Genomic DNA, 61978 nt, shown 5'->3' with positions numbered 1-61978 from the left:
GACTATAAATACCACAAGCATGAGTGCATGTGCCTGACTAAACAAAAACGGTTGTGGTCCTTATTTCACAACTTTACCAACATAGGTCTACTTTTTTAAGAAACACTGTGGCTTAAAAATTCTCGTATGAGGTATGACTGTTTATTTCTGACAAAATGTCCAAGTTACTTCAAGTGATGTTTACCACAGACATTATTTTACTCATAGATCCAAAACTGCCAAGTCTGCTGTTATAAAAAATACATAGGAAAATCCAGAGGAAACACATAGCTCGAAAAATGCTAATTCACAATCAATGTCTTCTGAAGCAATTCAGTTTGTTTTGGGTAGGAAAAGACGAAAATATAACTCTTTTGTTTTTCAATCTGCAGTCTTCCTGGCAATCATGATTTCAAGCTATAGTGCCATCTAGTGCTCTGCGCATGCGTTATACACTAGGAAGTGTATTTAAGCTTGAAATAATAATTGTGCCTAGAGACTGCAATAAAATATGTACAGTGAAAAAGCTGTTATGTTTTGGTCTGTTCTCACCCAAAACCATCTGGATCACTTCAGAAGACACTGATTAAACCACTAGAGTCTAGATATCTCCTTTATGGAGCTTCAAAGATTTGGTCACCATTCACTTGCATTGTAAGGACCTACAGAGCTGAGATATTCTTCCAAAAATCTCCATTTGTGTTCAGCAGAAGAAAGAAAGTCCTACACATCTGGGGTGGCATGAGGGTGAGTAAATGAGATCATTTTCATTTTTGGGTGAATTACTTCAACAATGACAGAATTTCATTTTGGTGAACTGTCCCTTTAAATTATGACCCATATGGTGGTTTCACTGGGACAGTAGAGGTAGAATTTTTCTCAAACAAACAGATGTTCTCCTTTGTTCGGACTACAATCTTTTGCCAAATATTTTTGGCAGTATGATGGCAGGACAAAGTATGATTCAGCATCTGTTCAAGTGCCAAAAATGTCAGTAGATAAACCACAACACGTTGCACATTACGGCATTACGGGCATTGACACCACAACAAATGTTGCAGATGATCACGTCACAGATGATGAAAATGCTATTACTTCCAGTCACCACAAGAGTGCAGACAGTCTTCATATTTGGCCCTGGTGGTGTGATTCAATTCTGAACACAAGACTTCCCCATTTTCCTAACTAAAATGTGAGTGCTGCTTTCTGGCACAACATCACGATGCTATTGTTGGTGTTGCTGTGTGTTTTTTTTAGCATGTTCCAGTACGGTGTTCTGTGCATTTTAGTAAAAAGAGCACAGCCCCGAGTCTCGACGTTTACGATTTTTCTAGATATGACTTGTGTTTATCTCCCTCAGTGTTATTGGGATTTTCGGCCATTTTTTCCCCTACTTATTGAAAAACATAAACCTTAAAGGGACAGTTCACCTAAAAATAAAAATGATGTCATAATTTACTGTGTGACTTTCTTTCTTCTGCAGAACACATACGAAGATTTTTAGAAGAATATCTCAGCTCTGTTGGTCCTTACAATGCAAGTGAATAGTGAACGGACCTTTGAAGCTAAGAAAAATCACAAAAAGTCCACATAAAAGTAATCTATATGACTATCCTGCTGGAAAATCTACCTTTAGCTTGTAGCTGTGTTTTGGAACATGGTAGCTGGTTTCTAGCTGGTCTTTAGCTGGTCCAAGCTGGCAGACCATCTTGGACCAGTAACCAGCTGGTCATACCAGCTCAATGTGGTCAAGCTGGTTTTTGGAACATGGTATCTGGTCGACCAATTAAGAACCAGTTTGGGCCAGCACGACCTGCTCAAGACCAGCTTTTACCAGCTCCCATGTTCCAAAGCACAGCAACCACCTTAAAGGTGCAATATATAACCATTTTCATGTAATATTCGCCTTTTTTATTTTAATTTTATACTTTTAATTTGAAGGATATGTTTGTTTACCTTTGTTCAATAAACTATTTTTGAACTAGTGCTATTTGACATCCAATGTATAATCTGTGTCCTCAAGCAAAACCAGTCGAGAACCACCCCATGGAAATGTTTATTGATTAGAAGTTGCTTTTTCAGAGATCTGGAGATGAAATGGAGTTCACAGTTGTGTTTGTTTCTTCTAAAAGTCCTAAGGAGAAATAAACACAAATGTGACAATTGTTGGCATACAGAAAGTGTATAGATCTATATAATGTAGGGTTCTGTCCTGTTCATCAGACCTCTTTCGGAAAAGTATTCCATCCTCTGAGCCTCTTCCTGAGGAAACAGAGAGTGACCTAACTGAGCAAACACATACAGGAAAAAAAGAAAAGAAACAGGGAAGGCCCTACTAGGGGATGTGATTACGTAAAAGCTGCTTTGAGCTTTAATTTTATTAATAGTCTCTGTTGTCTGCTGTTGTACAATATGAAATACCTTAAACACTGCCTGGAGACATTTCTGAGTGTTAAAGATCTATCACTGAAATCAAGCCAAGCGTGGTTCCTCACAAGTGAAATATAATATAAGCAGAGGATTGTCGTTGAGGATTAAAGGGATAGTTAACATAAAAAGATAATTCTGTCATCATTTACTCTTCCCTCATATTGTTCCAAACCCATATGACTTTCTGTCTTCTGCTGTACGTAAAACGAGATGTTAGGCAGAATGTTAGAGACTGGCAACCTCAGTCACCATTCACTGTCATAGAGAATAACATACTCCCTAAAATCTCTTATGTTCCATGGAAGAAAAAATTTATATGGGTTTACAAAATAGGAGTAACCCCAATTACATCTCCAGCCATTGTTTGCCCTGTTAGGACATGTTCGGGGATTAAAGAAATGCCAGAAGTCAAAAGATGTTCCTGAGCATCGTAAAACTAACTTGAACACATACATGTACATAAACTGACACCAAAGCTTGGTTTAGATGTCAAAAGAATGTTAGGCAGCAGAATGTTTGCCTTAGTCACCATTCACTCTCATTGCATGAAAAAAACCCACAATGAAAGTAAATGGTGACTGAGACTAAACTACCCTATACTATACTATACTCTACTATACTATGCAGTTTTCCTGAGCAACCACTGGGCGGCGCCATGATGATTCTATTTGCCTGTATTCTGTTTCTGGTTTAGAGATGCAATGAAAAATTAACCAAAACAAGCATTTCAGACAGAGAACAACAACCGTTTAAATGTTATAACAACTCAAAGTAGTTAATGTTAACGTAACTAACCTCGGACCATCGCTTCATGTCAACTACATACTCAGATGAGGCTCATCTCAACTCTGTGAAGTATCGGCAATATAGAGCCACATGTTTGTTTGTTTTTTGTCAAAAAAAATTGAAAACAGGCGAATTGTGAAACACTTCCACGTTCAGGAAAAAGGTGGATAGCTATAGTATTCTGCCTCCTTTTGTGTTCCTTTTTATTTATTTATTTATTTTTGGTGAACTATCCTTTTAAGAGAAAGCAGAAAAGCATTTGGCCAGAAAAACATATTGACATATATTCCTCCATAAAAGGGGAATGAGTTCAGAATTACAGACATCCCTCTGTTTGGATCAAATCTGAAAAAGGCAGTGGTTTATCCATTTACTTCAAGGTTATGTAATGTTTCAGAACCTTTAGGTTATTAAGACCAGCAAAGTCTGGGCACTTTAGTTGAATTCCTCTTTAACAAAGGACTTTAAAAATGGCTCTCATGCAACAGACTGCACTCTGTGGCAAAGTCCCAACAAAGACGAAGGAGGACAAAAAAACAAAAAAAAACATTCAGTAGGACAGTCAGGCTTTTTTCTGTAGAGGATTTGTTGCCAAATTGAGAGGCTGTTTTTCTTTTTTACCACTCTGACCTGTCTGTGATTTTGTTCACATGTGTGCAACTCTTCATTCTCGATGTGCGAGGAAATTCCTCACCCTGGTTGGTGATTCATCTTGGAGTACTTTTATGGAAATTGAGAGCATGTTATAATCCCGGGGGCCATAAATGCCTGTGTTATCGTAAATCTAAAGTTGATGCATCTGCAAATGTGCTTCCATTGCTTTCAGATTACATCCACCAATGCATTGCATCTACAATCATTAATAATAAGGTTTCAAATAGAAATAAAAATGGCTTTGCAGGTGGATGCCATAGGAGAGGCCTTTTAAATGGCACAAAGAACCTTATTTTGTAAACATGAACAAAGAACATTAAAAGAAATGCATTTACACTAGTTATGCAGTTACAATGCTATGGAAGACCAGGAGTGACACTTAAAAATAAACTTTAATTCAAACATTAAAATGTAAATACATAAATCACCTTTTTTTTAAATGGACAAATGAACAGATTTAAACTATTTAAAGGTAAAGTATTTCATTTCTGCGCTACTAGTGGCATCAAATGGAATTACAATACAATGTTTTAAAACAACCTTTGACACCCATTAGATTCATCATGCCCTTTCACACTCTCTGATCCCTTTTGAACTAACAGGCCATACTAAATAAAAGCTGATAAATGTTTAATGTTGTAATGAACAAGACCACTATAACATATACACATTGGACAGAGAGCGTGGCAGAGGAATCGGGTCGTCTGATAACATTGCCGGATTGAACGGCAGTGTGTGCGGGGGATCCAGCACATTAGGTAAGATGGTTCTTCTGGTAACTATTAAGCGTAATGATACAAATTCTGAGTATCTTACGAATATATCTGGAGCTCGACAGTAATGAGCTTACTTGTGTGGCAATACCTTGAGTGTAGCTTACCTTTCGAGAAGCTACTCGGCAAGTTTGCCATCTCCATCGAATCCCAAAAATTCAGTCAAAGTTAGTTAACATTATGCGATGCGAATGTTCACTCTGGTTTTACTCCGTTCTCTGTCTCTGTTCGAATTTTGGTGATGCTAAATTTCTTTCCCTCTGTAGACGTCTACCACGGATGTTCATATTCCCCCTGCTGAACTAACTCACACTATGGGTTGAGCTAGAAATGGGATGGGTGGGGCTGAGCGGGCCGCTCAAAATATAAGCATCAAAGTTTTGATAGTGCCTGGGAGGCTCAGTGTTTACACTTTTGGGGGAGGTAAGCCCACGATTGGCTTACTTATAGTTGTCTATGAACACAGGGACGGATTTTGACTTTCAAAGTCCCTGGGGCCAATTATCTCCAAGGGCCCCCCCTCCACCTAAGTTGTTGATTGGAGGGAGGGGGGGTGGGGTTGGTTGTTCATGCCCAGAAGGGTTTTCAAGTGTGTGTGTGTGTGTGTGTGTGTGTGGGGGGTGTCACCAAACTAGATTGTGCAGCCTTAAAAGCCCAGGGCACCCTCGGGCAGTCAAGGGACCCTTGGTAGTCAAGGGCACTGGTCTCATTGGCCCAGATGGTAATCTGTCCCTGTATGAACAATAAACTGGGATAGTACAATGTATTTTGACATAAATAAAAAAAAAATATATATATATATATATATATATATATATATATATATATATATATATATATATATATATAAAATAATACTTCACCTTTAATTCATGTTTTAGTTAAATATAATAATCAAATAATAAATAAATAATATGACAAATAAATAGCCATATTTAAGACTGTTTATTTAATTAATGTTTCATTTAATTTAATACAAGTTAATTAATGTTAATAAATAAAATCCAAAAATATTTTTTTTATGTACATTTTAAATTGCATTACGAAAAAGCATTCGCCAAATGCTTTTCTTTATCCTTTTGCCAATTGAGTTAAAAAATGCTATTGGACAGTTCAGCAGATGTAAAACAGACTGTCACTGGACAAGCATGCAATGGTTGCCCCATAAACTTCTATTATGTGCGTTTGTCTGCTAAAAAATACTTTCTGTGGTAATGGAGAGCACACCACAGCTGCTGTCAATAAGTGCTATTGTGTAGCTTGTATTTAACCCAGAATAAGCTTTAAAGTAATTTTAAATTCTGAAGTCTCTTACTAAATCCTATGAACAATTTCCCATGAATGTTTTTCACCTTGTGGCCTCTGAAAAGATTCAGGCCTGTTACTGTTTTCCGTCTGTGAATAGAACAATCTGGCTGACTAATTAGTTGTAAAATAGAGGAAGTCGTACCTCCTCTTTTATTAGCTTACTAAATGTAAGAGACTCCACATCATGCTGCAGAAATGTGGCTTACATTGTTCAGAAGCTGATGTCATAAACTTGAGGCATATTTTACAGGTAGTGCAGAAACCAGAAGTGCTATCACCTTGCTGTAAATGTGCCTTTGTTGACCTGGATGATGAAGTATTATGGCCTTAAAGTGATAGTTTACCTCAAAAATGAAAATTCTGTAATTATTTACTCACCCTCATGTAATTCCCAACCTTTATGACTTTCTTAATGCAATATGTTAGTCTAAGTCACCATTCACTTTCATTGCATCTTTTGTTTCAATACATTGAAAGTTAATGGCAGTGTTGTAGTCGAGATCAGCTCATCCGAGTCCAAGTCTAGTCTGAGACCAGAGTTGGTCGAGTTCAAGTCAAGACTGAGACCCGAAGAGGGTGGAGTACGAGTCGTGGTCAGTACAGGCTGAGTCTAAGACAAGAGTTTTTTATGAAAGTACTAAATAGTTTAAAGATCTATAGGCGCATATGTTAAATAAACCTCATTTATTATTTTAACATTGAACACTTCTGCTTTACAAAATACAATATAACTGTACAATAATGGGCCTAAAAACCAAACAATAATGGATTAAATATGACAATGTTTTTGCAGAAAGTGATATAAACATTTACATTCAATTTACGAAACTATATTTCACTCATTGCAAGTCAGGTAAGCATTTCTGTTTACTTTTACAAGCAAGATTTCATTTTGGGGTACGCACATTTTTTTTTTCAGAAACCATTAAATTCTGATGACTCTGAGAGAGGTACAATTTCTTCAGTATGTGTAGCATTCATATAACTTATGTACACGTACGTTTCCAAGATGTCTGTTTTAGATCCTTTTTCCTGGAAAGCATCTAACATCTGCTAAACAGCTTTGAAATATCAGATTTACAATCAATCAAAATCATGAACTTCTCATTTGCGGAATGTCTTATTGTCATCCAAGACATACTTATTGATGTACGTCTTATAGACATATTGCAGATGATCAAACAACATCAAATAGATGTCTTCCAGATGTAAACACAAACATCAAATAGGCGTCTGGATGTTGTACATGTGCTATCAGGGAAAAGAGTATAACACAGGTGTCTCGTAACACGTTTTTAACAGTTGATGTTCTTTTTAACTTGTCAAAAGAACATTAAAATAAACGGCGCTGCTCCTGCACAAGACGCCAAAAACACAGTGATATGCTGTGAGTTTAGCTTGTTTACATAGAAAAACAATGAAAAAACAGCATGGATGGATGTGTTTGGTATGAACAACCCCTTATTAAAAAGACACAGCACCAATGGAAGTTTCTCAAAGTTACCGCTGAAGAAAAAAAGCAGACTTTGTGTCTTTTGTCGACTGTAGGTAAATATCCACTTTGTCCAACGAGCAAATTGGACTGAATAGCCAATTGATTCAAACCTTTTTGCAAACCTGCTTGGATCATTTGCTGAAAAGAACTGACTCAGTAGAATGATTTATTTGTGAACTGGGCATCACTAGTTCAGATTCTACTCAGCAGATTGTAATGTGGGACATGACATCAAGATCTCTAATATTATCAGTCAAAAATGTTTGTCAGATAAGTCAAAGCTTATCACTGTATATTTAAGTCTGAGTAAACACTTGTTCAAGTTTGAGTGAAGACCAAGTCAAATTGCTCACGAGTCCATGACAAGACCAAGACCGTGAAAATATGGTCTTGGACTTTGACTCGACTCGGTCTCAAGTACTACAACACTGGTGAATGGTGACTGTACTTGTGCCTAGTATTTCCATTTGAGTTCCACAGAAGAAAGAATGCCATATGGGTTTAAAACAGCATGAAGGTGATGAAGTGGTTTTAATTTGTGACCCTTTATAACAATAACTGCAAGATAATAACATATGAGTCTCCAATAAGCTACAGCTGTCTTAGATTAACAGGAGGCACTATAACACAGACTCCCTTGAATTAATAAAGAAATCCTTTGACATTTCAATATACAGGACAATTTTCCTCCCTTCCACTAATGAGAAAATATCTCTAGCTTTCATTGCTGAATATATGGAGAATAAACTCGGATAGCTAGAGGCTGTTGGTTTGGATTAGAAAAGAGAAGAATCAATACTGAATTCATCTCAGTATGTTCTGAAATTCTTAGCTTCTGAGCAGCCAGGGAATGTGAGCATTCTGCTAAAGAAAATATCCACAGGCATGTGGGGAAGTTTCAGATGTCACGGACACATGGTTTCAGCTTGTATCCAGAGAAATTTAAACTGGGAGAGCTTCTTTATACCATCTGCGGTTGTCATTAAACCCTTCTTCTCAATCTTTCACCTAAAATAATCATTTACATCAGGGAATGGTTTGGTTTAAACCAAACTGTTGGATTTGTATGCGCTATTCCACCATCGGGCTGAACGGTTCTGGACACGGTAACAGTTCCAGTGACATTTCCATTAGAGCACAGTTCAGCGCATTCCCGGCAGCATGTTAGCCTCAGTCACCATTTAATTTCATTGTAGGGGGAAAATTCAATGACATTGAATGGTGACTAAGGCTATCATTCTGCCTGACATATCCTTTTGTGTTCCACAGAAGAACTTCATATACGTTTGGAATGACATGAGGAGGGAGTAAATTATGAAATTTAAATTTTTGGGTGAACAATCTCTTTAAAGTAACACAACCTCGAGAAATATTTACATGAGTAAAAGTGTGACAGCTAGCCCTGGTCTCTCTTATAATGCTTGCAAATGAATACTGTACTGTACTTCCAACCTTAGTGTTTCCCACAGCATTTTGTGATACTGTAGTGGGTGGACCTTGGACGCTCTATGGGGGGTCCAGTGGCATGCTCCCCCGTAAGAAATTTTGTACATTTTAAAGTTAAATGCATAAATCTGGTGCACTTTGAGACCAAAATTAAGAGAATAGATCTTTTAAACAGTTTTGTGCTCTAATAGTAATTTAATCATAAACATATTGGTTCTATAGATATGAATGGTGATGACACAGCAAAAAAAGTCATACCCACAAAGCATGGTAAACGAGATGGAATTAAAACAGTAGCATTACTTCAAAGATTAGTTAACATAACAAATAGTTACATGATGAGCCAACTTGCTCCTCAAATGCTGAAAATAGTTACATTGTCAGAGCGGCTGGTAATGTTAAGGTTAGATAATTAGTTAACGTTAGCTATCTATATATAATGTTACATACTGTATGTTATACATAGTTTTTTCACAAACAGCCAGATACAGTATGTCAGTCGACATAATGAGGAGACTGACAGCTAACGTAGTTAGCCTATATTAACGTTACCTATCTTAGCTAATGTTAGATTAACGTTAATTATCAATGTTATCTTCTGCAGTAAGGTTATCTGTTTGCTGTCGTACATTAATAATGTTAAATTATGTTTGGACTTGTGGATAACTGCAGTGGATTTTGTAACATTAGTTACCTCAAATGTCCTCAAAATCCTTTGGTGTCTCGGATGGGGATGGGGGTTGATTGACTGACTGGGAGTGAGAGATGCTTTGCTGAAGCAATGGCGCAAAACACAACATTAGAGATCTTTTATTATGAGAAGTGAAAAATATTTTCGGTTCATTATGAAACTGTGGAGGGACAAATTAGGAAATTAATGGGAAACAATGCAGCCTAATCAAGAAAACAACAGGCAGCAACATTTCAAGATTTGTCCAGGAATGATTCAGCGTATTGGTTAAACCAGTTGTGTATTGCACTGTTGTGCCATTCTTGGAGATATCCCAAAAAAAAACAACCTTCGCCCACATATTCTCACTGATCTCTTATAAAGACCAGCAAAGGGGACGAATCCCATGGTGATCAGCAGTCAAGAAACACTTTATCCTCACAATTCCTCCAAGAATGTTTGTTTGAGGACCAATAGATCTTTGCTCTCCATCCTCCCATCCCTTGTGCCTCCCTCCCACCCCCTCTGTTCATTCCAGGCCGAGTTGCAGTGAGGTTCAGCCTGAGGAACTGGGGTGATGGGCTAATGAACTCCAGGCTGTTTCCACAGATCCAACTCAGTCCTTTTCTCTATTGTTTTTGGATTTGTAACATGCTTCTACACACCTTTATCATATATTTATCATGTGGGGAGTGTTCGTTTGTGGGATGTGAAATCAATCGATTCTACATCACAGATATCCACTGGTATACAATATAAAGCAAAGAAGTTTTGGCTGAAGTTCTGCAAATTCGGTATATTACTACTACTGCATGAGTTGGTTTTGGTGATAAAACACTATCTTTCCACACAGTATTAGAGGAAATATAATTAGAAACTAGATTAACGATGCTTGACCATGCAAAACTTGCCACCACCATAATAAAGTAAGATGCTGTGGTTGTCATGGCATTGTCATGCGGTTTCTAAGGTGTTCTTAGTGGTTTTTAATGTGTTGCTATGTGGTTGCTAGGGTGTTCTTGGTGGTTTCTATGGCATTGCTATTTGGATACTATGATGTTCTGGGTGGTTGCTAGTTGATTGCCTACTAAATCAATTCAAAAGAGTCCCGCTACAGTGCTAGGGTGTTGTGGGTGTTTGCCAATATGGTTTTTAGTGCAGTTGCTAGGGTGTTCTGGGTGATTACTAGGTGATTGCCTACTGGACAAAGTCAAAAGAGCCCTGACACAATGCTAGGATGTTGTAGGTTGTTGCCAATATGGTTGCTAAGGTGCTCTGAATGGTTTTTAGTGCATTGCTATGTGGTTGCTATGTCATTGCTAGTTGGATACTAGGCTATTCCGGGTGGTTGCTAGGTGATTGCTTACTGGACAAAGTCAAAAGTGCCCCGCCACAATGCTAGGGTGTTTTGGGTGGTTCTCAATATGGTTGCTAAGGTGTTCTGAATGGGGTTTTTTTGTGTGGTTACTCGGCCATTGGTAAATTAATACTTGGAGGTTCTGGGTGGTAGCTGGGTGATTGCCTACTGGACCAAATCGAAAGAGCCCTGCCACATTGCTAAGATGTTGTGATTACCAATGGATTTTATGTGGTTGCTAAAGTGTTCTGAGTGTTTTTTAAGTGTGTTGCTATGCGGTTGTTAGGGTTTTCAGAGTGCTTTCTGGAGCATTGCTGGGTGGTTACTTGGGTGTTCTATGTGGTTGCTAGGTGATTTAATTAAAAGAGCACTGCCATAATGCTAGTGTGTTATTGGTGTTTGCCAAGGTGTTGCTATGTGGTTTTAAAGCAGCTCTGAGTATTTTTGGTTTTTGGATGGTTTCCATTGTGTTACTATGCCATGGTCCAGTGAGAATTCCACATGGTTTTGGCCCCAAACTGCCCAAGCCACCAGGGTGGCACAGTTGCGACGCACTGTACGAATGCACTGGTTATGTTTCCATCTCCCTTTAAAGGCTCTTTGTGGTTGCTGCGGTAACAGTCTTTTTCGGGCCTTCTCTATAATTGAGTCTTGCGTTTTTGCCCTGGATTCCACAGCATACACAAAGCGCTGATTATCCCACAGTAACACAGTTGGGAGGGGCGGTGGGGGGCAGCACTTGAGTAAATGCCATTGCTTTCTCATGAAGCTGATTGGTTGGTCGGTCACTGTCCTGACTGCTAGACTGTCCTGGACACACGGATATATTTTTATTTGATCCTCCCCTCATGTGGACTCACTTACTTACACAATAACAGTTCAATCAAGTTCATTAAATCCCCGACATACATGCTGTTTTGAGTTTTAGCACTAACACAGTACTTGAATTAGTAGTCTCTCAGTTCTTCATTTACGAGTGCAACCTTGAGTGCCTTTTTGTAGCAATGATGATGTATTTGATCCCTTTTTTGCTAGAAAACTGTGTTTGTGCTGTATTTCTTTAAAATAAATGCCTTTAGGTTTGATATTTTGTTATATAATGTAAAAGCACCCATTTGGTTTTAAGTGTTGTCTAAGTGTCTAAATTATTTTGTGGACCACTGTTTTATTGGCCTTTAGTTTCCCCAAATGACTATGGAAACAGAATAACGTTATGGCATGTGGCATTACATTACATAAATATCTGAATGACACAGAATGCAACTCTAACGTGTTATTTGCTGCACATTTATATCATCTTCTGCTCTCAAATGCTCTTCAAGCTTCCCGCAGCTTCAACCCAGTGCAAAATGGCAATGGACTGGCAAACTAGTCCAACACTTCTGGAATTTTCCATCACGGGGCCCATCACACCGTTTTGCAACTCAGCCGTGTTTCGGAACACACTGAAACCCACGAGCAGGGTCACGGCATGGGAAGTATAATTTATTTCAGTGGTTTGTTGCATGTTCCAAATCCCTACATGGAAATCAAGTTCTTTTGGTTATCGAGTCATTTTTGCAGCATTTCAAGCGCATCAATCCGAATTAATTGAAGGTTCAGGATGAAAAGGCGCAGAACAAAAACCTTTTCATATTCCAGGACACAAACATGTGCCAAAAGCTTTTCAGCAATTCACTTGAAACCCAAATCTTTAAGTATGTTCCATAAGAAAGAAAAACCACAATTAAAATCACTTTAATATCTCGATTACTTCTCCTAGACAGGAATTAGATTAAATGGAGAGCAAATGGAAACTTCTCATTACTCTTGAGGTGATGTGTAACATCAGCACAGGATGCATTATTTGCACAAATTACTTAAACGCTGAGTTGCTGTACTTTAGATTCTGGTTTTCACTGGTTATATAACAGTTTTTCAGAAACTGTAGGCAATCGGCACAAGGAGCAGCTTCAAAACGCCTCTGAGGGTAGCCTCAAAAACACAAGATTTATGGCTGTGCTGTGCTACTTATACAGAGTGAATGCACATGTAAGGGCCAGTGCCACTTCAATTCACCCTCATAAAATGTACAAGAGCACAGAGCCAAATAATAAATTCAGGGCTGTTGCAGAAACCACACCTCAACATTACAGGGCAACAGCAAACCACCACTCAAACTCTCCAAAAAATTACCAAGTTCCTACTTACTGTTTTGTTTCATCCTGATAAAGTAATACTAATTAATTCAGATTTACAGATGATAATCAAGCAGCAATGCTTTAAAAAAAACATACATTTTGTGTAATATGAATTTCTTGGAATGAGATGCCCAAGGGATTACATGCATATCAAGGGCATTGTAGATAGTGTGTAACCAGTCCTGCTCGACCCGCTCCAAACAGGACTTGACCTGGCATCTCCGGTATGGGAGGAGGGCACAATTTCAAGGAGGCTACAGCCTCTAGCATCAGTGCGCCTCTTGAGGCCTTGGGAGTGAGGCTTACATACTGCACAGCTACCTACCAGCTGGCTCTCGTTACACTCACCCTCCTAAACTTCACCATCCGGGTCACGGCACCACTGGGCTCCGATTGGGATTCGAACCAGCACCTCTGGCATGGGAGGCAGAGCTGCTAACAAGGAGGCTTAAGGTCTCTAGTGTCAATCACTAGTGTGCCCCTTGAGTCCAGGGGAGTGAGGTTTATATACTGCACAGCTACCTACCAGCTGGCTCCCGCTACAGGTGCACGAGCAGAATAGATTTGTGTGTAAAACCATTATTACGTTAAGTGTCCCTTAGAGTTCGATACGTTCTATGTAAATACAATTATGTAAGAATTTGTTCTATTTTGCACATTTCTTTTACATGGTATAATTTACAACATTACTTCTGGGCCTGTATTCCTTTTCTTTTTTCTTCTTACCACTAGTTTTTATAAGATATGAGGAAGGCGGAGTTGACCTTGTTGCTATGGATGAGGTCACGTTTTATTAGCACGCTCCTTTAAATCGGTGATTTGTATACAGGGGACAGCAATTTGTCAGCTAAGAGAGACAACGATAACACACACACATATATATGTTCGATAGATTGACGTCATGGGGAATCACGCGATTGAAGTGATTCCCAGTGAATGCCCCCTTTTTTCCCCTGCAGAGAGTGTGCATCCACTGGAAAAAAAAAAAAAAATAGGCTATGAATTGTCAGATGATATGCAGTCTGGAGAGGGCATATATATTTTGTTAAATTCTGCTGACTACGAAATTCATCCGCGCTGCACAGTTTTATTATGATGTGGCCAGGTAGCACAGATAGGTCAAAACCTTTATCTCCGATGTAATTGGGTTGTTTTAGTTTAAGTTTGATTGAGAGGTAACTGCACCTAATAAAAACATCCTCACAATTCAGGTAATACCTTTTTGAACGGACAATAATGTTATAATATATACATTTTTATGTGGATTGACGACAGCCGCCATGTTTCGGATCGTTCGTGGGTCACTCTTAGGGAGTTAAAGTCCTCGTGAGTACTTTAAAGCTGTCGTGGGTTTAGGAGCTACTTTTAGCGTTAAAATGCGTCAAGAATTAATCTTAGATGAAAATGTTACTAGTCCTAAAATTAGGAGTGACACGTCCCTAATGTTTAAGAGCTGCTCCTAAATTTCTGCGTTATGAGCTACTTTTAGCCTTAGGATTTTATTGTGCCTTGTTTATCGGGCCTTGTTGATTTCTCTAATCCTATATATATTTAAAAGTTAATTTTATGCAACAACCTCGTAGAAGTACAGTGCAAAAATCTTGTTGAAAAGAGCTTGACCTAAAGTGATCCAAATCTAAACCAATTTTAAACTTCTCAAAATGCACAAAAAAAAAAAAAAAGAGATATACTGGGAGGACCATGGTATATTAACAATACTTTGTTTATAACATAAAATTTATTCATAAAAGAACCAAATGACAGAATAATGGTATATAATGAAAAGCAGGGCAATAAATACATAGGGAAATATTTTTTCCCCCAATATTATGGCACAAAAAAAATAAAAAAGCAAATAAAGCAGAATGTTTTTGGTCATCCAGTCTGCTAACGTTAATCTTTAAAATTGCTAACATTTGTGGCTTCAAATTAAAAACATTTCCAGTGATATGGAATTTTAAAAGGATTTAAATGGAATGACTTAGGAATGTCTTCGTAAGGCTTTAGTTCACTTGTCGTCTTTTCAGTCCGTTCAATGTTGGTGCATATCAGAATTTCGAGCTATTAAACTAGTGACACCTTCAAAAGATAAGGTATAAAACAAAAAAACATCTTACTGCAAAACTGTAAATCCTTACCTAAATGTTCTCCATACTTCATAAAATCACTTTAAAAAAAAAAATCATTAAAAAAAAAACAATTTCACATATGCTAAATGACAGTTCACCCAAAATGTTTTAATTCTGTCTCACACTCACCCTGTGACTCTCTTTCTTCCATGTAATGCAAAAGGAGTTGTTAGACAGAATGTTAGCCTCAGTCACCATTCACTTTCATTGCTGCATCTTTCCATACAATTAAAGTGAATGGTGACTGAGACAGAAAATTCTGCCTAACATCTCCGTCTGAGTTCTACAGAAAAAGGAAAGTCATAGGGTTTGGAACAAAATGATGCTCAGAAAATGATGACACAATTTTCTTTTTAAGTTGAACTATCCCTTTGAGATGGTAGATTTAAGATATCATACCACTCTATGTTTTACACTTCATCGATTATAACACTGCCAGCCAAACAGATGCGCTGGGAGGGGAGGGGTAATTGTGAGAAGCATAAGGCATAGCAAAAGACTTGCTCTGTTGATATACATTGTATTAATACTGCTTTGACTAAAAGTGCAGCAGCTTTCTCTAGTAGTCGATGCCCTGGTCATCGTAGTGCCCTCTGTATTCATCGTGGTATCCAGCCTGGTACTCCTCCTCCTGATATTCTGCCTGATAGTCACTGTCGCTGATTTCAGACCCGTTTGTGCCCGTTCCCAGGCTGCCGTTGGCGTGGATGATGGGTTCCGTTGGGGTGGCGCAATACTTGGGATCATAAACCTGGCGTCCCAGCCCGTAAACGCTCATGCCCTTCTGAGACGCCACCTTATTAGTGCCCATTTGCAATGAGATGGTGGAGTTGTCCAGTGGTTGCAAAGCTGCTTTCTGATCATAGATGTCCCTCCTGGTACCTGGTGCAGACATACCAGCCTGGGGAAAAATGTATGTCAAGATAAGTGTCTATTATATGCAGAAATTTTATGTGAGAGTGTGCAGGTACTGAATTGAGTTTCTTTTCTATACTGGATACTGTAGAAAAGAAAGTATCATTACATTGTTTAATTTAAAGAGGAAGTTCACTCAAAAATGTAAATTCTCTCATCATTTACTCACCCTCATGGCATCCCAGATTTGTATGACTTACTTTCTTCTTCAGAATACAAATGAAGATCTGTAGGCCCTCACAATGGAAGAGAATGGGTACCAAAACTTTGAAGCACCAAAAAGCACATAAAGGCAGTGTAAAAGTAATTCATAAGATACAAGTGGTTTAATAAATGTCTTCTCACTCAAACTTCTATCGATTCAGAAACAGATAAATATTTCAGTCTTTTTTTTACAATCAGTCCACACTTTCACTTTCTTCTCAATTTTTTTGCAATTTGCATTATGCATGCATATCGCCACCTTCTGGGCAACGAAGAGATAGTGAAAATGGACTTAAATATTGATCCGTTTCTCACCCACACCTATCACATCACCTCTGAAGGTATGGATTAAACCACTGGAGTCTTATGGATTACTTTTATGCTGCCTTTATTCGCATTGTTGAGCTTAATTTTTCTGGTACCCATTCACTTGCATTTTATGGATCTACAGAACTGAAATAATGTATTCTTCTAAAATCTTTTTTTTTATGTTTAGCAAAAGAAAGAAAGTCACACACTTTCGGGTTGTCATGAGGATGAGTACATAATGAGAGTATTTTATTTTAGGGTGAACTTTCCCTTTAAGTATCTGTACTTTTGATATCCTTAGTAATACAAGTCAGTTATTAATGATTGTACCTGGCTTGCTCCTTTGTTGGTGCCCATTTGCAAGCTGATGGTGGTCTGGTCGTAGGGCTTCTCGGTTTGTGTTTTAGGGTCATAAAGGTGTCTTCTGGTCCCATAAGCGGTCATGCCAGCTTGGCTTGCACATTTGTTGGTTCCCATCTGAAATGATATAAACAAACACTTCTGAAATACAACCGTACAATTAAGTAAATTGCATTGTCTACATGCACCCAAACAACCCCTTTCTACTGCCAGCCAAAGTCTAGGCACAACACATGATCTGAGTGCAAACCGAAAGGTTGTTGCTCTGAAAGTGAAAAAAAAAGATGTTAACTTGTCTTCAGGCTTTCTTTAAGAACAATGCAGAAACATTAAATGGATGCAGAAACATCCAAAAAGGACAATTATGTCATCATTTACTCACCCTCATGTTGTTCCAAACCCATATCACTTTCATTCTTCCATGGAACAAAGAAATAAATGTTAGGCAGAATGATAGGATCAGTCACCATTCACTCTCGATGCATATTTTTTTCAGTCAATGAAAGTAAATGGTGACTGAGAATGTCAGTCCCTAACAATTGATCTGCCTAAAATCTTCATACGAGTCATATGAGTTTAGAAAAACATAAGGGTTAATAAATGCTAACAATTTTCATTATTGGGTGAACCATCCCTTTATGGGTGTTCTGAGTAAAGTGTCTATAACCTGAAGTCCAATGACACACTGGCCGGCCTTCATTTTCTCCACATCAAAATGCCTCTGCTGCTTGTCTGCGTATTTCACACCAATGTCGACATTTGTTTCCATGCCTTTAGTCTTTGCCTATAGAAAAAGAGAAAGTAATTAAATAGTCAAAATTGTAAGCCATGATGAAAACATGGTTGTATTACAGAAACTTCCTATCTTAAAAGGATAGTTTACCCCAAACATTTTAATTATGTCATCCTTTACTCACCCTCATGTTGTTCCAAACCTATATGACACACAAGATGTTTTAGGGACTGACTCAGTCTCAGTCACCATTCGCTTTCATTGTATAATTTCCCATAAAGACTGAGACTGAACATTGTGCCTAACATTACCTTTTGTATTTCATAGAAGAAAGTCATACAAGTTTGAAAGCTGGAACAACATGAGGGTGGATAATGACAGAATTTTAATTTTGAGGTGAACTATATATCTATATAGAACATATATATCAATCTGAACTTAAATCGTCATGGTGACTAACAGATACGATAGGATTCTAAAGTTAGGGGCTGTTCAAGACCGAACATGGTATTTTGCTAAAAAAAAGCTAGACAAAGTGCAACAAATAAAACAGAAGGTGTCTCACTATCTGTATTTATCAGCTGAAGTTCTTTTTGACACGGCATCTAAAAAGCATGGTGCTTCTGCACTAGACATTAAAACATAGCTAGATGCTGCGCAATGGTCAAAGATGTCCGTGTAATGCAAGTTTTCATAGGAAAATAATTGGAAAGCAATGCAGACAGACACAAAAATGACCATTAGGATGTTTCTGTAATATTTCCCAAGATGTTGTCATTTTATTCCACAGAAACACTACTCTTTATTAATTGGCCTTATCAGTTACAGATAATTCAAAATCAGAATCTTTCTAAGACTTATTGCCTATGAGGAAGATTAAAGTAAGCAGAGCTTGAAGGATTCCCTGTGGATGGTACATACCATACTGGCCAAAGCGAGAAGTGTGGTCTGGACTTGAGTCATGTTCCCATTTTCGAAGAGGTCGTTGGCTTCAAAGATGTCGTTGGGCTTCAGGCCGTAGGTTAGGATGGCTTTGATGAAGTTGCCGAGGTTCTCTAGCTGAGGGAACAACGGCAACATTAAGGGTAAGTTTCACAGTAACCTGAATGGTTACCTCATTTATTTGCATTCAGATAAAAGAGCTAATTGTTGGTGGAGAAGTTCGAGAGAGGATTCATTTATTCTTAAAGCACGTAAGAGATATTTTATACTATACTTCAGTTGTTTGAAGCGATTAAGGTCTTGATCGGCAAGGCTTATGTATTCTCAGTTGCACGTGCTAGTATTTTCCAGTAACATGATTTGTGTTGTATTTTACTGAAAGCCGTTTTTTGCAAGAAAGCTCCTACCAAACAAGTTTTATTTTTTTGTGAGTGTATTCTTATTTGGGCTGGTGAAACATTTACCTTATGCCAGTTTAACTGTGAGTGGTTTATTTTCTTTATCGATCCAGGCTGAAGCTTGTTTATCAATCTGAAAAGAGTAAAAACAGAGAACACTTAAGGAACTGGGTTTACACAACTTTTGTACAATGAATTTCATTGAATGACTTTTCCATTCATTTGTGATCACTGGATAAAGATTTTTTTATATATATTCAAAACCAGACTAACGCAATCATTAAACATTCAGATCAATTTTTGAACCCGTTTCAAAAATTAATTGAAAACAACCATCTAAAATGACTGATTTGCTTACAAGTTGGTCATCTCTAACCTATAGTTTGTGAGCAAGAAATATTCTAGCACAGAGAATAACCTGAAACATATAGAAATTTCCATTACTTTTCCAAACTTGGAAAATACAATCCCTGATATTTCCAGGTTTTGCATGATTGGCAATTCATCTTTAAATGGGAACACTGTTTTTCTTTCAATGCTTAAGGGTAAAAATGTAGTTTTATTTAATGTATTTTTTACTGGTGAAAGAAATACATAAATGATGATCAAAGCCAAATATTAAATATAGGGTCATAAATATGACTAAGTAAAGTTTGTTCTGGACTAGAATCTAAAAGTGCATTAAGATATCAGGATTATAGGCACTGCAACTTTCGATTAAAAAAAAAAAAAAAAAAAGGTACCCCTTTGGCATAATAGACCCATCTATCTCTGTGTAAAAATACAAATGTATTTTGGCTTCGCTATAAGCAATGCATAATTTTAATTAATTTAATCGGACTAAATACTGTTCACAACACTCTAGACTGTCATTTAAGGGTTAAACTTCTGCCGCACCAAGTCACTTGACACAACAGCATGTCGTCTATTTCCGTGAATCGCTTCTACAGGTGCAGAGCCAACAAAACTGCCTGGTAAGAAACTTTTTCAAAGTGTTTTCATTGAAAGCTGTTTGGTTGTAAAGAGTTTCTAGTTTTATTTGATATGCTGCTTTAAAAAAAAATCATACATTTTTTGCGCGTCAGCACGTTGATAAACATGATGTCTACATATGTGGATTTTGGAACACAATTCCCCATAAGTAGAAAAAAACATGTTTGTTATTTTAAATAACTTTCAACATTAACACATCTGTGTGTCATTTCACTTCATTTTAATATACTTGTTATATTTTATTATCACCGTCCAATATGGTTCTATTCGCTAACATTAGTAAATGTGTTCCTATATTTACTGTGCATTTTCACATTGAGAATCACTAGGTTCATCCAAAAGCTGGAAAATGTTGCTTTCAGAGGCTTTATATGGAGTTAGGATGAAAATAAGGTGCATTTCGACAGCACACTGGAGGTTAAGTCATTCACTAATATGGAGTAAATGAGTATCCAATAGCACTATGCAGTTAAGTGCATTCACCAAAAGTTCAGTTTCAGGCTGCAGATGATGTTTGGACCACGCAACATGTTTGGCAGACATGGGACAATGATAGTTAGCACATAGTTTTAGAATTTATATTGTATCATTTTGTTTTAACATGGTTGGCAGTGATTGGATGAAGCTGGAAATAACTTTAAATCAGAATTAATTATGCAAATTTCAGATGTAATGTCTGTAACGTCTCAAAAACATGAATAACCAGCACTCCTGGGAAATTAATAAACAATTTGATAAAATAAATCTGACTTTCTATAGCTTGGTATTACTTAAAATTTCTCAATTTAGTCCCGATGTCCATATATGTTGCCATCAATTTTTAGGAAAACTATTTGGCTTAAATTATTATTATTGCTTGTGGCAAATGAAAAAATGTATACAGAAGTCCCGCTAGGGTCTCAGGAGGTTAATATTTTGGCTTTCATCTTTATCTTTCTTCAGAAAAAGTATCAACAAAATAAAAAAAATGTAAGGTTCAGGAAGTTCACTGGACATGGAATAACCTCCTTAAGCAACATGTTTAAATACGAATTCACTGCAAAGTATTCTTATTATTTCTTCAGTGATTGCACACTAAACCTTTGGAGCAGACCACAAAGAGCTACAAAGTCCCCTGACAAGATTGTATTCAGACAAACTTTACCAACATTTAAACACTCACTCGCACAGTATGACACCATCCTTGAGCCCTTTCTGAAAGTTGTCTCCGATCGGCATGCCAGTCACGTCCTCAATCCAGAAACGAAGCTCCTCCTCCTTCTGTAGGTCATATTTCTGTGCGATCTGTGAGAGGCAGAAGGAATGAGCCAGCCAGTGAGTCAGTCATTTAAATACTTGTCATTCAAGCGTAAAACTGTTTTTTCAGGTTCCAAGTTGTGTTGGATGATCGTCCATTAGTCTGCAATTGTACAGTTATGTGTCATCATACATGCTTTTCTACACTTGTCTGATTGTCACCACATAAGCAGAACACATCTACCTTCCCTGCTGAAAAGACCAGATTAACCAGCATGCAGTTAGACCATGCTGGTCTAGGCTGGTTTATGCTTGTAACTGCTGGCTTGGTGCTGGTGTAGCTAGTGGACCAGCACATCCATGCTTTTCACCAGCTAAACCTTGCTGGTGAAGCTTGTTGGCCAGCATGGTCTTTCTGATGAAGCTGGTTAAGCTAGTTAAAAAGCCTGGTGGGGACACCAGTATTCCATGCTGGGGAACCAGCACCTAAAAATCAACATAAGCCGGTGACCAGCAATGCTGGTCTTTCAGTAGGGTTAAAGTGATAGTTCACCCAAAAATTTAAAGTCTGTCATTATTTACTCACTCGTATGTTGCTAAAAACCAAGATGACATACTGCCTATTAACACCTCCTTTTGTGCTCCATGGAAAAATCAATGTAGCTTAATTTAATCAGATTGGATAGCAAAACTCGTTTCTGACTCTGTTTGGCTTTCTCCTTTGTTTTTGAGTTGCAGCATTTGACTTCAAAGTGTGTGATGCAATTTTAACAAGCGATTCTGCCAAAAACAGAGCATGAAATCCCCACAGAGACTAGAAGCTTGAAAGTATTTTGGCTGGTTCACTCTCTCGCAGGACATTTCTGACTGCAAACAGCACCACTGACAGGCTGACATTGAATACTCCGATCAGAACCAGCTAGTTATATCCAACAATTAACAAATTATAGACACCCCGCAGATTTAGATTGTGTTTTTTCCTCTTTATGACAGATTTCCAAAACTGTAATTTCAGGAACAACACTTTTGGACAGTGTACATGCACGGAGCACTTTATTTGGTCCTACGTGGCTAATGTGGTCTTCTACCGTTATAGCACATCCGCCTCAAGGTTCGATGTGTTGTGCGTTCTGATATGCTATTCTGCTCACTACAATTGTACAGAGCGGTTATCTGAGTTACCGTAGCCTTTCTGTCAGCTTGAACCAGTCTGGCCATTTTCTGTTGACCTCTCTCATCAAAAAGGCATTTCGGACCACAGAACTGCAGCTCACTGAATGTTTTTTGTTTTTAGCACCATTCTGAGTAAACTCTACAGACCGTTGCGCGTGTAAATCCCAGGAGATCAGCAGTTACAGAAATACTCAAACCAGCCAATCTGGCACCAAAAATCATGCCTCAGCCCCATTCTGATGGTTTGTGTGAACAATAACTGAAGCTCCTGACCTGTATCTGCATGATTTCATTTTACGCATTGCTGCCACAAGATTGGCTGATTAGATAATCGCATGAATAAGTAGATGTACAGGTGTTCCTAATAAAGTGCTCAGTGAGTGTATATGATTGTTATATTTGGTTTTACTATGTACAGTAATTAATTAAAAGACACTAAACTCTTCAGTTTCAACAGTTAAGCAGCATATTCAAAGTAATTACTTAATTACCTAAAAATGAAAATTCTGTCATTATGCAGGCTATTCACCTTCACCACCCTCATTTTTTTCCAAATCCATAGGACTTACTTTCTTCCATGGAACAAAAAGTCACAATTTTTAAAGAATTCTCCAAATGACAAAAAAGCATCATAAAGTATCATAAAAGTAGTTTATATGACTTGCGCTATATTCCAAGTCTTCTGAAGCAATATGATACCATAGTATTTTAGTTTAGAAAATCTTCCCCTTTGCAGTAGCTCTCAGATAGTTTTTTCCACATCAGCGTATGCAAACTTGCTGCATCGCTTCCAATTGAGACATGTAAAAGCGTCTAACCTGAAATGATGCAACTTGATGTACTGTACCTTTGTGAATGTATGTGCAAATTAGATTTGAGAGCCTGTTTAAGTAGATTGGGGGGGCTTTGTCACTTTTGTTCACTGTAAGCTTCCATTATATGGGAAAGAGCAGCATTAACATTCTTCAGAAAGTCATACAGGTTTGGAAGGTCATTTTTGGGTGAACCAACCTTTAAAGCCCCGTAATGCTGGTATTAATTAATATGCTAAAAGTTCCAGGAAATGGCTTTTATCACAGAGGTTTGTTTTCAAGGACAGCTTTCAGGGTCAAGTCCTCCACAGACAAGTTAAATGTTGCTATCAAGACAGATCTGAGAGTAAGCGAGATAGAAACAATGAGACAGATGTCTCTCTCTACTGCCAAAACATAAGCCGGAGCCTTTTGCGGAAACACCGAACTTTCTTCATGGCATTCAACAAGCTGGCTGCTATCTAAAAGCTTATTTCCAGCACAGACACAGCTCTAACCCTACATTTTTCACAGATACCCTGTGTTGCTTACACTCCTCTTAGTGTTTGGCTTTAGTTTTGGCTTCTGATTATAATTCCCTCCTAGAAGACCTCAGGTTTCTTCTCAGAAGCTCAGGGTAACATTATTAGTACATACTAATGAAAAAACAAAAGCAACAAAAAGTAGCATGTTAGTAACATTTATGTATATTTTTGCCTTTAAGAACACTTCAATATACCGGTTGAGTCAATATTATTTAATATTATTTTAGACTAAATCAACCTGCCTATTACATTATACCAACAAAAGTAATTTTTAATAGCCAGATCAGGTAGAAATTAGGGCTGCACAGATACAAATTCTGTATGCAGAACTGCCAATACCGATATGTAATTATTAAGAGCAACACCTATTTACTGATATTTTAGCTTGTCGCTAACTGAAGCAGCCTCCGCTTTAGCTTTACCAAACTCACATTCCTTGCTGTCTCAAGCTTTAATGCAAGTAATCAATTAGTATTGTGCTTTAATGCAAGTAATCAAATTAGTTGTATTAAACGTTTTAGCCTAACTCTGCAGTCTGTCAAACAATTTAAAGAAATTCCACACAGGAGATACACAAGAGATACTTTCTTTCACACACAGCAGCGGTTGTCCTGCAAGCTAATGGTCCGAAGCATTTTTCAACCCTGGTTCTAGTCAGTTTTCCCCTTAGAACTCCAGGTTCGGGTCGGGATCAGATTTGTAATTAATTAAAAATAACCAGGCCTACCAAACTTGTTTTGCTCTCACTCACAGAAATGCAGGAACAGACGAGATAGTCTGTTCAGTTTTCCTACCGTGTCTCGCTGTTTCTTCAGTGACTAGCACAGAACAGGCATATTTTAAACAACATGTCAAGTTAAAAAGAACTTCAAAGCGTCAAAGATGCTTGTTGAGACACCTGTGCTCCGTTTCATTCTATGTGCTGCGTCTAGATTGTTTTTAGCGCAGGTGTCACAAAGATTCAATGTTCTGAACAATTTCAGGCTGTATAGAGGAGACCGTTGCATCGTTTCATATTATTCCAGATAGTTCTGCACCAAGCAAAGTTTCAACACATAAATGGTAAATAAATGATTTTTTTTCCCCTTCTGCTCTAGTGTACTGAGGGGCGACACCTTGTTAAAATTGTGTATGTTTACGGTTTCAATACGGTTACGAATGTTGCCTATATGCTTACATAAAAACAGCCTATTGCAACAGTTCTTGCTAGCTGAAGAAATTCTAAAGATAGGGAGCAACTTTGGGTCAGGTTTATAATCTGACAGTATCGTTCGGGCCAGGTAGGTTCGGGCCACATGGTCTCTGGTTTCATTTTAAGGCCTGTGCAGACCTCTACCATGTACTGTAAATTTACCAAGGTACATGTATATGGGAATCATTCAGTACCATGTCTCACACACACACACACACACACAAGTTTGTTTGCAAGTCTGCAATCTAAATTCTGAGATTTTAATATAACCTCTTTTCTTGTCAAATTATTCCAAAACCAAATTATATGTTAAATGTTGGTCAACAACGGTCCCATTTGTGTATTTTTATTCCTAAATTTTTTTTAGGCAGGTGGTTTTTAATGTTGTGGCTGATCAGTGTACTTTGGTGAAACAAGATATTGCTTGGGGCCCATATAGACGGGATCTCAGATAGCTAAAAAGATCAAACAGGCATCCACCCACACTAAAGCCCAGCAGTCAGAATGTGAGAGCACTAGGAAAATATTGCATATGGGGTGTTGTGGCAGTTCTCTTGCACAATTTGAGGTCAGATGAAATGACTTTTCTCCTATAATGACAGACAAAAAGAACTGCCTTTGAAGAACTGCAGAACTTGTGTTGTGCTCCAAACAGTTCAAAAGAGCACCAGACCGGTTCAGATGGGTGACAAAGAATGCCATCTCTGATATAATGAGCCATTAACTGGGGTGATTTTTATTAGACATGAATCAGATTATAAAAGACAGACAAAATGATGAACAACGAACCGGAAAAACTCCAGGCTGAGACGGAAAGATTGCAGAATCAAGCATATGTATTCTTTTTCCTTCCAATCTACTGGGAAACCAGCCAGTGGTAGAAAAAAAAAAGAAGAGAAATGTGGAAAAGTGACCCTTGATGGAGATGTTTGAGGCATTTGCTGAAGAAGAACATTCCGGAAGGTTGTGGGTTGATCCTGGTGGAGTCCGACCTCTAGCTCTCCTCCCCCACTCATAATTCAGAATGCTTACAGATGACTGCACAAAAACGGAGTAAACATCTGAACTAAAAAAAGGTCACAGAGCCAAAGGGCTCTCAACACGACATGATCAATTGGACAAACAGTCCCTTAGAGATCAATAAAACAGTGACGACTACCATGGAACGGAGAAGGGGAGGGGCAGCCTATTCACCTGGGGCTTAGGTTAAAAAAAACAAAAACACACAAAATGCACAAAATAAAAGTAGCTTTGCAATACGAGATATCTACATTTTTCTATACTGTAACAATTTTCAACCATTAAATTTGATAACTTAATCAGTGCAATGTTCCAACCTAACAGTTATATTTAATTTTTTGACCATTATGAATTTACTGATGAAGAAAATATTTAAAACACTAAAATCAAGAAGATCAATTGCGGATATAAAATAATGATCAAAGCATTTTTACACTGTTAAATCAATTTGTTTTCAAATGAATTTCATAGGCCATTAATTACAGCATGAGCTCATGAAAATGATGCATCTGTGGCAACGATATTACGTGGTTCATTACACGTATTGCGCAGTTCCGGGGTGAGTTAAATGTTCTTCTTAACAGATTAGGTTAAGGTTAATGCTGTATCGAGTTTTACAATTAACAAAACAGACCTGACGTCCCTAAACCTTAAACCTAACCAATAGTGTCATAATGGCAAACAGCAAATGAAAAATGTAATTGCTAAAGCAACCACACAATTGTGATGATTCTATGGCCAAACTAATACGTTTTCATTAACACCGAGATGCCGTTTCTGACCACGAAAACTGAGCTTTTCGAAAACGGCCAAATTTATCCCAAATGGATACATTTGAAAATGCCACCTTGCGTAGTGTGGACCGGAGAAACAGCGATATCTGAAAATGATGACTTATTTGTTGTCATGTGACGCAGTCATGTGATACACACAACCTAAACAATCAAGATGGCAGCCCATATTGTAGCGGCGTTGTTGTGCCTGCTATTTACTTTGATAGTACTGTTAAAGATAATTGTTACTTTGTACATTGCATTCCTTCGAAGGTGACTTGAGGATTTACTCGGAATTGCTGTCCGGCGACAGAACATAAGGACAATTGCATTTCAGTACATGGAATGGTGATTTTTTTTAAGAGTCTTCATACGTTTTAGTATGGAGGAGCAACTTTTGGAAAACGCTTGAAAATGGCAGTGTGGACCAGAGTGTTTTCAAATATATACAGATTAATGTGGACATAGCCTATAATGCTTTCAGCTCACATGTCAACTTGGGTGCTTATCTGGACCTAGGTCCTTTGCGTCACATTCCAAAAACAATGTATTAAACAAAACAACCTTACTAAACTAAAGAACTTACTATTAAAATTCTTTATTATAAATACGCACAGAGTGGGAGGAGTTGTGAGGGAAATTTTAATACTTAGGGTTAGGGGATTTGCATTCAAAAGTACAAGTCAATTGACAAGCACGACTAAATATGTGGCACTGAAACAAACGGTGCTTAAGAAACCCAATGTTTTCACCGACCATATACTGTAGCTATGTTGAAGGACTGAGATTATGAAGTGACTTCACAGTGAACAACTTTTGGCTAAAATGCTCAAACTTTCAATAAACTTTGATTATCTATCAAAAAACACCTTTCAAAAGTCTGGTATATGTTTACACTGCTATAAGATCCCACAGAACAATAGATGCCAAACAATAGTGTCAGGAAAACCCACTTTCCTGTTCTTTCCAAAATGGCAACACAGGGTTAACAACTGCCGCCACACTCTGCAGGGCCTTAACCAATCCTGAAAAATATTGCTGATCAGCACATTGTGGGGAATGTTATGGCCCCTCACTGGTTCCGCTACCCATCAGTAGTCACAGTATGGTGATAAAACAGTTTCTGAAGATCAAGATGGAATGTGACATTTGAGAGCAATGAACCAAAGCCATCAGTTTAAATGGTATTTCACCCAAAAATGTTAATTCTCTAATCATTTATTCACACTCATGTAGTTCCAACAAGAAAATAAAAAGACAGAATTTTCATTTTTGGGTGAAATATCCCTTTAACCTGTTCTTGGTTTACACAAGAACCAGCATGACCAAGTTGTTCTGACCCTGTTCTTGTGACTTGAGCTACCCTTGGCCTCTGCTAGGACACTGGGTCTTGAGTTGTGGGTGTGTTTGGCCCAGTACAAGCATATTTACAGACCTCTATGCTTACAAACCACAAGGCATGCATAAGCTTGGACAGATACAGAATGAGATGGGTGTGTGAGCCAAACATAATGTGAATTTACTACAGTGAGAAAATACAGTTTCCCAGACCTGAGAGAATTCAAGGTGTCTCAAGTGTTGAACCACATCCAAACATTTGAGGAGAAATTCCTGTGCATGTAAACTGTATCTTGGAGGATGAATAAAATGGAAAATGGTTAAAAACAAATGTACAAGACAAGCCTAAATTGGAATACTAAATATTTTCCTATTAGAGCTGTTTAAATAAAGATGTTTAAATAGCATATCTGATTTATGGCATTGGTGTTCGATTCAAATTCGACCAAGTTTGATTAATTGGATCAGTTGATGAATCAGTTCTCTCAAGCGGCACATTTCAATCAATAGAAAACGGATTCAACCAAGTCTCTGTGTTGCTATATTTCATATATTAAAATGTTTTAGTACGAATACATGTAGGTAAATAGTATAGTTTATACTTTGTATAGTTATATAGGTGTAAAAATTATATATATATTTTGGTCTTATGGAAAGAAATTGTTACTTTTATTCAACAAAGTGGCATTCGGCTGATCACAATGTATAGTCAGGACATTAATAATGTGAAAAATTACTATTATAATAAAAAAAAAAAATCCAGAACTTCTTAAAACTACTTCAGAGTTCTCATCAAAAAATCCTCCATGTGCAGCAATGAGCTTTGCAGATCCTTGGCATTCCAGCTGTCAGTTTGTCCAGATACTCAGGTGACATTTCACCCCACACTTCCTGCAGCACTTGCTATAGGTGTGTCTGTCTTGTCGGGCACTTCTCACGCACCTTACAGTCTAGCTGATCCCACAAAAGCTCAATGGGGTTAAGATCCATAACACTCTTTTCTAACTATCTGTTGTCCAATGTCTGTGTTTCTTTGCCCACTCTAACCATTTATTTTTGTTTTTCCAGTGGCTTTTTCTTTGCAATTCTTCCCATAAGTCCTGCATCCCTGAGTCTTCTCTTTACTGTTGTACATGAAACTGGTGTTGAGCAGGTAGAATTCAATTAAGCTGTCAGCTGAGGACATGTGAGGTGTCTATTTCTCAAACTAGAGACTCTGATGTACTTATCCTCTTGTTTAGTTGTACATCTGACCTTCCACATCTCTTTCTGTCCTTGTTAGAGCCAATTGTCCTTTGTCTTTGAAGACTGTAGTGTACACCTTTGTATGAAATCTTAGTTTTTTTTGGCAATTTCAAGCATTGTATAGCCTTCATTCCTCAAAGCAATGATTGACTGATGAGTTTATAGAGAAAGCCATTTCTTTTTTTTTTGTTGCCATTTTTGACCTAATATTGACCTTAAGACATGCCAGTCTATTGCATACTGTGGCAACTCAAAAACAAACACAAAGACAATGTTAAGTTTCATTTAATGACCAAATATCTTTCAGCTGTGTTTGATATAATGGCAAGTTATTTTCTAGTACCAAATTTAGCATGATTACTCAAGGATAAGGTGATGGAGTGGTGGCTACTGGAAATGGGGCCTGTCTAGATTTGATAAAAAATGGGTAGGTAGACCCCTGGGTGGGTAGAGTCATGTTGGGTTAACTTCCTCGTGGTCGCCTCCACACATGCTAGGTCTCCGTGGTAACGTGCTCAACAAGCAACGTGATAAGATGCGCGGATTGACTGTCTCAGACGCGGAGGCAACTGAGATTCGTCCTCCGCCACCCGGATTGAGGCGAGTCACTACACCACCACGAGGACTTAGAGCACATTGGGAATTCCAAAAAAGATGCATTCACCTGAGAAGCAGCATATAAGATATTAAGACTTGCTTTTAGTGAATATATCTTGAATAGTAAGTATATTTTTTCTTTACTGCACTCGCAGAAGTAAAACCAAGTGAAAAAATACACTTTAAGATACTGTAACAAAGTTCAATGGAAAGGAGGAGGTGAGAACCGGCTTGATAATTTAAATAATAGTTTAATACGGAAATGAACCAAAAAGACAAAAAAAAAAAACACACTGGTGTAGGACAGCTGCCTGTAACACTTTCTCTGTCGCACTGCCATCTCCGGTTGCCCTTATCCCTCTTGGGCTTCATCGGCCTAATTAGGGGCCGGGTGTGCGGAATCACAACCTGGCCCAGCCCTCTGCCCTGCCACAGATACATTCTCTTAAAGCAAGTCTAAATCAATGATGCTTTTCAAGTAAATGTATCTTGTTTCAAGGATTTTTTGATCATTTTAAATGGAAAACAAGACAAAAACACTTGATAACAATAGAATTTTGTGGAGTGAATATCTTTACTGAATTAAACGTAATAAAAATTATTTTTCCCTTTAATTCGGTGAATGTCATTTAGAGGTATTTTTAAAAGATGATTTTGTCCTCTTTATTGTTAGTAAGCATGTTTAATACAACCTTTTAAGTCGTGACACAAACTAAATAATCGTTAAGAGCTAATAATTAATCGTTGCAATAATCGTTGAATAGTCGTTCTAATTATCATTAGATTAATCGATTATCAAAATAATCGTTAGTTGCAGCCCTAATGTATGTATGTATGTATGTATGTATAGATGTATATATATATATTAGTAAACTCTCCTATCTTTTGGATAGTATAGAAAGTTGCCAGAGCTCCCAAACTCAAAAGGTGGATAAAACTCAAACTATGTGTCTACCCTGATAGCACACGTACGTCACCCTGACGTCTGTTTGATGCGTGTTTACATCTGGAAGGCATATTTTTTTTTTAATGTTGTTTGCTCATTTGCACTACGTCTATAAGACACTTACTCTCAGATGTCAATAAGACATTCAGCAGATGTCTTAGAGACGTTTATAGTTAAGAATGTTTGTGAAACTTTTTTTTTAAAGATGTTTAGCAGATGTTAATTATAATGTGATGCTTTCGTATGAAACACTCCTACACAGACATCTCAGACCATTAACTGAGCTAAAAAAAAACATCACCAATGGCTTCCAAAAGCATTCATCCAGGAATGGCAGTCTGACCTCTTATTGTCTAAGCCGTTTGGGAAAGATAACATGACAAAAACAAGGGACATGATTAATATAATACAAATGGTCATGACAAAAATAGGCAGTTAATTGGCATCTCTTCAATGTATAAAAATAAACCATTATGAACAATATCTTCACTGTGCCAGACTTGAACAGAGGATGATGTTTTGGCAACACACCCGTAATGAAGGACCCCTTGTGTCTTCAGTTACATAACCAGAGAAAAGGTTGTTAATTTGATGGGGGAAACATCCTTCCCCATTATTTCATTTGTTCATGTTTTATTTTTAAGCAGAGTAATTCTATTTGAGAAGGTGGTGTGATCAGTTGACATTCAGTTTAAGATGGTTAAGAAAGTAGAACTTTTCACATGTATACTGTATATAAGATCAGCTTGGGGAAAACAAAGCCAGAAACCAACTCTCAGCTTTCAGTAAAGCAGGAGTGCTGATAAAAAACAAGACAAACAAGTCCTCGAAACATTCATGACCCAGAACAGATTTTAAACTAACGCGGCAAAGAACTTCTGTGTGTCATGTGGAACACGATTAAACATGTTTATAAGGAAATATCCTAATTAAATATTCATGCAAATTTTACTCCCATTTATTACCATGTACATCAGATTTCTAAGCAAAAGTTACTTTTATACTATTAAAATTTTACAAAGACTGTGCGCAAACACTTTAATCAGTAATCTTTTATTTTTCAGTGTAGAATCTTGTTTTGTTGACAGTAATAAGCCATCAGATTATACATTTCTATACAAGACAAAAGATATGTTGTGTAGCCCTGCATAATAACACTGCCTGCATTCTTCAGGTAATTTAAGGATAAGCTGGAAAAACACCAGATGTAAGGCCTTATGTATATTTGCTCAAAACATGTGAAATACATACCTAACATTTGCAGTTCAAAAATTAGGAATTTACCTATAAAGAAATATACCTGAAAAGTCAGCAGCAATATAGTAAATACTACCAGTATTAGACAAGAACTTGTAGCTAGTTTTAACAGGTATTACTGTAAATGCAATAAATCTGAAACGTGAACTTTTCAAAAGTCCAGCTGACTAAATGGAAAATAAGTCATGGATTTCGTGAAGAGTGTGTAATAGGACTAGTCAGGATCATTATGTTGCATTTTTAGACAGATAAATGAAAAGTACTGTATCTGGCTAGGAATGTGATGTTCAATCATTGAACTAAATAGGTCATTGAACACACTCTTACTGCGAAATCGTAAAGATTCGTACAACTTTTCTAAATTTGGCTAATGCATTTTGTCAGATCATAGTAGCTAAACTCTTCTAAATGAAATGGGATTACATACATCACAGCTGTTCCAGCACTGTCGTCACATTTTAGGAATGCTTCAAATTCCAAGATGAAATCCTCACTTCCGATGGATGATTGAATGAAAGACATCATTGATAGAAATCTACCAACATTCTTTACTTCAAAGGTGAGGCACTGATTTAGGTACCACGGTACAAATACACTATAATTGACCTGCCTTTGCTCGGAGAAACAAATATGCCTAAATTGCTTAATAAAAGCATCTAAAATAGGATAAAATAAAAAAGGTCAACCTTCCTCAACACTGATGATGTCATGCTTGAGAAATCTGAACAGTGGACCATTTTTAACTTTGCTTCCTTTGTTTTATAGGTGGAAAACATGTCTAGAGGATTTGGGTTTAAATTGATTCAGCACAGATCAATATAATCTTGAATTTCTCCTGTTTGTTCTTTTCTTCCACTTATGGCATGAGAAAAACTAAATCTAGCATATAAAGAAATTATCTGTAGGTCTTAAAAGGGAAACCCTTGTTTTAAGGAGTGATATTAACTTACTCAATATGATCCAACACTAAAGTAGAAGACAACATAAATACATGATCTACTTAATAATTAATAAGTTTACTGGTAATTTATAATGAATGTGCTTCTTTACGCATCGTCGTTTAGGCCCAAGTAACTCTTAAGAAAGCTTGAATGAAACTTACACTGCACGTTCAGTTTTAAGTCTTACATAATCATTGAACATAACTCAAATAAAAACAATACATTTAAACTACATCAATAAAAACTAACTAAAAGTACCATGCAAAATAAACAACTTTTTTTTTTTTTTTTTTTGCCCAGAACAAAAAGTACAGCAATATTCCTCAATGTCTGATCCTATAAATAAATAACCAATGTAATAATGTACATACTAATATAACAACATGAATGTATGAATTTGCACATAGATATCAAAACAAACAATAAGAACGCTTTTTATTTACCTTGTTTTTCACCTCTGCAGATAATCCGTAGGCTGGTCCCTTGTTAAACTGAGTCATGATTAACTTCTTTTTTTAAATTTATTTATTTCTCTTAAAGTCAATGTATAGACCAACAAAGAATGAACGAGGTAAGTCCTAAAGATGCAGTAGAATCACAGTGCAGACGACTTGGAGCTCCACGTGCATGAATAATCCGATCCGCGCGGACTGTGAATTCAGACAACAGAGTGACTAGCGGAAAAAACTTCTCTCTTCTATCGAGACTGATTCTGTCTGATTAGGGCGGAGCAAATGATTGACAGACCAATCAAAAGCCCCGGTTTCGCATATTAAGTAGTCCATTGTTCCTGTGTCCCTCGAGGTCACCGATTTGTTTGAGTGCCACGCGCTAATGGATCACCTGGCATGTCTATTGACCGAGTTTCACTTTACTGGAAAGTTGTGATTTATCTATAGCGCTTTATTGTATTATTAACATCGCTTTTCCTTTCTCTTCTTTTTTCTGCTTTGTTTGCGTGTATGATAACAAAACCCAAAAAGGTTTTCACTACATAAATAACTTAATAATGTGCATTTCATAATAACAGATAAGTAGTTGATGTACACATAAATGTGAATTGCTATATGCAAAATACATTAATAAATGTTTTATGCATCATAATAAAAGTATTTAACTGTACATTAATGATCTGTTTCTCATTTAATGGCAATGTTCTTATTAACCCTTAAAAAACTACCATAGCTTCCACCAAAATAACATAGTACATGTATTGTTACTACAGTAAAACCCTATTAAAGTAAATTAATATAGGATCAACTTTCATATATATTTTGGATCAAATCTAGACAGGCCCCACTTCCAGCAGCCGTCACTCCAACACCTTATCCTTGAATAATCAGGCTAAATTGCTCATTTGAAATTGCAAAAAACAGAAGATTTCACACAGTCTTCAAAGACAAAGGACAACTGGCTCTAACAAGGACAGAAAGAGATGTGGAAGACCAGATGTACAACTAAACAAGAGGATAAGTACATCAGAGACTCTAGTTTCAGAAATAGATGCTTCACATGTCCTCAGCTGACAGCTTCATTGAATTCTACCCGCTAAACACCAGTTTCATGTACAACAGTAAAGAGACGACTCAGGGGTGCAGGACTTATGGGAAGAATTGCAAAGAAAAAGACACTTTTGAAACAAAACAAAACAAACAAACAAAAAGAAAATGTTCGAGTGGGCAAAGAAACACAGACATTGGACAACAGATAATAGTAAAAGAGTGTTATGGATTTTAACCCCGTTGAGTTTTGTGGGATCAGCTAGACTGTAAGGTGCTTGAGAAATGCCCGACAAGACATTCACATCTATGGCAAGTGATACAGGAAGTGTGGGGTGAAATGTCACCTGAGTATCTGGACAAACTGACAGCTGGAATGGCAAGGATCTGTAAAGCTGTCATTGCTGCACGTGGAGGATTTTCTGATGAGAACACTTTGAAGTAGTTTAAGTAAAAAAAAATAAATAATCAAATTATATTCACATTATTAATGTTCTTACTATACATTGTGATCAGTTGAATGACACTTTGGTGAATAAAAGTAACAATTTCTTTCCATAAAAGCAAAATCTGTACATTATTCCAAACTTTCGGCTGCTAGTATATATGTATGTATATACTTTATATGATATTTATTTATGATTTATTTATTTTCATACGGTTTTACTGTAGTAACAAATATATATATATATATATATATATATATATATATATATATATATATATATATATATATATATATATAAAATTGTATTTTTTGGAGTATATATTTTAATTTGAAAGCATATGATCTTACAAGGTGGTTTGTCAGAGGAGATCAATATCTCTCAACCTGTTCGGTGTAAACAAGGAAATGGTGACGTAAAGACATGCTTGTCTTGGTTTCTCTCTTTGTATCTGGTTGCATTTTAGTGAATATTTCATATAACTTAAATATTTAAGCTAAACAGAACACAGAATAGCTTCCTGTTTGGACCTTTGCCATGTGTTTAATCTAACAACTTGGCACGTTTTATCAGATGTTGAAACTCTCTTGCGCACACAAATCGAAGACAACACAGTGACACAACACTTAAGAATAAAATTGCATAAAAGATTTTGCATGGGGTCGAAAAAAAATTATGCACCTGTTAAACGTTCTCTTTTGTTAATGAGCTTAGAGGAGAAATACTATTCCAGTCTCAATTTTCATTCACTCTAAATGTTGACAAATTGTATGATCTTCTATTAAGTCTTCTATCAACTTAATTGGTGAAATCAGTGATTAGAAACAGTTACTAACAGGTACAAACTTTTGTCTCTCAATAACAATGTTCTCTAAAAATGTATTGCCACCACAAGTTTCTCAGTGTTCATTGCGATGTAATAAATGATGTCACATACCAGACATGTCTGATGTTATCATCCATTTACAGCTGTTCAGGAACATCACAGATGTGGGCAGACTTTATGCTAAGCAAGAAATGACTAAGTTACCTGTATGAACTTGTCTGAAGAGACACCTGCTACTTAGAGATGTATTATGTAGGAGTATTGTCTCAATGGCTCTGGAAATTGAAATAACAGGTGAATAAGTTTGACATGCCATTGCACAGAAACCACAGCCTTGAGACCTGTTGCTTCTCCATTGTCTCGTCCATCGTCTTGTCGTCAAGATCTCAATTGAACAGTACTAGAGAAGGGCCAGATGTATTGAACTTAATGGGAGAAACTAGAACGTCCAATATGAAGATTGTATATATTTTGTAAAATCTTCAGTTGAGTTTTGTTGACTTTTTTTAGGGAGTAGAACTGGTCTGATAGCCCATCCTCTTGAGTGAAAACCAGACAACATTGAGATTTAACATTCAGATGTTTATTCAGCACATCAGTAACCAGAGGAATGAAACACATCACAGTTTCACTGTGAAGAACAATATCAAAATATATGTAATTCTCAGAACAACTCTTGTTTTTCTTCTCGAGTTCTCCTCATACCAATTTTCCCAAGTAGACAGACTTTGGGTATTTGTCTTTCAATGGTACCCACTGCACAAAAAAATAATCAGACAAGTAGTAAAGGATCTTCCCAGATAGAGACAGCGTCTCCACACGACAGATGCTCTCCACGTAGACTATAAGGACCCTTTTAAGGCCCAAGATTCCCAGGAGCAACCCAGCACCACACAGTGGGACACACGTACCAGGCCCATTACACAGCACCTGAAACACACACACATATATGATCAGGTATGTAAAATTATGAATGTCTAAATTAGGCTAGTATGCATAGGCAGAGATATGACCTAATAAAGTACTGAATCTTCAGATTCTGAGAAATACGAGCTTTCTGGTTCAGTTCTGGAGAAACAGTGCAGCACAGGAAGGCAGTTAGACTACGATGGAGACGAGCCATGGGGTCTGGAGAAATCATCTTACAGCAACTGCTCAGACACATTAACACTGGAAAAATCCAGCCTCTGTCTGCTCCAAACTGAAAGTGATACGAGGCAGTAACTGTGGACAACAACTGAACTGAAAACATCAGTAGAGGTGAGGGCCTTTTCCACTCATGTATGCTTCAGTTGTTACTAGGGCTGTCTATTTCACACATTCATTTAGTGTGATTAATTATATTAAAAATAACACATTAAAAAAATTAGAATTAATCATGCTCCTTGGCCCATTCATACAAATTACATAATAAAAGTATGTATTTTCCTTTTGTTGAAGCAAGACGAGCTTGAAGTACATTTAATTCTGTGTTTTTACCAGTCGCGTCAGCAGGGGGCAGTCAGCATGCCTCAATATACCTCACAAGCAAAACAGATGGGCTGGTTTGAGTATTTCTGTAACTGCTGATCTCCTGGGATTTTCATGCACAACAGTTTCTAGTGTAAAGGGAATGGTTAAAAAAACAACCAGTGAGTTGCAGTTCTGCAGACGAAAAAGGCTTGTTGATGAGAGGAGTCAACAGATAATGGCCAGACTGGTTTGAGCTGACAGAAAGGCTACAGAAACTCAGATAACCACACTGTACAATTGTAGTGAGCAGAATAGCATTTCAGAATGCACAACATGCCAAACCTTGAGGCGGATGTGCTATAACAGCAGAAGACCACGTTGGGTTCCACATATGTCAGCCAAGAACAGAAAACAGAGGCAGCAGTGAGCCTACCATTTGTGTACCTCAGCAGAAATCCAGATTTGTCAGACCAGGCGTGGTTTATCCAATTGTCTACTCTCCAGGTTTGGTGAACTTGTGCCCACTGCAGCCTGTTTCCTGTTCTAAGCTGACAGTAGTGGTACCCGGAGGGATCTTCGGCTGCTGTGGCCCATCCGCCTAAATTTTGTTTTGAAGTGTTGTGTGTTCAGAAATTCTTTTCTGCATAACACTGTTGTAATGTGTGTTTACTTGGGTCACCTTCCTGTCAGCTTACACCAGTCTGGCCATTCTCCTCTGACCTGTCATTAACAAGCCATTTTCACCCAAAGAACTGCCGCTCGCAGGATGCTTTCCACACCATTCTCTTTTCACTCTAGATACTGTTGTGCTTGAAAATCCCAGGAGATCAGCAGTTACAGAAATATTCAAACCAGCCCATTTGACACCAGCAATCATGCCCTGGTCTAAATCACTGAGATCACATTTTTTCCCCATTCTGATGGTTGATGTGAACATTAACTGAAGCTCCTGATCCATATCTGCATGATTTTATACATTGCACTGCTGCCACATGATTGGCTGATTAGATAATCGCATGAATAAGTAGATGTACAGGTGTACCTAATAAAGTGGCCCATGAGTGTATATTAAATTACTATCTTTATTTGGGGGACTTTCTAAGCAAATATTGATATATGTGATTAATATGATTAATTTGCAGCCTTATGTAATTAATTTGATTAGTCGATTCACCATTTAGAGTATCTGCAGACAAGTTTTAAACAAACACTTTATTTTTGATGAGAACACATTTTGGGATTGTACCTATAGTCGGAAAGAACAATGTTCTTTTAGTTCACTCTTCTAAACTGTAATTAGTTGCGTAAAATGCACAACAACAGAAAACAAATTATGGGGTAAATTGACTAAACAGTTGGGAAACGTTTGCACAGTTTTATTCACCCATAATCTAGTTTAAGCAGGCACAATTATCGCTGAAATAAAGCTAGGTCTTAAGTATTTTAATTAAGTCATTATCATTCCTTTCCATGTAAACACGTCTAATTTTCAGGCCCATTATAGATTGTGCTTTATTCTCAAACCTTGTGCTATTTGCCCTGCTCAATACCGCCCGAGGAAAGCAGCCGGTAAACTAAATTTGAATTGTATTTAAATTTGATTGTGTACATTTTTTATCAATCAAGGCAGTAGTAATTTATCAAATAATGATCAAATGATGGCAAAGAGCATTATAACCTGGCATATATCTAGATGCGCTGTCTAGTGAAGCACACTTTCAGCATGTTAAAGAGATGATTCAGTCTGGATCACAGTAGTGGAGTGATGCTGTGCAGTCCCAGCAGAGCATGTCAGATCAAGGTGGTCTGCTGAATTCACCAAAATATAGTGCTCAGAATCAACCCACAAGATTAGAATTGCACCGTGCAAATTGCATTCAGCAAAAATGTTGTAGCCGCGTTTGCAACATTGCCAGATCTACATAATTCTTTTTGTGAATCTGGCGCCTAACCAGCACAGACTGCTTGTAAATAAACAGTGCATTTCATTCTTCATTCTTAATGAGTTTTTAAATTTGCACAGGGCGATGACCCACAGTTGTGCAGTGCGCTTGGCTTTTTTGCTAATTTCCAAACATTCAAAACACTCCATTTCCCATTTTGCACCAGGAGACAGATGAGTGATGAGGAAGGGCTGGGAAGGACTGGCAGGTGGGTGATATGTCTCGTCCGTGTTTACATTTCACACACACCTGCAAATTCACTTTGGGGAATGAGATCACTGTCACCCAACAGAGAATCGCTGACTTCAGCTCGGAAGGGCTGCTGGATTGTGTACTGAGATTGGAGAGCATTTGCAATGCACAGGCCAGGCTGTCAGAGCACTATTTAAATCTGTCATCAGAGTGGTGCAAATTTAAAAGGGCATTATGTGAACCTTCAACACAAAATAAATCATGGGTCAGAAAACCTCCATCTTTGGGCCGTCACATTACTGGAGCGGAAAATGGTGAACGTGCATCAGAGAAAACAGCTTCTTCCTCAAGTCTCTCTTTGTGTAAAAAGGGAAGAATAAGTTGAAGCCTTATAGTGAAAGCCTGATATTATATGGGTGACACTTTTTTAGCATCTTCCGCATTTTCCAAAAAAAACTAACATTTGACATTAACAATCCGAATGCAAATAAACCATAAAAAGCCCAGGTTAAATGCAGCTGTTTCTCTACAATTGTCTTCATTTCAAATAAAATCTGAATGAACATCACAATAGTTGCATTGGTGACATTCATAGACAACATTTTAGTTTTTCCAAAACCTACTGAGCTTTCACTTTCATTGCATCTTTTCCACACACAATATAAGTTAATAGTGACGGAGGCCTTCAGCCCCCAAAATTCCAACTGAGATCTGCTTATATGTTCCACGGAAGACAAATAAATCATTAAAGTTTGTAACGACAAGAGCAAATGATAAATCACTTTGAGTTAATGTAGAGATTTAAACTAATGTTTACATTTCAAAGGTCTTGTCATGAGTTAAGAGTCGATATTCCTGTCATAGTGAGTCGTCTTTGTGTAACAGCTGCAGACAGATGAGGACACCATGGGAAGCATTATGCACAGAGGTGTAATTACTGATGAGGTCACAAAGGTGCACAGGAAATATATCATGCCACATCTTACAGAGCAGCTCCAGGTGAGATTAAACTGTTAGCAGTTTTTCTTACTTCCTTTCTTTGACCCGAGATGAGTCAGCACAAACCAGACAGCAGGTGTTGGGTCCATAAATGACTGATGAGTTTGTTGAGTTAAACAGCAACAGAGTAGATGGTTATCTGTACAGGGATTCTGAGTAGCAAAAACTTTCCAAACAGATTTAGAAACTGAAAATAAGACAAATGACAAAGCAGGTTTGGTTAATTAGTAATATACACTCACCTAAAGGATTATTAGGAACACCTGTTCAATTTCTCATTAATGCAATTATCTAATCAACCAATCACATGGCAGTTGCTTCAATGCATTTAGGGGTGTGGTCCTGGTCAAGACAATCTCCTGAACTCCAAACTGAATGTCAGAATGGGAAAGAAAGGTGATTTAAGCCATTTTGAGCGTGGCATGGTTGTTGGTGCCAGACGGGCCGGTCTGAGTATTTCACAATCTGCTCAGTTACTGGGATTTTCACGCACAACCATTTCTAGGGTTTACAAAGAGTGGTGTGAAAAGGGAAAAACATCCAGTATGCGGCAGTCCTGTGGGCGAAAATGCCTTGTTGATGCTAGAGGTCAGAGGAGAATGGGCCGACTGATTCAAGCTGATAGAAGAGCAACTTTGCCTGAAATAACCACTCGTTACAACCGAGGTATGCAGCAAAGCATTTGTGAAGCCACAACACGCACAACCTTGAGGCGGATGGGCTACAACAGCAGAAGACCCCACCAGGTACCACTCATCTCCACTACAAATAGGAAAAAGAGGCTACAATTTGCAAGAGCTCACCAAAATTGGACAGTTGAAGACTGGAAAAATGTTGCCTGGTCTGATGAGTCTCGATTTCTGTTGAGACCTTCAGATGGTAGAGTCAGAATTTGGCGTAAACAGAATGAAAACATGGATCCATCATGCATTGTTACCACTGTGCAGGCTGGTGGTGTAATGGTGTGGGGGATGTTTTCTTGGCACACTTTAGGCCCCTTAGTGCCAATTGGGCATCGTTTAAATGCCACGGCCTACCTGAGCATTGTTTCTGACCATGTCCATCCCTTTATGTTCACCATGTACCCATCCTCTGATGGCTACTTCCAGCAGGATAATTCACCATGTCACAAAGCTCGAATCATTTCAAATTGGTTTCTTGAACATGACAATGAGTTCACTGTACTAAAATGGCCCCCACAGTCACCAGATCTCAACCCAATAGAGCAGCTTTGGGATGTGGTGGAACGGGAGCTTCGTGCCCTGGATGTGCATCCCACAAATCTCCATCAACTGCAAGATGCTATCCTATCAATATGGGCCAACATTTCTAAAGAATGCTTTCAGCACCTTGTTGAATCAATGCCACGTAGAATTAAGGCAGTTCTGAAGGCGAAAGGGGGTCAAACACAGTATTAATATGGTGTTCCTAATAATGGGTGATGTTGATCAGATGGAAGATGGCCAACTTGTAGTTGCACGATATACTTGGTGTCTCAATACCACCAGCAATTATGCAGTCAAACTTCTTCTAAGAACATGTAAGAACATATAATTTGATCTGAACATTACTACCTACGACCTAAATTACCTGACCATTATACCAAACGCTCAAACATGCCTAGACCCTCTAAAAGTAAACCAGATGCCCCTGACCCAGCATCTGTTGAAGATTGCGGGGCTCTGACTTTGGCGTCCATCGCCAAACTTCTCGAAGAAAACCGAGAAGCATTAACACTGGACTTTAAAGAAACGTTTGCAAAGCTTGAGCATAAACTGGATCGAATTCATGATACTGTTGCAGCGCATTCAGAGACGATCGGCGAACTGGAGAAAAATGCAACTCAACAAGATTCACGCTTGGCAACACTGGAAGCAAACTGTGTCAAATTAAGTGACAGCAATACCAAGCCATTTTCGAAAGTAAGTGACTTGGAATCTCGGCATCGTCGACATCATATCAGGGTGGTTGGCCTACCTGAATCCATCAAAATACAGCAACAGCCGACAGTCTTTTACTCCAAAATGCTGGCCGAGGTGTTTGGACACATCCTGGATTCCCCGCCTGAGTGCGAATGGGCTCATCGAACTCCATCTGCCAAACCACAACCAGGTCAGAGACCGCGGTCGGTCATTATCCGGCTTCACAAGTACCTCGTAAAGGAGAAAATTATCCGTGAAGCTCGGGCCACAAGAGGTCAGTTGATGTTCCAATCCCATCTCATCTCAGTTTACGAGGATTATTCACCTGAAATTGTGGCGCAACGGAAGGAATATAGAGAGGTGATGTCGGAGCTGTACAAACGCGGACTTAGACCAACGCTTCTATTCCCTGCCAAACTTTTTATCAAACTTAAGGAGGGAGGTAGGAAGTACTTTTCTTCGGTTTCAGAAGCAAAGCAATATGTTAAGACATTGCCTTAAACTGGCTGGTTGGTGACCTGTGTGGTTATTTGAATAGGCTTTGAGAACTGTTTTTTTTTTAATAATTTTTTTTTCTATTCAAAACTGCTTTGATATCTTAAATAGGTGAAAAGACCTTATATGTTCATTGAGACTAACTCCTTGATTTTTTTTTCTCTTTTTTCTTTTTCTTGATGAACAAAAATTATTCATGCATACCTAGTGATTGACTAATTAATTATACTCATAAATGTGGGTGTTGAGATTACCATCAAATGGAACAAATGTGTCAGTTTGTGCCCTACATAAATCTACTTGTGGTTGTGAGTGGGTGTGGAAGTGAGGGTGTGTGTGGGCGTGGGTGTAAATGGAGCAAGGTGCAAAAGAGAGTGCATCTAGGCAAGTGTGTATGTATTTCTTTTGATTTTTTGTTGTACTTAGGATTGAATGCTTTATGTGTATATGCCTTATCATGGATGTTGGCTGTAGGACTAGGTCTATCGCTTTTGGATGGGTTTGGATGAATTGGATGATCTTGATGGGGAGGTTCGGCATTGCAGTGACATTGGTGCATATATCACTTGCAAGCAATATGACCTAGAAAATCTTAAATACTTAAGTATGAATAATAACTTTTCGGTGGTCCATATTAATATCAGAAGCCTAGCTAAACATTATGATCAATTAGTGTCAATGCTGTCTGCATCAGGTTGTAGTTTTGATGTAACTGCTTGCAGTGAAACCTGGTTAAATGATAGGTCATACTGTGATTCTTTTAACCTTAAGGGCTATAAACTTTATTACAAGAACAGATTAGGTAGAATGGGTGGAGGTGTGTGTCTTTATGTTAAATCAAGATTCCTGGCCAATGTCTGTGACAATTTGGCCTTGGATGATGAACAAACAGATTCATTGTTTGTTGACATAAGTATTAATGCAACCAGTAATCTGGTAATCTCATTGTTGGCATAGTGTATCGCCCCCCTGATGTGAACCCTATTACTTTTACTAGTAAATTTGAGGAAACTCTTTTTGATATCAATAGGAAAAATCACAACTGTATAATCCTTGGGGATTTTAATATTGACATCTCTAGGGATGGTCCTATTAAAACATGAACACTCTTCACTCCTCCTCCTTTATACCAACTATTAATAGATATACTAGAGAAACTCACTCATCCAAGTCTATCATTGATAATATTATTACAAACATCCAAAATTCGAGGTTTGAGTCAGGTGTGGTTGTGACTGATATAACTGATCACTACCCAATCGTGTTATCTTTAAACCTGGCATCCAAACCTCCACTTAACCGCCATAAGATAAAGATCAGTGTCCTGAATGAGAGAACACTACAGCAGCTCCGTGATAACTTGGAGAGTAAGGTTTGGACTAGTGTGTATGAAACCCGTGATCCTGAGACTGCCTATGACAGTCTAATTCAAGAATTAACGGAGTCCATCCACAATACTATTCCAATGAAGACTGTCATATGCAGAAATGATGATCATCACCCTTGGCTTACTAAAGGGATTCTCAATTCTATCAAATGTAAAAATAAACTTTATAAGCTCTATCGGAAAAATCCCAATGATGACAACAAAAGCAAATATTTTAAGTTTAGAAATAGACTCACTCATATTATGAGGAACAGTAAACAAATTTACTATACTGAACATATAAATGCAGCCCAAGGTGACTCCAAAAGGACCTGGGCTGTGTTGAATAAAGTTCTAAACAGGGGCCAGAAGTCAGCTGTTACCTGAATGTTCGAATGACAATTCACCTTTATTAGCTGATAGTTTTAACGATTACTTTGTTTCAATAGGTGAAGATCTTGCCAAAAAAATCAGACCTTCCAACGAATCCTCTTTTAGACACTATCTCTATGGAAATTACATGCAATCTTTCTTTATGAAACCTACTGACAAAATTGAAATTCATAAAATTATTACAGATTTGAAGAGTTCTCATACGGGAGGGGTTGATGGAATGTGTAGTAAAATTCTGATAGCTGTTGCAGACATAATAGCACAGCCACTTACACATTGCATTAACCTATCACGTCTGTATGGCATAGTGCCAAGTATGACAAAAATAGCCAGAATTACTCCAATTTACAAATCAGGTGACAAAAATAATATGGGCAATTATCGTCCAATTTCTGTTCTACCATCTCTGTCTAAGGTATTAGAGAGAGTGGTACACATCAGGTTAAGTCATTATTTGGATAAGCTTCATATTCTAGTAAGATCACAGTATGGTTTCAGGAAAGAGAACTCTACCTTTATGGCTGTTTTAGATCTTGTTGAAAAATCAATGATTCTTTAGACCAGGGTGATTGTGGAGTTGGTGTTTTCCTTGATCTATCTAAGGCATTTGACACTATTGATTTTAATATTCTTCTAGAGAAATTACATCATTATGGTGTTAGAGGAGTAGCACTTGACTGGTTTAAAAGTTACCTATATGGTCGGAAACAATATGCGATGATTAATAACCATATATCTCAAATGAAAGAACTTAAATACGGGGTTCCCCAAGGCTCAATATTGGGCCCATTACTTTTCAACATATATATAAATGACTTTGTGAATTCCTCTCAAGTATTTCAAAAGGTGATGTTTGCAGACGACACCAATTTGTTTTTGTCACATAAAAATTCAAGTGATTTACAAATTATTTTAAATGAAGAACTACAAAAAATTGTTATCTGGTTCAAGTGCAATAAATTATCCCTCAACATTAAAAAAACTAATTATATAATGTTTCAATCAAATATAAGGGCATCAGCTACAAAACAGTTTTGCCTCAATGTAGATGATGAGGAGATACTACCAACCACTTCTACAAAGTTCTTGGGGGTTCACATTGATAAATGTCTAAACTTTAAATGTCACATTGATCACTTGACACAGAAGCTTTCAAAATATGTTGGTCTGTTCTTCAGAATACGGCATTATCTTACATTACCTGTTCTTCTTACCCTGTACAAAAACCTTGTTCGAACCTCACATTAGTTATTGTAACGTAATTTGGTGTAATACCTACCCGAGTCATTTAAATAAATTAATAAGTCTACAAAAGAAGATAATACGAGCTATATTGTGGTCTTGGTACAACACTCCTACTAGACCCCTCTTTCACCGCTTAGGTCTCCTCAAGAAGACTTAAAAGTGCAAATTTGAGCATTACAAGTAGAGGCCCAAAGATTTGGAATGAGCTAGATGGCAGGCTGAAGGTGTTGAAATCTGTATCCATCTTTAAGAAAACACTAAAAAAGGAACTTTTACGTTTATATCTATAACCTTCCCAGTAGCCTACCTAGAATACAGTTGATCTTAAAAGCACTGTCCTGATCTACTTTTTGTGTGTCTTATGTTGTATTGTGTATTTTTGTATGATATCCTTGTTATGTGACTGGTGTTTAGTTTATATGTCTCAGGCTCCCTATTATAAGCTTTGGATAGCTTCTCTGGGAGACCTGATATATATATATATATATATATATAGAATGTAATGGTGCCCAGCTGATAGACAGCTGTGCAATGTGTATAACCCTCACTCTCCTGACCTCAAAAGATGCACTAGCGATTGACACTAGAGGCTGTGGCTTTTAGCCTCCTCGTTAGCACGCCCACCTCAAAATTCTGTTTCTTTGCCCACTCTAACCATTTATTTTTATTTTTCTGTTTCAAAAGTGGATTTTTCTTTGCAATTCTTCCCATAAGTCCTGCACCCTGAGTCTTCTCTTTACTATTGTACATGAAACTGGTGTTGAGGACATGTGAGGTGTCTATTTCTGAAACTCGAGTCTCTGATGTACTTATCCTCTTGTTTAGTTTTACATCGGGCCTTCCACATCTCTTTCTGTCCTTGTTCTAGCCAGTTGTCCTTTGTCTTTGAAGACTGTAATATGTACACATTTGTATGAAATCTTCAGGGTGTTTTTGGCAATTTCAAGCATTGTATAGCCTTCATTCCTCAAAACAATGATTGACTGATGAGTTTCTAGAGAAAGCTGTTTCTTTTTTTCCATTTTGACCTAATATTGACCATAAGACATGGCAGTCTATTGCATACTGTGGCAACTCAAAAACAAACACAAAGACAATGTTAAGCTTCATTTAACAAACCAAATGGCTTTCAACTGTGTTTGATATAATGGCTAGTACCAATTTAGCAATTTAGCATGATTACTCGAGAATAAGATGTTGGAGTGATGGCTGCTGGAAATGGAGCCTGTCTAGATTTGATTAAAAATCTAGACAGATGCCACTTTGGTGAAATAAAGTACCAATTTCCTTTTGAAACAGCAAAATCTGTACATTATTCCAAACCTTTGGCTGCCAGTGTGTGTATTTATAACCTAAACTGAAAATTGTTTCTATACGAGCATTATATTTCTACATTCATATCTCAGTACATACCATAATCTATCCATCACTCCATTTCATCAACAAATGTGGGAAAACAGATTAAATATCTGTGGCTCCATCCATTGCGTTCCCTTAACAATTTCCAAATAAGGCTAAAATGAAACATATGGAGCTGAAGCACTGGGGTGCACAGTCAAACAAAACTAACGTGAAGACTCTGAGGAACAGTGAGGAGTCGCACTGGAATGCGAGGAGACGTCCAGGCCCCCGTTATTTGTTTTTGTAAATCATACAAACCAACCAACCCCCACAAAAGACTTCTCCCCATTTTTTCCACAGTAGGAGAAGCTGCATCTGTCGATTGGAGCGAATTCTTTAAATAGTTTTTCACTTTACTTTCTAATTTTGGATTTGCATGACAATTCAACTAGCTTGTCAAATGCAATGCGTTTGTCAGACATCTAGATTGCAAACAGCTGTTTTCTATTGACAAAATCTCGCTGCAAACATGTCAAATGTTAAAATATCAACCAGATGTTTTAGCAAGCTAATTTTTAAGTTAATAGAATTTTTCCATATCAAATTCTTCAGTAAATAAACAATAGAATCTAATATTTATTAAAAGTTAATTGTTTAATTTCTACGCCATTAAACGAAATCACAAAAATATGATTGTTTTCAACAGTTTTGGTTAAGATATTTAAAAACATTAATCTGCAACAAATTACTAATTATTTCTCTAAAATTGTAATCAGATTACTTTAATAATTACTTCATTGAACATGAATATCATTGCTGATTATTTTACTTTAAGTTACTTTCTAAAACACTTTTCTGCTCAACAAATTCAAAATAATGTCTATATTTCTTATTCATTTTTACACAAGTCATACACTCAGCACCTCACTTGTTTCCTTCACAGTGACTCCTTACAGGGACATAATTCATGTATTCAACATAAATAATATTTTAGAAATAAGCATAACCCTATAAATGTACTTAAAAGTAATTCAATTAATTGAAAGTCAGTAACTGTACTCTAATTACAAGAATTTTAAATGTAATGCATTACACTACTTTTTTGTTTTACTAAAAGTAATTAGATTACCGTAACTAATTAAATTTTTTTGGAAGACACCAAACACTGTTTTTCAAATCGGTTTCCCGAACAATTGTCTTCCATTGGCTGTACAAAAAAAAATACACATTGGTCGTTTGTCCCACCCCAAACTCATGGCATTGTTTCAGTCAATGTTGCTTTGTCGGGCTGGTCGAGATGCTCAAACAAACAGAGCAATGTTTGATAGCACCACAGAGACACAGTTCTTAAATTTTGGGGGAAATCAACATACAAATGACTTGCTTATATTTGTCAATGCATTTTAAGATAGGACAAAAGAAAATATTTTTCATCGAAAAAATGACACACTTTACCTTTAACTATTGTAGAGTAAAGCTTCACAGGAGTAAGACTTTCAGTCTAGACTTGTGTAACACATTTTCACCGGCCATAAATAGTGAATGGTTGTATTCATTACTAACTGCTCCTCACAGCATGCAGAATCAGGCTGAAAATGATGCTCGCTGTCTGACTTCTGGCTTGTGCTGACACATCTGGATTCCGTGAGTACCCATGACGCACTTATTTCCTTTTATGGCTATAGGAGGACTTAATCCTCCCCCTCTTCACTTCCAGTTTCCAGACTTGACCCCCCATTTACCCCAATTCCACTCTGGTATGTGGACGATCGGGTCCCGGCCCATCACCGACATGCTCAAGTTTGGTTAAATCAAACAGCTGATATTTGAATCACGTTAAAAGATGCTCCTTCACAGAGCAGACACAATGGGGGTGCCGGACCCCGTAAAGAAGATCTTAGACATTGTCTGCAGGACTAAAAAGGAAATCCTGCTGTCATGGTCCAATGGTGAATCAAAGGCCACCTGGTACCCATATTGTAATCTTAGATTTCAAATAAACAACTATTTGCGCGTGTATTCCTTCGACTGGGGGGGTGGGTGGGGATGGGCTGGGCTGGGTGGGTCGTGGGAGGTGGTTGGTTTAGGGTTAGAGCCATGATGATACAATTTGACCCTTTGCTTGGGGGGAATAGGGATAATTTGGCGGACAAAGCCCACCTCAGCATCCCCCAAGATCTAGGCCTAGGCTCATACAAAATTGAGTTGGCTCATACAAAGCTTTATGATTTGATTCCCATTGAGAAAAATTAACGAACCAACGAACTATGTTATTACGAAATGTTCCTAGGTTTAACCCCTAACCCAAGGCCAAATAACTTGCGTGTACCACGTAAGAAAAAAAACCCATCTGGGTTGAAATAGAGGAGTGGAAAGTGTATTACAGGTTACTGACGTACAGCAGTCATTTGTATTGCACAAAAAAATATGGAATGAGTAAACAAATTTGTTAACTGATGTTTCCTTTCTTAAAAAAAAAAAGTGTTGGAAAGAAGGCTAGCTAAAATTTCAAACCAAATTGTAAAGAATTTGTTTGTGATTTTAGAAAATGTTCCTCATTATAAATGGCGTCTATTAGAAGCTAGCAACACTAGAAAAACAAAAAGGCTACTTCCAACATAGTGTCATGATGTATGATATCATACAACTTGGCTCTTACGAAAAAAAAAGTCCTTTAAGACCAACTGATCGACAAACAGAATATCAAATCGATACAACACTTGCAATCGTTCATGTAATATGGCGAAATCGTAAGATATTGTACAACTTGGCTCGTACGAAAAAAACGATGACTTTTTTCCCCATTAAGACCAACTGATCAACAAACAGCATATCAAATCGATACAATACCAAACTGATACAATACTCGTAATAATTCGTGCGAGATGCCGAAATTGTAAGGTATAATACAACTTGGCTCATATGAAAAAAGGTATGACTTTTTTTCCCCCCATTAAGAACAACCGATCGACAAACAGAATATCTAATCAACACAATACGAAATCGATACAACACTCATAATAATTTGTGCCTAATACAGGTGAAACTCGAAAAATTAGAATATCGTGCAAAAGTTCATTAATTTCAGTAATTCAACTTAAAAGGTGAAACTAATATATTATATAGACTCATTACAAGCAAAGTAAGATATTTCAAGCCTTTATTTGATATAATTTTGATGATTATGGCTTACAGCTTATGAAAACCCCAAATTCAGAATCTCAGAAAATTAGAATATTACATGAAATCAATAAAAAAAAAGGATTTTAAATACAGAAATGTCGGCCCTCTGAAAAGTATAATCATGCATATGTACTCAGTACTTGGTTTGGGCCCCTTTTGCATTAATTACTGCCTCAATGCGGCGTGGCATGGATGCTATCAGCCTGTGGCACTGCTGAGGTGTTATGGAAGACCAAGATGCTTCAATAGCGGCCTTCAGCTCTTCTGCATTGTTTGGTCTCATGTCTCTCATCTTTCTCTTGGCAATGCCCCATAGATTCTCTATGGGGTTCAGGTCAGGCGAGTTTGCTGGCCAATCAAGCACAGTAATACCATGGTCATTGAACCAGGTTTTGGTACTTCTGGCAGTGTGGGCAGGTGCCTGCTGGAAAATGAAGTCAGCATCTCCATAAAGCTTGTCTGCTGAAGGAAGCATGAAGTGCTCTAAAATGTCCCGGTAGACGGCTGCGTTGACTCTGGACTTAATAAAGCACAGTGGACCAACACCAGCCGATGACATGGCTCCCCAAACCAACACACTAGACTTCAAGCATCTTGGATTGTGTGCCTCTCCATTCTTCCTCCAGACTCTAGGACCTTGGTTTCAAAATGAGATGCAAAATTTGCTCTCATCAGAAAAGAGGACTTTGGACCACTGAGCAACAGACCAGTTCTTTTTTTCTTTAGCCCAGGTAAGACGTTTGACATTTGAAGCCCATGTCCAGGACCCGTCTGTGTGTGGTGGCTCTTGATGCAGTAACTCCAGCCTCAGTCCACTCCTTGTGAAGCTCCCCCACACATTTGAATGGCCTTTTCCTGACAATCCTCTCCAGGCTACGGTCATCCCTGCTGCTTGTGCACCTTTTTCTTCCACACTTTTCCCTTCCACTTAACTTTCTATTAATGTGCTTTGATACAGCACTTTGAGAACATCCAACTTCTTTTGTAATTACCTTTTGAGGCTTTCCCTCCTTGTGGAGGGTGTCAATGATGGTTTTCTACACAACTGTCAGGTCAGCAGTCTTCCCCATGATTGTGAATTCAACTGAACCAGACTGAGAGACCATTTAAAGGCTCAGGAACCCTTTGCAGGTGTTTAGCTGATTAGAGTGTGACACATTGAGCCTACAATACTGAACCTTTTCACAATATTCTAATTTTCTGAGATTCTGAATTTGGGGTTTTCATAAGCTGTAAGCCATAATCATCAAAATTATATCAAATAAAGGCTTGAAATATCTTACTTTGCTTGTAATGAGTCTATATAATATATTAGTTTCACCTTTTAAGTTGAATTACTGAAATTAATGAACTTTTGCACTATATTCTAATTTTTCGAGTTTCACCTGTAATTTGTAGGCCCCTCTATTCTTCTTACCACAATTGTCAGATGGGCTGGTTTGAGTATTTCTGTAACTGCTGATCTCCTGGGATTTTCACACACACAACAGTCTCTAGAATTTACTAGGAATGGTGCCAAAAATAAAAAACATCCAGTGAGTGGCAGTTCTGTGGATGGAAATGCCTTGTTGATGAGAGAGGTCAACAGAGAATGGCCAGACTGGTTCAAACTGACAAAAGTCTATGGTAACTCAGATAACCACTCTGTACAACTGTGGTGAGGAAAATAGCATCTAAGAATGCTATTCTGAGATGCGGTTTGGCACTGTTTTGGCAGCACGAGGGGGACCTACACAATATTAGGCAGGTGGTTTAAATGTTGTGGCTGTTCGGTGTATGATGTTGCCATTTACAAACCTAATGGGAAGTAAAATTGTGGGACATGCTTTGTTCTGTCTCAAGAATCATCACAGGATGTTTGGCAACAGATACAAATAAATCAAAAAGCCCACGATGGTTCTTTCACCTTCTAGAAAACTGGGCTGATGTTAAAAGTGGAAAATGATGTCACTGTGAGAGAGGGTGCTAATAAGAGATTATCTAAAAGGTAGTGCGTCCGCCCGTAAAAGCGTTGAACTCCACAGCTCAAGTAATGCAGCACAGGCTGCTTAGTCATGCTCCGCCTCCCCTCGACGACCACAGTGGCAACACAGAAACCTGATGCTGCTCAGCCCCCGCCCTCTTGAGGACGTGTGAGAGGAGTCGAGCAACTGGGCTGAGGAGCCAGTAAGGTCTCGCCACAACCAGAGAACAAGACCCCTCCACGGCTCCTCACAAAACCCTTCATTACACAACCATAGTAGGAGATGGAGGAGGAGGATAGAGGGGCCCTGGATTACTCCTCATTCCTGAAAAACAGCTTAAACACTGTCTATCTCTCTTTTACTAATTCAATCCCCTCCCTTCATTGTTTTCCATGCCTCTGTCTTTCTCTTGCTGAAGAAAAGCTGACAAACAGCAGGATTAGGGTTTGTTTATACAGCACATAGTCTAGCAGCAGTAATGTGATGATAGTCTTATCACCTGCTGAAGGAAAAAATGCCTCAATCACCTGTTTAAACATTCACTGGTGCTGCTGTTTTGATTGTGGAAATATACAGAGAGCAAAACAACTGCTGCAGAGTTAATAACTAGGTTTTGGATTTCAAGGCAGTTTTAACAGGCTTACATGTTTTCAGAAAGTCTTTGAAGGTGTGCATTTTGGACTAGATTTCACAGATGATATGATCTGCACTATATATACACTCACCTAAAGGATTATTAGGAACACCATACTAATACTGTGTTTGACCCCCTTTCATCTTCAGAACTGCCTTAATTCTACGTGGCATTGATTCAACAAGGTGCTGAAAGCATTCTTTAGAAATGTTGGCCCATATTGATAGGATAGCATCTTGCAGTTGATGGAGATTTGTGGGATGCACATCCAGGGCACGAAGCTCCCGTTCCACCACATCCCAAAGATGCTCTATTGGGTTGAGATCTGGTGACTGTGGGGGCCATTTTAGTACAGTGAACTCATTGTCATGTTCAAGAAACCAATTTGAAATGATTCGAGCTTTGTGACATGGTGCATTATCCTAGTAGCCATCATGGGTACATGGTGGCCATAAAGGGATGGACATGGTCTGAAACAATGCTCAGGTAGGCCGTGGCATTTAAACAATGCCCAATTGGCACTAAGGGGCCTAAAGTGTGCCAAGAAAACATCCCCCACACCATTACACCACCACCACCAGCCTGCACAGTGGTAACAAGGCATGATGGATCCATGTTCTCATTCTGTTTACGCCAAATTCTGACTCTACCATCTGAATGTCTCAACAGAAATCGAGACTCATCAGACAAGGCAACATTTTTCCAGTCTTCAACTGTCCAATTTTGGTGAGCTCTTGCAAATTGTAGCCTCTTTTTCCTATTTGTAGTGGAGATGAGTGGTACCGGTGGGATCTTCTGCTGTTGTAGCCCATCCGCCTCAAGGTTGTGCGTGTTGTGGCTTCACAAATGCTTTGCTGCATACCTCGGTTGTAGCGAGTGGTTATTTCAGGCAAAGTTGCTCTTCTATCAGCTTGAATCAGTCGGCCCATTCTCCTCTGACCTCTAGCATCAACAAGGCATTTTCAGCCCACAGGACTGCCGCATACTGGATGTTTTTCCCTTTTCACACCATTCTTTGTAAACCCTAGAAATGGTTGTGCGTGAAAATCCCAGTAACTGAGCAGATTGTGAAATACTCAGACCGGCCCATCTGGCACCAACAACCATGCCACGCTCAAAATGGCTTAAATCACCTTTCTTTCCCATTCTGACATTCAGTTTGGAGTTCAGGAGATTGTCTTGACCAGGACCACACCCCTAAATGCATTGAAGCAACTGCCATGTGATTGGTTGATTAGATAATTGCATTAATGGGAAATTGAACAGGTGTTCCTAATAATCCTTTAGGTGAGTGTATATATATTATATATATATATAAAATAGAGGGTGGAGATGTTTATATAAAATTTGTTGTACCAAACAGTACGCAGGATGTTGGAATTCTCTAGGTTACTAGATGTCCAAAAGACACCACTGTGTTAAAGACACAGAAATGCTGTTTATATTGTTTATACATTAAACAAAACAACAGAATCGATCATATTCTTACATGTGTTGGAATGAAGAGTGACATTCTAAAGAATATATATATTTTTTTTAATTGATACATTACACAGTAATTTGACTGAAGACTGTGAAGACTGTGAATCAGAATTGAGGCAAACGATTATCACACCTAATAGCATTTGTGTAAGTGAACAGAACTGCTTATATAACATCTCATAATGAACTCATTATGATACTGTCAACTCTTTATTTACTATCGTCTTTAATAAGAAATGAATCAATACATAAATTAATTAGCGTTAGGTTATTAGCTTTCACTAACCTTGGAGCAAATGTAGGTGTCTCTGCTGATGTTATTAGTGTTCATTTGGGAATGACGGCTGACACAGTTTAATCCATAGCATGCTCTTCTCAAGATTATTGTTCATTATTGTGTAATTTTGTTCATTTTCGTTAATGATGCCTGATGCATTAACTAATGTAAACAAATGGAATGGAACCTTGTTGTAAAGTGTTGCCAACTTCTCTACTTAAACCTTTTTAAACGTATTAGCATTTACAAGAAAAAGGGACTTTTTGCACCCAAAATAGAGCTGATTTAATTCATAAATATGTTATGAATGTTCTATTCCTGGAAGGCATTGCACAGACGTCCTGAACAGAGGAAATGAATACTTAATGAGGACATGATGGAGGGATGAATGGGAGGAGGAGAGCAAGACGACCCACCATATCTGGCTGGAGTCTGAAGACCAAGGGGACAGAGGACATCAGAGCCCTTAGAGAACTCAGAACAGAGGAACTCCAGGACTGACGCACCTCGCGACTACGAGGAATCCGGTGAAGAGTGAACTGTCATTTGAACAGAAAAGGAATGTGAGAATGAGCAAAGTTGTGATGGGAATATTAAAGGGATAGTCTCATTTACTCAACCTCATGTGGTTTCAAACCTGTATGAAATGGCATCTGAGGCTGTCAATCTGTCAACGTCTCCTTTTGCATAACATGGAAGAGAGAAAGTCACACGGGTTTGGAACAACATGAGGGTGAGTAAATGGTGACAGAATTTTTCATGTTTAGGTGAACTATCCATTGAAGGAAGGAATAAAATTGATCAACTAACAATTAATTAACTGATAAAGTGGTGGTGACTACATGGTTAGGGCTTTGGGATGCAGGATGTAAGGATGCAAGTTTAGTGTTGTATGAGGTCTATACGTAGGATCTGCTGCTGTCTGCTGGTCACAAGAAGACATTACACACTGATGCAAAAAGAGCACTTGAGTAAAAAAGAAATCACCTGAGTGCCAGAACCACTTTTTAACCTCTCAGCTTCAAATGCTCGGATCTTGTCTTCACTCATTTTGTCCGTGTCTGCGATCACATAGTGTCGAGGGTTATAAGACTGTGATAAACTACCCATCAGGCGGATGATTTCTGTTGTGTGTCCTCCTAACAGATATAGAGGGAAATCAAAGAAATATTTTAAAGGAATAATAATAATGCATTATATAATAACAATAAATATTAATAAAACATATTTGTATTAAGCTAGTAGCTCAAAGAAAAATGTGACAAATGTATACAAAATATGCTAAAGAAATATATTATAATAAATATACTACAAATAATATTTTTTTTATCTGTAATAATGATAATAATAGCGATAAATCATTAAATAATAACAAAACACGTTATTTGAAAAGCTATTTAAAAAAGCAAGAAGCTCAAAGAAATAAAAAATAAATATAATTAAATATAAATATAGTATTTATTATCACTGCAGAGGGGGTTTGTTATTATACATTTAATATAAATAAAATATAAATACATAACAAATATTATAAATATTATTATTTATTATAATAAATAAATTATATAAATAGAAACACACAGTTTCATCTGTGGGTACAGCTGATGAAATTGATAAATCCAGTCTGGTTTTAGCTCTTACCTGATCCAGCCACCACCAGCACTGAGACAGATCCTTTCTGTCCTGGTTTATATTCAGATCCATTCCGTAATATCACAAATAACCGCAAAATAAACACTGATATTAAAATAGCACCAGCGAGAATGACACCACACACCGTTCCACAGAATAATGCCATCAGTCTGGTTCATAAACTAAACGCTACGGAATTAATGGCACCAAACTTTAAGAATGACTCTCAAAACATGAACACAATCATATTCAATAAGAGTAACGCGCAAATGTATAGTTTAAAAGTGTTTATAAACTAATATTGTAAGTATTAGCTGTGAGAACAGATCAGTATACCTTTAACAACAGTGCAGCCACTACGGCGAGTCAGAGAGGACAAGCGTTTTACGACAGTTTGGAACAGGCGTTTAGAAACAGCACCATCAACGGGTTGCTCTAAAAATTATTAATTCATCACAAATTTCTTCGACCACACATGCATGAACAGAGATGTTCTTGAGAAATTGGGCTCAAGTTTACATTGCAATTAAAGGTGCATTCAGCCATTGTTTACGTCTGTCGAAGCAGCTTACACTGGCTTACACTGATAGTGCATAATTCAAACACAGTAGTTTTTAGTTACCAATGTCATTGTAGAAATTCACTATGAATTATTCAATCCATTAATAAATGTGTCAAATAACAGGGCAGTTTCTGATATTAAGAAAGCCGTATTTAGCTGGTCATGTGATTCTAACATGGCTGCCCCCATGAGGCACCCCTGCTCCATGTTGAATAAAACAGATTTTATGAGGTTACTGATTTGACTGAACTCTTCATCTCACATTCATGATCATTATGTTACACATATATTTTATAATTACTATTCATGTCTTTTGAACTAGAACTTTTTAAATGAGGAAAACTTTACTAAGGGAACAACTAAGTGTTTTTGTTTTTAGCTTTACTAAAAAGAGTTACTTAAACCAGTGATCTAAAAAAAAAAAACACACACACATTCTTAATATTTATTAATATAATATAATAAAATGTAATTTACTGTAAAATAATGTGAAGATACTTTTGTAATAGCTTTCATTATAATGATTCATTAAGATTGATGAATGTTAAAAACTATTATAATATTACAATGTTATTTATCAATGTTAACTTTAAATGTTAACACATTAACATTATTTATATATTTACAAATATATATATATTTAACACAAATATATATATATATATATATATATATATATATATATATATATATATATATATATATATATATATATATATATATATATATATACACACACATTTGTCAATCTGTATATATAAATCTGTCAATCTGTGTATATATATAATCTGTCATATATATATATATATATATATATATATATATATATATATATATATATATATATATACACACAGATTGACAGATTTATGCATTTTAATTATAAGTTACAACAAATTTCCATCAAAGTGAATACGTTTTTTATTTTATTTTATTGATTTAATTTAGTTAAACATTACACATTTTAATTTGATAAAATTTTGTTATGAAATTGAAATGTGTAGATCTTACAAATAGGCTTACAAATTATCTTACAAAATAACATTTAGTATATACTGAAATATATATCTGTTAACATTAACACATTTATTACCCGCAGAATTTCAGTTTAATTTCAGTAAGGCAGACATTTCCTGAATTCACAACGAAATATAAACAATATGCTGCTCTAAATCTTTTTGTTTAATATATTTATTTAAGCTTCTCTGAAGCTCTACGGGAAGTTCTCATGATCGACTGTTTGTTGTCTCATGGGAATGGTGGTCAGTTCAGTTATTTTGACTCCGGTGAACTGTGTACTATGACAGAAATTAAATATGTACTATAGTGAAAATAATTCTAAGTGATTTAAACACACTGTCACTATCAGAGTTGCTCTGCAATGTTAGTCTGACTTTTTTATCCTAAATGGCTTTCAACCAGGCATGTTCAGTTTGTGACTTCTGCCATCCATGAATGCAACATGTTTTGATAAAAAACATTTATCTGTCATTATCAATTTATTTCATGTGATTGTAGCAGCTCATTTAGGTTTTGTTAATGTAATCAAATGAGACATTGTATCATTAAATATTTCCACATTAGCTCAAACCCAGACCACCTGCAGCTGTGATTGATTCCAGAAAGGGAACATTGTCATAACCATCTGATCTTAGATTCAGCAACTATTCTCAAGGATTTGCTCTTCATTTTAGATACAGCTGTTTTAGTTACTTCTATTTTGCACAGGTAATTAATCAGGAATTTCATTCATGCTGGTCTCTTGTTCTTTTCTGATACATGTCAAGAGAGTGAATAAAACACAATAAAGCCACACTGACATTCATTAAGGAAAGGGTCAACAATTGTATGTACTTATTTATTAAATTAAATTTAAATACAGTGCTCTGATTGTGACTTATAAGCACTAGGGCACTTGGGCTCCTTTCAACTGATTGTGCCAGAAGATATTTGTATTGGCTTGTTTACGGCCTGCTAATTAAACTGTCATGCTATTTATTTTCATATATATATATATATATATATATATATATATATATATATATATATATATATATATATATATATATATATATATATATATATATCACACGGTCAATATTTTGGTTATACAGGCTATGAAAGACAAGATTGCCTGTGATAATTTCTCCACAAGGGGACACACTGGCTCCACAAGGGGACACACTGCACAGAAAATACATCAGTTTAAATTCCACAACATATGCCCTTGGACCTTAATTGATGGGTCATGATCATATAATCTTCCTCCACTTATCAGAGAGTATCTGTTAGAAGTTCTCAGAGTCAGAAAACAATATATATATATATATATATATATATATATATATAGTTATCTGGACAAACTGACATAGAATGGCAAATATCTGCAAAGCTGTCATTGCTGCACGTGGAGGAATTTTTGGTGAGAACTCTTTGTAGTTTAAGAATTAATACGAATTTATGAACAAAGTTGTCACATTGTAATAGTAATTTATATATATATATATATATATATATATATATATATATATATATATATATATATATACTATATATATATACATAAATCTGTACAATTTTTGGCACTGTTTTGGCAGCACAAGGCTTTAGAATGGGCCACTTTTAGGGTACTTTTTTGAAAAATACACTTGTTTCCGTCTTGGTTTTAATACAGTTGGTTTTAATGTTGTGGTTGATCGGTTTTATTTTCATAAAATAACTCTACCCTGTGAAATGTATTTTGGAGAAAACCAGCTCCAGTCTCCCTCTCATAAAAGTGTTTACTTGGTGCTTTATTTACAAACCTTAAATGTACTTGTTTAGGATCTGAAATCTGCATGCATGTGATTATAGAAGTTATGAGAAGTCTAATCTATGTTCATTTATGTGAGATAATTTGTCAACTGTAATCTGAGACAGCGTTGTGCATGAGAGAACACAACAAATTCAGTTTCCCTGGTTTAACACATGCCAAGAGTGCCGTTGCAGGTTGATTTCTTTATGTGCACAAAGCTTCTATTGTAACTAGTTTTGGCAAAAGCACTGCAGGGTGTATCCAGCCCTCAGGGAGCAATGCTAAGCAGTGACACTCCAAAAGAACAAGCAATTCCTGAAGCAAAAGGTGGGAATCAGGGCTCTGAACATTAAAGCTGTTATTAACCCAGTTTCCAGAGCAAGGTGCAATGTGTTACATGCATAGAGTGAACTTTTTCCGTTACATGTGTAAGCATGAACATGTTTTATTGTTATGGCTAGGTATAGCCTATAATGAGTCAATTATTACCTGGAAAAGATTTCTACAACTTCCTGGCTTATGTTGATTATGTTCATGTGGCATTTGCTTTGTCTAAGTGAGCAGGATGTCTGCCCTGAGAGTGGTACCTGAGAAAGGGGTGAATTGTACATTATATCAATAAACCATATCAGAGATTTCATGCCCAGGCTAGTCCTCAATTCTGTTCTTACAAAATAATTTGGTCACAATTCACAGAATGTGGCATAATAAGTCACTGGCTTACTGACTGGTTACCCACCAAGTATTTGGGCTTAGTGATTTGAATTATTGCCTAACTCTTAAATTCACACCTCAGGACTTTAGTGACTCAGACCTCGTTCCACACCTTGTACCTCATCCATTTTTTTAGAGTTATGCCCACACCTCTTTAATATTCCTCAATCTCTCTCTTATGAATAGTGTAACACATAAAAATGTCAAAATTGCAACAAAAAAAAATATATATATATATATATATATATATATATATATATATATATATATATATATATATATATATATATATATACACACACATTTTTGCACTTCAAATCTATATAATTTTACTATCACAGGAAATCTATTTCTTTGTTTACAGGTGAAATTAATACTATATACATATCACGTTGATTTTCTGTGCAACAATGAATTATCAACCAAGCATAAGGAAGATTTATCAGTATTCCTTATGCAGGAGTGTAAATCGTGAGTTTGTTATATGCCTATTTTACACAATCAATTACCTTTATTATGTCACATATGCAACCAAAATATGATTTGAACATGTTCTCTGAAAAGTGCAAATCCAGTAAGCCAACCCACATTGGGACATCCACAACAAAAAAGGTACATCAGTTAATACAGAAAATAATAATAAAAATAAATATAAAGTAATACAATCACATACAAGTGATCATCAATCATTTGATGCCAGCTCATTCCTTTGGGGAATGAGGTAAACACTTTGTCATCTCTAGGCTACAACAGTCAAGCAAGTCTTTCAATCCAAAATATTCACATCCACAGGACAGGAGAGTACAGTATGTGCTATAATTGTTTTTTTCTTTTCTTTGCTACATCTTCCACAGTTGTATTGAAAAAATCTGTTACAAAATCACTCCGCGCGCACCTGTGTCCCACATCATGAGAAACATATTTAATGCTTATAAAGCGAGATGAATACAATGAGGTTGCTGCATCGCATGATGGAAATTCGTACGGAAGTGGCGGGTATTAAAGCGTAAAAACAAAGCATCTTTAAATCAATAAACATGAATCTTTACATGTTGTATCGATGATATCGTTGGTTAAATGATCGATGCATTGATCCAGATTGATGGATCGTTACATCCCTAATATGCGTATGCACATACATATCGTACATGCTCTTTCTTTCTCAGTGTGGCACTGTTGATTCAGTGATTTACTTGATTTACATTTAACATTGCTATTTGATAAAGGAACAAAATAGAAGTAAACTATGGTGAGTACAACACAAATAGTACGATATGACTATTGTCAATTGGGTGTATTACTAAAATTACATAGGTTTTGCATCTGTTTAGACCCAATAAATACCTGAGAAAATACTTTTTTAGCTTATGTGCATCTTATGTGTATCTTATGTGTTATGTATTAAACTGCCAGTTGTATCTCATGAAATTTCAGTGTAGAAGTGAAAGAATCCTGTTGTCCTGATTTGTTGCATTTTCTCTCTTTATATATATATATATATA

The 61978-nt window shown here is 37.1% G+C and overlaps 2 protein-coding genes across 2 annotated transcripts; both read right to left on the bottom strand.

Annotated features, from left to right (window-relative positions):
• Positions 1–14812: 14812 nt before the first annotated feature.
• cnn3a (calponin 3, acidic a) lies at positions 14813–33794 on the bottom strand. Its single transcript, XM_052113574.1, has 7 exons — positions 33559–33794; positions 21224–21345; positions 19135–19201; positions 18650–18787; positions 17663–17779; positions 16966–17112; positions 14813–16108 (listed from the first exon to the last, which is right to left on the bottom strand). Exons 1-7 carry the CDS (start codon positions 33613–33615, stop codon positions 15767–15769), a joined length of 990 nt encoding a protein of 329 aa, XP_051969534.1. The 5' UTR covers positions 33616–33794; the 3' UTR covers positions 14813–15766.
• A 2659-nt stretch (positions 33795–36453) lies between these two features.
• Positions 36454–56880, bottom strand: alg14 (ALG14 UDP-N-acetylglucosaminyltransferase subunit). Its single transcript, XM_052113576.1, has 4 exons — positions 56416–56880; positions 55762–55913; positions 55191–55313; positions 36454–36816 (listed from the first exon to the last, which is right to left on the bottom strand). The coding sequence occupies exons 1-4, from the start codon at positions 56570–56572 to the stop codon at positions 36586–36588; spliced, it is 663 nt and encodes a 220-aa protein (XP_051969536.1). The 5' UTR covers positions 56573–56880; the 3' UTR covers positions 36454–36585.
• Positions 56881–61978: the final 5098 nt, after the last annotated feature.

Source organism: Xyrauchen texanus, chromosome 41, assembly GCF_025860055.1.
Source record: "Xyrauchen texanus isolate HMW12.3.18 chromosome 41, RBS_HiC_50CHRs, whole genome shotgun sequence".
Lineage (NCBI taxonomy): Eukaryota > Metazoa > Chordata > Actinopteri > Cypriniformes > Catostomidae > Xyrauchen > Xyrauchen texanus.
Note: the sequence above shows the minus strand (reverse complement) of the source record. Positions and strands in the feature narration are given on the sequence as shown.

Excerpts from the sequence above, each read along its gene's own strand:
- cnn3a (XM_052113574.1), bottom strand. The coding sequence starts at position 33,615 with ATGACTCAGTTTAACAAGGGACCAGCCTACGGATTATCTGCAGAGGTG. Across the intron at positions 19,202-21,223 it reads GATGGTGTCATACTGTGCGA|ATTGATAAACAAGCTTCAGC; the intron begins GTGAGTGTTTAA and ends TACTCTTTTCAG. Across the intron at positions 16,109-16,965 it reads CCAACAAAGGAGCAAGCCAG|GCTGGTATGTCTGCACCAGG; the intron begins GTACAATCATTA and ends ATTTTTCCCCAG.
- alg14 (XM_052113576.1), bottom strand. The coding sequence starts at position 56,572 with ATGGCATTATTCTGTGGAACGGTGTGTGGTGTCATTCTCGCTGGTGCT. Across the intron at positions 55,914-56,415 it reads GCTGGTGGTGGCTGGATCAG|GAGGACACACAACAGAAATC; the intron begins GTAAGAGCTAAA and ends TATATCTGTTAG. Across the intron at positions 36,817-55,190 it reads TCAGACTCCAGCCAGATATG|GTGCTGTGTAATGGGCCTGG; the intron begins GTGGGTCGTCTT and ends TGTGTGTTTCAG.